This window comes from Gymnodraco acuticeps, unplaced genomic scaffold (assembly GCF_902827175.1).
Source record: "Gymnodraco acuticeps unplaced genomic scaffold, fGymAcu1.1, whole genome shotgun sequence".
Classification (NCBI taxonomy): domain Eukaryota; kingdom Metazoa; phylum Chordata; class Actinopteri; order Perciformes; family Bathydraconidae; genus Gymnodraco; species Gymnodraco acuticeps.
The window spans coordinates 770,131-840,668 of record NW_022992079.1 but is presented as its reverse complement, the minus strand read 5'-3'; the positions used below and the strand labels follow the sequence as shown (position 1 = coordinate 840,668).

At 42.1% G+C, this 70,538-nt stretch overlaps 1 protein-coding gene across 1 annotated transcript; it reads left to right on the top strand.

Moving 5' to 3' along the window:
* The first annotated feature begins 16,824 nt into the window (after positions 1-16,824).
* Positions 16,825-39,656, top strand: si:dkeyp-87e7.4 (uncharacterized protein LOC557283 homolog). The gene is made up of 2 exons (XM_034202359.1): positions 16,825-16,968; positions 36,507-39,656. The coding sequence occupies exon 2, from the start codon at positions 36,517-36,519 to the stop codon at positions 37,585-37,587; it is 1,071 nt and encodes a 356-aa protein (XP_034058250.1). The 5' UTR covers positions 16,825-16,968; positions 36,507-36,516; the 3' UTR covers positions 37,588-39,656.
* The last annotated feature ends 30,882 nt before the right edge of the window (positions 39,657-70,538 follow it).

Below are 70,538 nucleotides of genomic sequence, written 5' to 3'. Positions count from 1 at the left end.
TGAAGTGTACTCACCACTACTTGAAGGGTACTCGGCGAGCCTTGCGCTCCGCGAACTTGTCCACAATACGCTGTATGTCCAATTTCTTGGCTCGGTCACTTTCGATGGACAGCAAGAACAGTCCACTCAGTCTCTCCTGTCCCATCGTGCTCCTCAAATAGTTTTTGACGAGTTTTAATTTGGAGAAAGAGCGCTCGGCGGTTGCCACGGTGACAGGAAGAGTCAGAAATAAGATGAAGGCTGTGCAAACCTCACTGAATGTAGATGTTACTGCTGGGTTGTAAACAATGAGCATTTTTACCAGATCCGCGACAGATTTTAGTTTTTGTATTTGGTCCCTGAAACAGGTTCTAAAAGAAAGCAGCTGGCCAGGAAAGCTGGCGGCGATGTCCCGACTGTAGTGCTCTCTAAGCCGCTGAGCAGCTTGGTGTAAATCCTCATCCTTTGCTTGCAGTAGTGTGTTGGGGTGAATTGCCTCAAACATGTTCACAGTTTCATTTAAACTGGTGAATCTTTGGGACAGTTGCTGGATGATTATATCGAGACATGCATTGAAAACGGTCACCCGAAAGTTGCTCTCTGCGTCAGTGAGGCGGCTGTCTTCAGAAAGTTCATCAAAGTGTCTCTTAACTTTCCTGGCCCTGGTTGTTTCAAACTGTGTTTGACTTCCCCATTTAGTAGCCAGGGCAAGAGTGTCCGGTACTTCTTCACCTTGCGGCGCAGCCAGTAAGGAGCCGGAGGGGGAGGGGTGCGGCTGGTCAAGCGTCAGGCCTGGCTCTCCTCTAGACGAGCAGCTAGCACAGTGGTTCTCAAACTTTTTCTGTCAGGCCCCCCCTTTGGAGAAAAAAAAAAGTCGGGCCCCCCCCAACACAAATAGTCAGGCTCAGTGGCGGCGCTAGAGATTTATTTTGGGGGTGCTGTGGGGTAGCTTGACGTTTCATAGAGGGTGCTCAAACATTTAGGGTTTCCCATTAATGTACCGGGCGCTACAGTGGAATTTTCTACTGCAACAATCCCCACGCAAATACACAATGGTCCCGCGACTGTTACAATGAAGGCTCGATAATCAGCTCACGGCATATAGGTGTAAGCAGGGGTAAAGTGCTATTTTTATAGGTGGTGTGTGCATGGACCTCACATAGGGGGGTCCGGGGGCAAGCTCCCCCGGGAAGATTTATTTTTAAATTACATTTTTAAGTTAAAGCATCAATCTGGTGCACTTTGAGAGCAACATGGAGAGATCTATGGATACATCTCTCAACACCCATTTGAAACAGAACTGTAAACAGATTTACTTTTTCTTTATGGATATTTTACAAATCACCCTTTTAAACTTTATTCTTTTTTTACTGTCATATAGTATTTCATACCTGTTTTTCATTTATTCTCTTATTTTTGTATAACTATAATGATCATATAAACGTGTGCCTCGGAAATAATTGTTTACATTAATGGTGACCAAAACGTTTGAGACCCACTGAGATAACACTGACAGAGTCCTTTAGCTCACTGAGTCTCTCAATCTGACAGGAGAGGACTCTCCTCCACTTTGTTGTTGAAAAAGCTCCTTATATTCGTTAGCGTAGCTCGCTAGCACCAGAAGCTAACAACAACGATCTCCAGTACCGGTGCGCTCTCTCTCGTGCACACAAAATGGCTCGTTTCACACACACACACACACACACACACACACACACACACACACACACACACACACACACACACACACACACACACACACACACACACACACACACAGTCGAGCTTTAATGAAACACAGAGACCCAGACGTAATAGTACTGTACTGCATTATATTATTTTCGAATCAATAAAAAAAAATTTATGATTTTTTTTTTTTTTTTTTTATAACCATTTTTCCTCCTGGTCTCTCGCGCCCCCCCTGGCATGCCTCTGCGCCCCCCAGGGGGGGCGCGCCCCCCACTTTGAGAACCACTGAGCTAGCAGCTAGCCGCTGCTGAGTCGTCCCTATTATCATCATCACTACAGCCGAGAGACAGAAAAGGAAATAAGCTAGGCGGCCGAGCTACACGAAGTAACAACAACCATATGATATCAACATTTACCACAAACTCACATTTTCTTGTTGACAGTGTGTGGCCGTGATTGTAGCCTACCTGTAAATCTGGCTAACCCCCACTAACGTTGTTGGCGGGCTGGGGCTCGGGGATGAAACACGGCTGGCGAAAAAAATATCCATCGAGCTTGGACAATTTGGCTTTTCCTTGGTCCTCCTTTTTTATCTTTTTCTTTGCATTTTGTAGCTCCACTTTTGTGTTTATAACTGCTCATGCTTAGGCAGTGCTCTGTTGAATGACAAGTGATTGATGATGACGTTGACGTTCATTTACGTATGGTGTTGATGGACGGCTGTTGATGACGATTTTACCCAAAATACATTTGGAGACAATAGAAGGGATTCACTTGCCATTTTTCATGTTTTAATGTTAAATGTGAGTGTGAAAATAGCAGAACAAGTTCAACTCATATTATAGGCTACAATGCTTTATACCTAATATGACCACGAACGTCAGTGCACTCAGTGGCGCGAGGCAGCAGGGCCCGCCCGAATATCTCGGGGGCGGAGCCTGCTGCCTCGGCGACGGGCCCCCATTGGGTCCCGACCGTCCAGGGCCCGGGGAGCCCTGCCCCTACAGCCCCCCCCTGAAGCCCCGCCCCTGCCTGCGTCCTGCAAACTGTTCAAACAAACACTTCAACTTGTACCATTTACAATCTGTATGTTTGAATATGGATCTTACGTTGGCGTGACGTTGAAGCAGCGACCCTGCTGTAGTTCCTTTATAGCATAACGTTAGCATTTTGCTTCTTGTGACTAGATTTATGCTTCGAAAATTATAAAAGTAGGATAGACATGTGAATATTATCCGGCTGAACAAAACGTGATCCGTCTCTTAAATGTGTGTCAACCACAGACCTTATTTCGAGCTATTTTCCAAAATCCTATGGAGAAAATCTATTGCGTTTTTGACGAAGGAACCGGAAGGAGTTTACATCCGGGTTTTAGGATGCTTCACTGCGGTTAGCTATCTCTTGTATTAGCTATCTCTTGTATTTAGCGGAGGAAAACAATTGTGACATCAGTTATGACATCACTTACGCGACTCTGGGATTTGTAGTCTTTCTAGTTGCGTATTTTTCATAGTCTTATATTTCAACAGTTTTACGACAAACTGTGACTTTTTTGACATGGAAATTATTTTTTAAGGCAAGTTTATATATATAGCACCTTTCAGCACCAGGCAATTCAAGGTGCTTTACAAAAATGAAAGACATTCAGACAAAGGCATTTAAAAACAGTAAAAGATAATAAAAGAAACATTAAAAGAAAAACGAAAAATGAAAGACATTAAGAGAATGGCATTTAAAATCAGTCATTAAAAAGAAAAGCTAGTAAAATAAACATTGAAAGATAAAAGTTACAGTGCAGTCTAAGATATGAATGGTTCAATTCTTTCTGTTCTTGATTTTTAATTTATTCACAGAACCTCCCTTTGGAAATCCGAACATTTCCATCCCGATTGTTAATTTAGACTGATTGTTTTCACCATGTTATGCTCGCATGACATCCACAATCGGACCCTCAGGAGGGTGTACTAGCCCCCTACTCTGCTTTGCGTTCCATAACAAAGTCTTTAAGTGTTACCTGAACACCCCGTGTTACCAAAACACTATTTTTCACCCGTCGGTGATGTGATTCTTGTTCCTCAGTACAAATCACCCAAAAAGTGATCGTAAACCCTGGCTTCGACGGATATCCAAAATATCCTACTTTCGAGCAGTCCCTCTCATAAATGTCATGGAGTTTAATTACGTTTAACTTTAACAATTTAGACACTGTACATCTCACCGAGCATTGAAAGCCTTCTTTATTTTTACCCTTCATTCCATCTTCATGTTCTTGTAATTTATTCTTTAGGTTCTTGATTTTCAATTTACTCAAAGAACCTCCCTTTGGAAATCCGCACATTTCCATCCAGATTTTTAATTTAGACAGACTGTTTTGACCATGTTTTGCTCGCCTGACATCCACAATCGGACCCTCAGGAGGGTGTACTAGCCCCCTACTCTGCTTTGCGTTCCATAACAAAGTCTTTAACTGTTACCTGAACACCCCGTGTTACCAAAACACTATTTTTCACCCGTCGGTAATGTGATACTTGTTCCTCAGTACAAATCACCCAAAAACTGATCGTAAACCCTGGCTACGACGGATATCCCAAATATCCTACTTTCGAGCAGTCCCTCTCATAAATGTCATGGAGTTTAATTACGTTTAAATTTAAAACATTAAAAGAAAAAATTAGGGCTGTCAAGTTAACGCGTTAACGCAAAAAAAAATTAACGCCACTAATTATTTTAACGCGATTAACGTGTATTTTTTTTCCTCGACCACCCCGTAGTTTCAGAGCGCATCAAGTTTAAAATACCATCTACAAGCTGATGCTGACAGCCCCGCTCCTGCCGCCCGCTTGTGGCAGACCACACTTCCACGCTCACCGGCAGGCACCGACTGACCATCGGGAGGGTGTGTGTATGTGTGGCCCGAGCGAGCGAGAGAGAGACCTTACGTGCATTGTTGTTGTTAGCATCTGGTGCTAGCTAGCTGCGCTAACGGATATAAGGAGCTGTTTAAATGAAAACAGAGGAGCGACATTTCGCCACAACTGCGCCGAGCACTTGACTTTATGCAGGAAGCCAGACAGTGGGACATTGTACGAAAAGTCAGCACACTCAGCACGGATAGTGTGCAACATGATTGCAGCATCCAGGCAGCTCCCGTTCGAGCATATGCCTTGAGTTGCACATAGCTCCAACGATCCATCACACACACACACACACACACACACACACACACACACACACACACACACACACACACACACACACACACACACACACACACACACACACACACACACACACACACACCACATTTGTATTGTATTATTGTATGAGAGGTTCCAGGTTGAATTGAGGCGAATATTTGTAATGTTCAGAGGTTGTTGTGTTTAATATTCATGATAATATTTGTCATTGTTCAAATGATAATAAACATTAGCATAAAGCATATTTGTCCACTCATATGTTGATAAGAGTATTAAAAACTTGAAAAATATTCCTCTAAGGTACATTTAGAACAGATCAAAAATGTGCGATTAATTTGCGATTAATCGTGATTAACTATGGACAATCATGCGATTAATCGCGATTAAATATTTTAATCGACTGACAGTCCTAGAAAAAATACATGGATAAAAGTTACAGTGCAGTCTAAGATATGAATAGTTCAATTAAAAGCAGCGGCAAAAAGAAAAGTCTTCAGCCTGGATTTAAAAGTAGTCAGAGTTGCAGCGGACCTGCAGGTTTCTGGGAGTTTGTTCCAGATATTTGGAGCATAATAACTGAACGCTGCTTTACCATGTTTAGTTATGACTCTGGGGACAGAAAGCTGACCAGTCCCTGAAGACCTGAGAGATCTGGATGGTTCATAATTTAGCAGGAGGTCAGAAATGTAATTTGGGCCTAAACCATTCAATGCTTTATAAACCAGCAGCAGTATTTTGAAATCGATTCTTTGACAGACAGGAAGCCAGTGTAAAGACTTCAGAACAGGAGTGATGTGATCCACTTTCTTAGTGTTTGTGAGGACTCGAGCAGCGGCGTTCTGAATCAGCTGCAGCTTCCTAATAGATTTTTTAGTGAGACCTGTGAAGACACCATTGCAGTAGTCGAGTCTGTGAGGAAAACTTCTGTGTAGCAATATTGTGGTGAAATGATGGAGTCTGGATCGTCGTTAGCCACAGCACTGAGAGTTTATTAAAGAGTACAATGAATACAGCCGGAGAGATTACATGGTTTCACACATCCCGTGCAGCCACCAAGTCAACTCTGCCACAAAGGCGAGACACCGCGCACCAACATGAGAAGAGGCGGAACCGCAGAAACCCGCGCTTTACCTAATCAATGGCAGATGTCAGAACAAAGGTCTGTTTATCTCGCAAATGCATGGGGAACAGGAAACCCTCCCCCACAGGAAAAGCAGAGAAGCTTCTTGACCTGTGATCTCAACTTACAAAGAGGACCCTATGACTAACGAAAAGCATGTTTGCAATAAGACAGATTCTAAGAAAAGCTGAGAAACTCTATACAATCAAGATCGGATTAAAATATTCTCTTACAGAGTCTACTGAAGATAAAAGCATGGACAAGTTTTTCCAAATCCTGTGACATTAGTCTTTTAATCCTAGATATATTCTTTAGGTGATAGTAGGCTGATTTAGTAACTGTTTTAATGTGACTGTTGAAACTCAGGTCAGAGTCCATGACTACACCTAGATTTCTGGCTTTATCTGTTGTTTTGAACATTGCACACTGAAGCTCAGCGCTCACTTTTATACGTTCTGACTTTGCTCCAAAAACCATTACCTCAGTTTTATCTTTGTTTAATTGGAGAAAGTTCTGACACATCCAGTCATTGATTTGTTCAATGCACTTACTCAGTGTTTGAATTGGAGCATAGTCTCCTGGTGAAATTGTTACGTAGATGTGTGTTTCATCTGCATAGCTATTTTGTTGTTTTTCATTATCTGAGCCAGTGGTAGCATGTAGATGTTAAAGAGAAGAGGCCCCAAGATGTAGCCTTGAGGAACCCCACATGTCATATTTGTCAACTCAGATGTGTATTTACCTATAGAAACAAAGTTGTTTCTGTCCTTTAAGTAGGATTCAAACCAATTTAGAACTGTTTCCGAAAGTCCCACCCAGTTTTCCAGTCGGTCTAGTAATATGCTGTGGTCAACAGTGTCAAACGCAGCACTGAGATCTAATAATACTAGCACTGAAGTTCTGCCACTGTCTGTGTTTAAGTGGATGTCATTAAAGACCTTTACAAGAGCAGTCTCAGTGCTGTGGTTTGGACAAAAGCCTGACTGGAACATATCAAAACAATTATTTAAATGCAAGAAATTACTCAACTGTTGAAAAACAACTTTTTCAATGATTTTACCTAGAAATGGGAGGTTTGATATGGGCCTGTAATTGTTCATGACTGAAGCATCTAGATTATTCTTTTTTAAGAGCGGTTTAATGACTGCAGTTTTCAGGGCCTGTGGAAAAATACCTGAATGAAGAGATGTATTTACTATATGAAGTAGATCTGTGGCCATGCAAGGCAAAACATCTTTGAAAAATCCTGTTGGAATAATATCAAGGCAGCAGGAGGAGGATTTCAGAAGTTGTATAATGTCCTCTAGGTTTTTATCATTAATCTGATGGAATTGTGTCATGGTGTTTGAATTGATATTAGGTGGACACAGAGAAAACACATTTGCTATTCCTGATGCAGAGGCACTGACTGCTTGTCTGATTTTCTGAATTTTGTCAGTGAAGAAGGAAGCAAAATCATTGCACGCCCTGGTGGATAGAAATTCAGGGGCTACTGACACTGGGGGGTTAGTTAGTCTGTCGACGGTAGCAAACAAGGCACGTGCGTTGTTTTTGTTTTTGGTAATGATGTCAGAGAAGAACGATTGTCGTGCGTTTTTCAATTCCAAATTATAAAGGCCAAGTCTCTCTTTATAGATTTCAAAGTGAACCTGGAGATTTGTTTTTCGCCACCTGCGTTCAGCTTTTCGACATTCTCTTTTTTCTGTTTTCACGGTCATGGCCTTTCTCCATGGAGATATTTTCTTGCCAGACATTTCCTTTACCTTAGTTGGAGCAATGGCATCTATAACATTTTTAATTTTTGAATTAAAATGATCTACTAGCTCATTTACTGAGATGTTAGCAGGTGCAAGTGTGGAAGAAAAATTCTGAGTAAACATTTCCCTAGTATTTTCAGTTAAATATCGCTTTGTGGTTATCTCTTTTTGAACATTTTTGTGAACAAAAATAGAGCTCTCAAAGAAAACACAGGAATGGTCAGAGAGTGTAACATCAGTCACCACAACCTTAGAGATATTCAGACCCTTTAGGATAATTAAGTCCAGAGTTATTGTGCGTGGGTTCCGTCACATGCTGAGTCAGTCCATAGCTATCAAGAACACAAAACAGTTATTTTGCCCCTCTGTCCTGGGGGTTGTCAACATGGATGTTAAAATCACCAACAATGACTAGACGGTCAAAGTCAATACACACTATAGACAGCAGTTCAGTAAAGTCATCAAAAAAGCTTGCACAGTATTTGGGTAGTCTATAGATATTTAGGAACAGAGCTCGAGAGGAGCATTTCAGCTGAAGGGCCAGATATTCAAAAGAATCAAAGTTTCCATACGATGTCTTCCTGCATTGAAGAGAATCATTGAACAGAATAGCAACTCCACCCCCTTTCTTATGCATTCTTTCCTGACTCATAAAACTAAAGTTGGGAGGGGTTGATTCGATAAGAACAGCTGCACTGTTATTTTGTTCAATCCAAGTTTCTGTTAGAAACATAAAATCGAGATTGTGTTCAGTGATAAAATCATTGATTAAAAATGTTTTTCTGCCAAAGACCTGACATTTAATAAAGCTAGTTTAAGTTTGTTAAACACACTATCAGTCATGTTTTTTGTAACAAGCTGTGGCTGACATGGAATCAATGCTAAATTAGATAAACTCACACAAATGTTTGAGCGCTTCCTGTTTCTAAAATGATTCACCGCTCTTAATCTATTACCTATCAACACAGATATCGGCAAAGCTATAGGCAGGCAGGGCCCCGGCATGTCCTGGAAAGAGTTGAGAGTGCCATACGCCCTTGAGCCTGGACCCAGCACATATCAGTAAGGGTTTGTTGCGTTTTGTACACACATATCCTTATCAGGAGACGGGGGAGATGGTGCGGGGGTAAAGGACATGCTGCCAGGGGGGGAGGTGGTTGACGTAGGCGCGGTGATGAAGACGGGGGAGATGGTGCGCGTCTCTGCGGTGATTTTGGTGGGCGTCGTTGAGGAGCGGGGGTAAAGGACATGCTGCCAGCCCTGCGTATCGCCTTAGTTTGGTCTTTGAAATCAAGGAAGGAATCGGTGCCAACCCTCTGTATCTCCTTCATGTGTTCAACGATCTCCAGGAGGGTGGGCGAGGGTGAAAGGGTGAACGGAGTATCCTCTAAGGCAGGGGTGCCCAACCTTTTTTTAACCGAGAGCTACTTTTAAAGTTGCCAGTCTGCCGAGATCTACCAGGCCAAATAGAGAGACGTAGCCATTACTGACAGCCTACTACCAGGTAAATACACACTTCTACTTGTATAAAACTGACCTTTGTATGATTAATACCTCATAAAATACTGCAGATCCTTTATCTTACCTCTTTCTAATCTACACACATACAAGTATTTAACTGAAGTCACACAACAGTGTTGTTGATACAGAGTTGGAGTTTATTCACACGTCACACTACAGTGGGTAATGTTTTCAAGAAACATTGAACAGTGCTGCCACATATGACACAGGGAAAAATAAAAGACTCTGAACCCTTTATTTGCCATTATATAAAAATAGTGTTGCTACAAAAGTATAAATGAGGCTTACTAATAAGACAACTCAGATCTGAAGCTACACAGGAATCTGCTGCCAAAGTGCAATAAAAAAGACAAAATTAATAGAATCAAACCCTTTTTTTGTTGCATTTTAGTAGAGTATACAAAGAAATGCCTTTAATAGGATGTCAGCAACACTAGTTTCTTAACCTGAATTGATAATAGACTATAATCAATTTAAGTTTGCATTCTTATACCATTTTGTACAATAATTATAATGAATAAGTTCAAACAAACTAAAACTTACAGCTGATTAATAACGGTATCCAACTTGAGTTTTTATTATATCAAAAACCTGTTGAAATGCTACCGTTTTTTACTGTCCCCCAAAAGCGCATCGGCAGCCTCCAGGAATGCTTCTTTCACAACTTCGCAGTCTTTGAAAGACTTCATGTGTTTCGCAAGAACGTGACTGACACGATAAGATGCTATGGTAGCAGCCTTGCTCTTGTTGTTGGGCCTGGTGAAAATGGACTGCTGTGCATTTAACTGTCCTTTCAGGCCCCTCCCCTTTTGGAGCGTAGGGCAGAATTAGGAGGGAATTCCGTCTCGTAGCGTTTGTGCACTGTTTTGAAATGCCGCTCCTAAATTACTTTTCTTCGATAAAGCTACGCTCGCATTGCAGATGAGACAGATGGACTTTGAATTGGAATAAATACAAAAATAATCATCCTCCCACTCGGAGTGAAAATTATATATGTTTTGCTTCTGCCATAATTGCGGTCTTGTTTGTGTGCGGACTGTCACTCCTGTTGATACGGACAACGTTAGCGAATTAGTGCACTGCCCACTAGCCACGCCCCGACACATGGGGTCACGGCGGCCAATCACAAAGCTTTGATGCGTTCAAGTGCATTATTCTGGCACAGGAAGATTATGTTACAGGACATTAACGATAAAACAGAATATTGTTGTTCTATTTTTAGACACATCTCGCGATCGACTGGGAATCTCCCCGCGATCGACCGGTCGATCGCGATCGATAATTCTTCAGGGTTTTCTGCGCGATGTGTTGTGTCTTTCTCCTGTTTTGATTCCTCTTGCCGCTTGTCCTTGGCAGAGGGAACAGATTGATGACGCAGGCAGTTGAATATGTTAGAGATAAATAATTTCACTCCTGACTTGTTCAGGCAAACTCCATTTGCCTTGAAAAGATGTCTGCGATCCCAGAAAAAGTTAAAATTGTCAATAAAATGGACAGAATGGTCAGTACAGACAGTTGAAAGCCAGGTGTTCAGTGCAAACAATCTGCTGAATCTCTCCACTCCTCTTCTGACTGGCGGTAGAGGGCCACTGATGAACACCTCTGCATTTAGATAGCTGGCAGTTTCCAACAAACATTTAAAGTCTTCTTTCAGCACTTCTGACTCTTGTTTCACAACATCATTTGTTCCAATGTGCAGTACCACATTCTTCACAGTCGGATGTTCAGCCCCAATATGCAGGATCTTCTCAGCCAAGTCAGAGACCATATCCTTTGGAAAACCGAGTACTTTGGTGTTGTTCTTACTACACAGACTTTTTACATCTCTTACAGCAGAGTCACCCACAATCAGAGTTTCAGGCCCAGTCGTTAGCTTTCCCTCTAGCCTTTTACTTTTGGAGTAGCTATTGGTCCTTACCCTGCTGTGTGAAGAGGACAGGTTATCCAGGTCATCAGAAAGGGATCTCCGGTTCTCGGTCAGCGGAGCGTATCTGTTCTGGATTGGCACACTTGGTGGTTTAGGAGGATTGTTTGTAATTCTCCCTTTAGCAGCTGTCCACTGCTGTTTCCTAGTATGAATAGGGGTTGAAGAGGCGCTCTTCCTGGGTGCAGGTCAGCCGGTCGCATCACAGATTTCAGAGCACTGGGCTCTACCTGTTATCCGTCCTCCCAAATCCCATGGAAATGATTTACTCTTAGGCTTTACACCCAGAGAGTTCCAGGGAGGACTACCACTTGTAGATTTATTACCCAGTACACAGCCCTCCTGTTCCTTGGAATCCTTGTAGCTGCTAACTAGCTGTGAGTTAGCATACCCTTCTCCATTATTTTGCAACACTGGTAAAGTGGTGTCATTCCCACGACATAGTCCATTCACTTCCACGTTAACTTCCAACCGTTGCATTTTCATTTCCAACACAGCTATCTTCTGTATAAGTTTGTGGAAGTCATCTGTAGAGAACGGAGGCATTTTGCTACCAACTAGCTAAATAGCATGCAGTAGCCTACCAGGCTTTAGCTGTTGCTAGGCCACGCTACTGTAAGACTGAGGTCGTCGTAAAAATGTTGAAATATGGCTGAAACCCTCCATCTATTTACGAAGATGAACTGTCCCAGTGATAAGTTAATGTCCAGGAGCCGCTGCTCGAAGTTTTCAGAGAATAAGAATAGGAAAATCAGCAAAAAAAGTAAGCAGAGGCAGGAGCAAGCAGAAAAGCGTCTGCACTGTAAGAAAGATAAGATAAGAAGATTGACAAACATCATATGTGTAAGTCGTGGCACAATTCGAGACGGGATCGAAAGATACGTTTTCTTTCCATTGACTTCAATACATAATTTTTCCGAAATAAGGTCCCATGGACCGGAAGTAGATGGGTGTGACTTCGCCACTCTAGAGGCCTGGATGAGGACTTCCTCCTCTTTGTCCTCAAACACCCACACCAGGATTGAGTGTTTGGTAGCTGTTTGCCATGTGTCTTTTGATTTACTAATGTAAGTAGAATCCTCTTTGTAATTTGGATGTTTGCACTTGAGTAACCTCAATGGTATTGAACACATTTGTTGTTCAATGTAGTAATGAATATAATTTAGTTCCAATTTAATATAATTGCGGCAGACATATTTGTTAACTTTAATGTGCAAGTAATATAAGTATTGTTTTAATGTGCAAATGCTGTAATCAATTTGTTTCACCTTTTCTACTAGAAGCATTGGCAACAGCTACCATCCCACCAACTGAATACCCTGATAAATAAAACAAAAACATTTAAACTCCTGTCTCCTGGTGGTTTGTGGCTCCAATCTGAACATTCATCTCAGGCCCGGTTCCAGAACAAAATGACAAAATGACAAAATGACTCATCTGAGATTAGAGATTGTGCAGTGGTGAAGTGCTATTTGTATAAATTGGGAGTGGACCTAACACCCTCTAGGGAGGTCCTCACCTCCTCTAGGGGGGTCCGGGGGCATGCTCCCCCGGGCAGATTTTGTTTTAAATATTGAAGTTAAAAGCATCAATCTGGTGCACTTTGAGAGCAAAATGAAGAGATCTATGGATACATCTCAACACCCATATGAAACAGAACTGTAAACAGATTTACTTTTTCTTTATGGATATTTTACATATCACTCCTCTTTTAAGACCGAAATGTCTACATGCAGAAGATGGCATCTTTTTTACATGAATATTCCAGCCAATCTCTGTTTTTAAACCATGAGCTGCAAAATGAGCGCCTTACCCCACTGTACAGGCGAGTTGGGTACTTTTTTAAATATACCTGGGCAGGTTCTCTTTTGCTAAGTTTGTTATGAACTTGGTTACACAAGGATAAGGACTCAAATGCACGACCCGGGAGCCAAAGGTAAAGTACAATTAAGATACTTTATTTGCACAAAAAAGGTAACAAAAGAGGATCACTCTTAAGAGATGACAAAAAAAGTTTGAGCAAGGCAAAACAGAAAATCACTCACAACGTGAGGAACTAAACTTATAATAAGTTTCAGGAGCCAACATATAGGCTTTGAATCAAAACGAGCTGAAGAGCATAGCTCTGTCATGAGGACAGGACAAGACGAACTGACACTGAACGCTGGGAGACTGGGGAATTTAAACACTCAACAACAAGACACAGGTGAACACAATCAGGGGCGGGGCTGATACTGATGAGGGCGGGAGAACACATGAGGAAAGGGAGTCAAGGGACCTGAAATGAGACGTGACAAAAACAAAACAGGAAGTGAAAAACAATACAAAATAAACATGAAACATGATTGACTAGCACTTTTGACGGTGTACAACAGAGTTCCTCTGGCACTTGCGGGCCGCCGAGGGGTGGCGGTGTTTGGGGCAACGAAGACGGCTGCGGCTGCTCCGCCTCCGTGGGCGAGGCGGGCAAAGCCGGTGAGTCGGGCGGGAGGACTGTCCACGACAGTGGCCGCGGGTAACGTAATGTCCCCATGATCTGAACTGTTATTACCTGCAGTAGATGCAGTGTTACTGCTGGCGATAAGGGCTGGTTGTTTTAACCAATTTCTGATGTCCATCATTGACTGCTATGTAAGCACTTTGCAAATGACGAACGTGCAGCGGCACAGGTCACGCGCACCTGACATAATAACGTTACTTACCGTTGAAATTGACCAAATAAATGCAGCAGACAATGTTATTTAACCACAATTACAATTTATTTTATTTCAACTATATTCTTCTTCTTCTTCTTCTTCTTCTTCTTCTTCTTCTTCTTCGTCTTCTTCTTCTTCTTCTTCTTCTTCTGCTTCTTCTTCTTCTTCTTCGTCTTCTTCTTCTTCTTCTTCTTCTTCTTCTTCTTCTTCTTCTTCTTCTTCTTCTTCTTCTTCTTCTTCTTCTTCTTCTTCTTCTTCTTCTTCTTCTTCTTCTTCTTCTTCTTCTTCTTCTTCTTCTTACTATTATTATCATTGTTATCATATATGTCATATTTTTCACTTTTCATTTATTTTATTTTTTTTCACTTTTCATTTTTCAAATGAGGGTGCATAACGACTCAACTGAGGGTGCAATGCACCCCGTAGAACCGGGCCTGATTAATCTCCAACAGGAGTGATTTGTAAAATATCCATAAAGAAATAGAAAATCGGTTTACAGTTCTGTTTAATATGGGTGTTGGGAGGTATAGATCTCTTAATTGTGCACTCAAAGTGCACCAGATTGATGCTTTTAACTTCAATATTTAAACAAAAATATCTTCCCGGGGGAGCATACCCCCGGACCCCCCTAGAGGAGGCGAGGACCCCCCTGGAGGAGCTTAGGTCCACCCCCCACTTAAAAAAAGTAGCACTTTACCCCTGCTAACATCTATATGCCGCGAGCTGATTATCGAGCCTTCATTGTAACAGTCGCGGATACACTGTATATGTGGAGAGTGTTGCAGTAGAAAATTCCACTGTAGCGCCGAGACATTAATGGGAAACCCTACATGACTGAGCTACCTCTATGAAACGTCAGGCTACCCCACAGCACCCCCAAAAGAAAATCTCTGGCACCGCCACTGGCACATGACGGTTTTGTGTGCCCTCCCATGAAAATCATATGCCCTCTCTGTAGATTTGTTCTGGCGCCGGGTCTGCTCCATGACAATGAATTTGTATTAATTGCAAATAAATACAAATGATGTATAGAATTTTTGTAATTTTTCTTTCACATCCTCAGTTCTTCTACTGTCCACCAATATAAATGGGGCCAATTTTAAACCGAATTAAAGGAGCGGTTGATGTTTCTTTTATTGTCTCTGTCAAACTTAAGAGATGTAAACGTTTGGTATAACAACATGAAACCACATAAAACACATCAGTAAGTACCCTTTTAGGAACTTCTGAAAAAAAGGTGGCCGCTAACAAATGGCTAAATGTGACTACCAAATGGATTGAAGCCAAACATTAGTCAGCCTATTATAACTATTTTGTGAATGCTATCGCTTACACGTTTTAGTAAAGTTAATTATTCCTTAACTGTGTGAATATCAGTTAGCAGAATTAAAGGAGATGTAAAATTACATTAGACCACGTCCAATTTTGAAACAGGAAGTGTCTGCACACCATTGACACCACTTGAAATGCCTCAACTTTAACTAAAGAGCATCTTTGGTTAAGCTTACAAATACAAAGGCATTAAAATGTTTTTTCTTACAGGGTGACGGTGACACCCCCACATCAGCACACTCAATTTGATTGGGAATCATCCCAGGAGGGATCCCAACACCGACACATTTTGTAGTGTAAACAAGTTATATGCTGCATTTGCCAGTTAAACACAAAGTGCACTTTAATTTGTCAGAAAAGAGAGTAAAAACCAAGAAATGAAACTCCCTACTTCCTCAAATGTTTTCTAAATATTAATATCAAAGACTGCCATGATGTGCATACTGTATCTCTGAAGCCCAAATCATAAAATTGGTATCAACAGTTATCAACTGTATCCAGTAACAAAAGAAGCATGTTCTGCTTCCAAAAACACTTACATGAGGAGAAAAACACTGCTGTTTAAAAAACGATGGAAATAAAAAACACAAATGTGACAAAACACATGCAAATGAAGAATTATCTTCACAAACTTGACAACACATGCTCAGCATTTAGAAAACATTCATCAACTTGATGAAACATGCACACCATTTATTAATAACGCTGCGTAAACTAAGCACTGCGAATACTAAACTTTGGAGGGAAAAAAACGGGGACACTAAAGAGTGATGCACACAGCTGGGACCGGAGCCTTGTTGACATTCGTGATTATAAAATTGGCCAACTGTCACTTTAACTGAAAACGTATCTAAAATGTTTTATTGGCTTGTAGGCTATTAACAATGTGATCGTATGATCCCTTCTGATATAATTGGACATCTGCTGTAAGCTAGCTACCACTAAAACACTTAGTGTCCCCGTTCCGTTGTGTTTTGAGCTTTTTGCAGCGTTTAGTAGGCTACTGAACGCTTTTTGTTTATGGAGCGCTTTTAGTAGCCTATATTAACTACATCAACTACTGTTGTTGAGTAGACTTTGAACTGCATCATTTCATACACGCTGAAATTCCTTTTAGTTGATCTATATATTGCGTATTAATAATTTGAATCTACAAAGTAACCTAAGTAGGCCTAGTAATGAATGTTATAAAATAAGTAAATAGTGCAACATTTACCTTTCAAATGTTGTGGAGTAAAGGTATAAGAAGCATAAAATAATCTACATACAAATGCAAAACAATTACAAATGTATGTATTTACTTTCTATTACTGGTAATAATACAGGAAACTGGGTTGCTTGGTTTGTTGTAGATGCGAAATAGTTTTTTGTCACAAACAACAAAATGGACATAAGCCCCGCCCTGTCATGACGTCACGTATTACGTTCGGTTTCTAGGACCCAATGTGTACTTTCAAAATAACTGTGATATGGAAAAAACGAATTACCATTATTGTTTTGGATTTTTTGTGGATTTTATTTCAGATATAATTGTGTCTTAGTTAAACAATGCAAAAAGATTCAGTCACTTGTGTCCGTTCCCCACCCCCACCTCTCGACGGGGTTAACAGAGCCCGCCCCCCTCGCTTCTCTCCCCGGCTGCCTCCGCCTCTCTTTCCTGGTCTATCATCCACACCGCTGTTGTTGCAGCCATTTTACCGTGGAGAGTCGGCACAGCAGAGACCGGAGGATGCCGAAACAGCGCAGTTAAAAGGTAATTCCGCTTTTTTATTGATCACTTTCATTAACATAGGTATCCTTCATGTTTCCGATCCCGTATATAAGACGGATAATGTCCCGCGAGTTGAGGGGCAGCGGCCAGAGGGGTGAGGGAGCCTCTACAACTAGCTGCCCAGACACAGGAAAGATTGCAGGGAGAGTGTTTGGTGAGCAAGGGTTGTCGCTGCCAGTTCACAAGTCCTTGTGAAAAATGGCGACGTCTTTTATCAAAACACTGAAGAGCTTCTTCCATTTCAAGTGTTCTGGTGTGTATTCAACTTGAGTGTTATTGGCGCGTGTAGGGGGCGCTCTAGAGTAAACTACGTAGGTTCGCGCTATTATTTCAGCTAGCCCTATTATTGGCTAGTCTGTTAACTATTTAGTGTTTTTATATATATTTTTCAAAATGCAGTGACACTAAAATATAAAATGTTGTGTGTGTTAGTTTTGTTGACCTGTAATCTCAAATGTCTTTTTGAGTAAACAAAGAGCCAGGGTAAAATAAGGCGGAGGAGCTCATTACGACCAGTTGGCTAGCTAGCTAGCCTGAGTAGGGTGACCAGGTGCCAGAAAGCCAAAAGTGGGACAATGTGGGACACGTAAACTGTGGGGTGGGGGGGGGAGGGGAGAGACACTATGGACGCTTGTGAACTGTCAACGGGGGGGGGGGGGGGCGATGAGATGACCTCTGTCAGCGTAACTTACATGATGCCGTTTAAAACATATATAACATAAATCAGATTTTTAGAAAAGCGTTTTAGCCAATCAAAATGAAATATGCGGGACATCGTCTCAATTTGCGGGACGCACTAAAAGTCGTGAAAACGCTTTGCGGGACATCTGGTCACTCTAAGCCTGAGGTGTAAAATGGTAGTTCAGTGAAGTTAAATGCGAAACAAGTTTTGTGTGTTCCAGGACAGCCTGCATGTAATGCAAAGTGAATTTGGGTCTTTATTACCCGGGCAAGTTTGACCATGGGATCGTTTGCGTTTATTTGCATTGCTTCACGCAGCTGAATTCATCTGATGTTGGCTACTAGATAGGGCTGAACGATATACCGTGTCATGGCGATAACCGCGGTATGCGCATGCGCGGTATTCACACCATAGGGACGTGCGGTTTTATTCATTTAAAAAAAAAAATACTAACGCACTTTAGCACAGAATTCAAAATAAAGATACCCTTATTACTTATCGAAACTGCACATACAATATATCCGATTAAAGCTGAGACTCCACAGATTATTTAAGTATAGTATCTAAGCGATCCGATCTCGCAACAGGGGAAGCAAACACAGACATCACAACACGTACCTTTTACGGGAGATCGTCTCACCGTAGCTGTCAATCTGATCAAAAGACGTGTTCAATGGCATTAAAACGAGAAAGAAAAAACGCGGCTGAATCGATTGATCCATAGGTTGATAATGTATCTGTGGCTTTGAAGCAATTGTTTATAATCCATAATTCTATTTTTATGTAAAAATCGGATCACAAAAGTTAGCTGCTAATGGTAGCCACCTTGGTGGTATGCAGCTTCCGGTTTTGGCTACGCGTCATCACTCTCACTCCTTATTTGTTCATGTGTTGGTGTGTGTAGAACTTCCCCTGATATTTGATCTTTTTAGACAGATTTAGCACAAAAAACCCTCTTTTGGGGCCATTTGGGTGGATTTTCCATATCTCTGGCCCACCTTGCTGGATTTTGACATGTGACATCTCTTTCTGACCGTCAGAGCCAATGGAATCGAGGGGAAATCACACAGTCCTTATTTGGTAATGTGTGTGTGAGAGACTTCCGCATAGCCAAGACCGGAAGCAGCAGCCACTATGGTGGCTACCATTAGTAGCTAACTTTTGCTCTGCGATATTTACATAAAAATGGAATTATGGATTATAAATTAAATAATTTTTTTATACAGAGACGTTAAAAATCTATGGATTAACCGATTCAGCCGCGTTTTTTCTTTCTCGTTTTAATGCCATTGAACACGTCTTTTGATCAGATTGACAGCTACGGTGAGATATATCCCCTCGAAGCTACGTAAAGGTACGTGTTGTGATGTCTGTGTTTGCTCCCCCTGTCCGAGTTCAGATCACTCAGTGATGATACTATATACCTAAATAATCTGTGGAACCTCAGCTTTAATCGGATATCTTGTAAGTGCAGCTACGATAAGTAATAATAAGGGTACTTTTATCTTGAGTTCTGTGCCAAAGTGCGTTAGCATTTTTCGCTCAGGGGTCATTTAGATGCTTCTTATGAGACTTGTGTTTTGTTTTGGTATAAAATGGTTTGTATCGTCAGTTAGCTGAGATTATTTCCGTTAATCTGGTATAACACATTAATAGGTTCTTAAATATTACGATCCCCTGAGACACTGTCGTGAAAAAAAAGTAAAGTACCCGCCGGGACTTTGGGGTTTAACAGGTTAAAAAAAAACGCAATATATACCGCAGGGGGGGGGAAAAAACGCGATGTCAGTTTTTTTCAATACCGTGCAGCCCTACTACTAGACTGTTTTAGATCATATTGCAGCAAACAGGTCAACAGGACACATCACATGATGCTGATTTGTAAAAAATGCTTTTTGTTAGGGTTTGTCCGTAAGACCTCTTTAACCTGTTATCCCCGAGAGGACCCTAATCTGGGTCTGGCGGGTAGTTTTTTCACAAAACTGTGTCTCAGGGCTTCTTAATATTTATAAACCTATTAATGTGTCATACTCACTTATCGGTTAGAAACTCAGCTAACTGAAGATATGAACAATTTTTACCGAAACAAAGCGCAAGTCTCACAAGAAGCGTCTAAATGAGGCCTGAGCGAAAAACTGCTAACACAGTTAGCACAGAACTCACGGTATAAATACCCTTATTACTTATCGTAACTGCACATCCAATCCAGCGATTAGCAAGCTGAGATTCCACAGATTCCACAGATTCCACAAATATCAGTATCATCTCAACCTGCCCTGAACCTGTTTTTCAGGTCTCAGGCTAAAAAATGACATTCCCAGAACAAATGACCATATCTTCACTTCTAAAAGGGGTAAATTAATAATCTTTTTTCTCAAAGCAAGGTTATCCGGGAAGGTGCGATCCGATGGCGTGGATGTGGAGGCGGCTTTTTTGCCTGCAGAGTTTGCATGTCACCTTACGGGGCTCGTCCTGTACTCGCTCAGAAAGATCCCACACTTTGGACTTCCTACCCGACAAAATTAACTTAAAGACTAGGCACAGCTCTGAATTAAAGTTTGAAGGGTTTGTTTTTTTCCTTCGAGTAATAGACAAATGAAAAATGTGTCGACAATTTTTTCGCCAACTAACATTTAGACCAGAGGTGCCCAGTACGTCGACCGCGGGGGCAATGCTGGTAGATCGCGAGTCATTCATAAAAAAAAAAATCCTGTTCCGTTAAAATAGACAAAACAGGTTTTGATCCCTCCTCCCTTGGCCTCCCTGCCACTTAATTCAGGAGTTTACTTGATTGACAGAAAAAGCGACCTATCGATTTCCAGTCTGTTAACCCAGAATGCAAAGCGATACAAAATCAGTCAAGTGCCGGGAAAACTCAAATTAAGTTAAAGAGACAAACAAGAGACAAACAACAAAATGAGTGCGGGACCGAGCAAGAAGCTAAAGACATACCACTTCCACCCAGAATGGGAGGAAGAATATTTGTTTGTGATGTCACATTCAAGTTATTTGCCTTATTTGTAAAGCAAGCGTCGCTCTGCCAAAGAAAGGTAACGTGGAGAGGCATTATCGGAGTGTTCACAAGGCATATGACAGCGACTTCCCTCCGAGTAGCGAGTTGAGAAAGAGAAAGGTCATGTATTATTGCTACACAAATATTATCTCGCAATCTTAGTGTCGCCAACTCGTTTCTAACATGCAAAAAGACAAACAAATGTCGGTGTATTTTCGATCTTTCCAATAGAGACGAGATCTCTCTCCCCCGGCTGTGCGCGAGGGGGCGGGGCAGTTTACACACACGCGGCTGCTACAAGCAGCAACACACGGAGGAGATGGCGGAGAGAAGCGCTCCAAGGTGTGGTTAAATGTTACCCGTCTTGAGGTGGACAATGCTCCTTGCCAAGAGAGTTCAGCATGTGAGGGCGGTAACACGAGCAATGTGTCAAACATTTAGCAAAAGTGCACCACATCCAGACGGAGGAATGTACCGGGTTCGACCGTCTTTCTAGCAGCTCTGTAGCCCCATCCACGAGTAACGTTTCCACGTCAGGTGTTATGTATGCTAGCAGCAACACACGCAGTTAACTCAATGATTCAAACATGGGTTAATGATTAGAGGTAACTGAGTTACTCTTTATTTTGTTAAAGTTTCAGCTATTCTGTTTACAGTTCTGTCATCAGATTATTTAATACGATTTGTTAAAACATTGTTGTTTCTTTTGATGTGAAATATTATTTATTTAATTTAAATAAAAAGCAATGTTAGTTTTGTTCACAATTTGTTAATTTAATAATATATGTATTTTTGAATCAAGTATTCATCTTTATTGTCTTCATTGTTAGTTTCCACGTGCCTAAAACAACCTCAAGCTAAATCTAAAAGTTGATGGCTAAATAAGAGCGTTTGAGAAATTGTGCAAGGCATACAGTAATAGTCTGAATAGTCGATTAGTCGTTTCATTAATCGATAGATTAATCGATTATCAAATTAGTCGTTTGTTGCAGCCCTATTATCCCATGTATAAATAAAACGTGTTATTCAGCAACCCTTGCAATTTGGGATTTTATTTTTGGTTGGTAGACCTCGGTGAGCTGGTCATTTCAAAAGTAGCTCACCAGCCCAAAAAGTGTGGGCACCCCTGATTTAGACTAATTGGGGGCAGTCCTATTATTTACATCATGCCACTTCAAAAATTAGTTGGCAATGAGTCAAATGCTGTTTTAAAGAAAATGTGTTTCACTTCATGCAAGCCTCACATTCTGGTAAGAACGGAATGCAGCATGCGGCAAACATGGTACTAACTAAAACTACACATAGATAACCCCACAATAACGAGATGGCCAGATTATTACTGTTAATAGCAAATTGATTTGGTTGGCCTTGTTGTATCCTATAAGTTTGCCATGCAGCTACAAACAAGGCCGTGTTGATTGTTTTTACTGACCAATAAATAGATAAAAACAAGGCATATCGGTTTTGGTGCAATTTTACTTGATTGACTTGACTTGATTTTGTTCCCCCCCCCCCCCCCACGGTAGCGTTTGAGGTTAATCGGCTTGTAAAAAGAAGGCAAACTCAAAGACAGACTGGGAGCCTTTATTAATCAATATAGACAGTGCATGACATTAAGGATTTTGGGAGATGGCCCTGTGGGCCATCTAAGCTAATTTACAGATGGCCCTGAGCCCAATAGAGATTGCCCTGAAAAATACGCGTGGACGAAATGGCACAAAGGGTTTGGGGGGCCTCCCCCTAGAACATTTAGATTTGTGCAGGTCTTAGATGCTGTCTGGTGCATTCTCTAGACTGAATTATAAGATGAACCACCACAATATTATATTGTACAATTTCAATTGTATTCTTCATTTCACTTGTTTGTTTGTTCTTGTTTGTGTTTGCTGGCTTGCATGCCCTGCATAGCTATAAGAAATACTTAAGTTGTTGGTCAAGACACTTTCCATCTGATGAAGGCAAATGCCCCAGATGTAAAAAAGTAGAAAATATGACATTCAGTTATTAATGCCAAAACAAACATTATTTACACTAGTATGGCCCCTGTTAAAAATGTTTGTAATGTTATCTACTGTGAGTTGGTCGAACGAATGCCTCCTCATCCGGAAGCTGACCGAGCAGCAGTCGAGAGGAGCCGAGCGCATCCGCGAAGCACACAAAATGGCGACGTCATTAGTGAGAGTCGTTAGCCGGCAAATCTAAATCTCTTCGGTCAAAATGTCCGTTCAAAATAATTTCCCTTTAGCGCAATACCGCTTTAGTTGCGCCACTTATGTGACAGAAAAGAAGAGTATGTGACAGACAAGAATAGTCAATTCTAATTGAAGTGAAGTCTAATCTGACGGGAGAGAGAGATCAGCTGCTGCTGACGAGTGGACACGCAGCTCTGCATGATCACATGCAGTGGTGAGCGGACAAAACACACACTTCAGGTTAGAATATCACACGTAGCTATTTTAATTACCTCTCAAACTACCTAAACTAGTTATAGATATGTTTAGTTTTACTGTCGGGTCACTCATTACTAGATCCGCGAGCTGCATGATACTGGCATAATAGATTGTCAGTTGTGGCGAAATGTCGCTCCTCTGTTTTCATTTAAACAGCTCCTTATATCCGTTAGCGCAGCTAGCTAGCACCAGATGCTAACAACAACAATGCACGTAAGGTCTCTCTCTCGGGCCACACATACACACACCCTCCCGGTCCTCCCAATAGCCAGTCGGTGCCTGCCGGTGAGCGTGGAAGTGTGTCAGCATCAGCTTGTAGATGGTATTTTAAACTCGATGCGCTCTGAAACTACGGGGCGGCCGAGGAAAAAAATACACATGCGTTAATCGCGTTAAAATAATTAGTGGCGTTCATTTTTTTTATTAACGCGTTAACTTGACAGCCCTAATTATCAGTAATCATTTCAAACCTTCAGCAGCGTTTTTCTCGTTTTAATGCCATTGAACACAACTTTTGATCAGAAAAAGCAAAAGGTAAGACATATTTGCCGTTTTTCCTCCGTAAAGCTACGTCGTGTGTTGTCTGGGTTTGCTTCCCCTGCTGCGAGTTTTGATCGCACAGTGATGATACTTATATTTCTAGAATCTGTGGAATCTCAGCTTGTTGATATATTGTTTATGCAGATCCGATAAGTAATAAAGTATTTGTACTAGGTATTGCTGGGGGGAAACGATTATTTTGAAAACGATTAATCGGGCGATTATTTGATCGATTAGTCGACTAATCTAACGATTATTTTTCTGTTGTTCAATTCATAAAAAACGTAATGTAAAAAAAATTTCTTTCACGATACTGTGTCTCAGGGGATCTTAATATTTAAGAACCTATTAATGTGTTATACCAGATTAACGGAAATAATCTCAGCTAATTGACGATACAAACCATGTTTACCAAAACAAAACACAAGTCTCATAAGAAGCATCTAAATGACCCCTGAGCGAAAAATGCTAACGGACATTGGCACAGAACTCAAGATAAAAGTACCCTTATTACTTATCGTAGCTGCACATACAATATATCCGATTAAAGCTGAGACTCCACAGATTATGTAGGTATATAGTATCATCACTGAGTGATCCGGACTCGCGACAGGGGAAGCAAATACAGTCATCACAACACGTACCTTCACAGAGCGTCTAGGGAGATCGTTTTACCACCGTAGCTGTCAATCTGATCAAAAGACGTGTTCAATGGCATTAAAATGAGAAAAAACGCGGCTGAATCGGTTAATCCATAGGTTTTTAACGTCTATGTATAAAAAAATGATTGAATTTATAATCCATAATTCCATTTTATGTAAAAAATCGGAGAGCAAATGCTAGCTGCTAATGGTAGCCACCACAGCTAGCTGCTGCTTCTGCTAGGCTATGCAGCAGTCTCAGTGAGATATAAATATATAAATATCTTTGCGTTTTGGACTAACTTAAAAATATTCTTTTGAAGACCTAGGGCGAGATGTTTTCGTTTGGGGGCTTCGTGCGCAATCCTGTGAGGAGGAGGTGGTAGCCGTTTCAGTCTCCATTGTGTTTGAAGTGCGATTGCGAACTGCTTGTTGCTTTGGGTGACCCACGTGTGTGTAGCGACGCGTCGACGCGGAAATATGTCGTCGACGATATTTTGAAGTCGACGCGTCGCTACAGCACTAGTACAAGGGTTGCTCAATTAATCGTATTTTAATCGCAATTACGATTTTGGCTTGCAACGATTATGAAAAGAACATAATGGAAATAAAACTTTTTTTTTTTTTGGTTTTTCAGTTGAATTATACTGAAAGTTCAGGGTAATCAACTGTTAAAAACATAATGTTCACTTTTTGTTTTTCAATAAATGAATGCTTTCAAAGAAAATGGATAATCGTTTTTAATAATCGTGGTATCAATTATTGACCCAAATAATCGAGATTATGATTTTTGCCACAATCGAGCAGCCCTAATTTATACCGTGAGTTCTGTGCTAAGTGCATCAGCATTTTTTCGCTCAGGGCTCATTTAGACGCTTCTTGTGAGACTTGTGTTTCTTTTGGTAAAAATGGTTCGTATCATCAGTTACGCAGCTCCCGCCTTCACTCGTCTGAATCGAATGAGGAAGAGCACAGTGATCCCTCCCACCGGAACCCCGAGGCATTACTAACGGATCAACGCACAATCAACCCATACAGGAGGATTCATCTCTTTCTCCACATTCAATGTTAGACATTAGAACTGACTATTCTTGTCTGTCACATAAGTGGCGCAAATTATGCGGTATTGCGCTAAGGGCAAATTATTTTGACCGATTAGATTTGCCGGTAGGGATGGGTACCGAGAACCGGTATTACACGGGCCCCGGGGCTGAATTATTAACCTCTTAAGCCCCACGGACCCGTATCCGGGCCCGAAATCGCGTAATTTGCAGGAAACAACGTCTAAGGAACCTTCATATTTAATAAACCCTGAATGTTTTATATCCATATAACGGAAAAAAACTAATTTAACTGATCTTTTTGATTTAAAAAATAAATAAAAATACTCAAAAAGCTAACAGTGACCCTCTGAATTAGCCCCGAGCGAAAAATGCTAACCTATTTCTGCACCGAAAATCACTCCTAGCACCCTTATTACTTAGCTGCACATCCAACACATCGTTTATGATCGTATGGAGACACCGAATCTATTGGTACCCACCTCAACACTCAAAGATTACAAATTCGTGGAGAAAATAACAAAAACCTACATCAAAACATGTGGCGCTAGTAGGGGTGTAACGGTTCACAAACATTTCGGTTCGGTACGTACCTCGGTTTTTTGGTCTCGGTTCGGTACGTTTTCGGTACAGCAGAATTTTTTTTTCACAAAACAAAACATATATATATATATTTTTATTATTATTATTAAACTGTGAATAATGTATTCACTCAAATAAATACAAAATATAATAAAATAAACATTAAGGTGCAGCATTTCGATGAACTGAAATAATCTGTATTTGAACTTTACTGTACTAGTACTCACAAAACATAAACTATTAGTTTTGGGTTTTTAATTATTATTAAACTGTGAATATTCACTCAAATAAATACAAAATATAATAAAATGAACATTAAGGTGGAGCATTTCGATGAACTGAAATAATCTGTATTTGAACTGTACTAGTCCCTAAGCAGCCAGCTTGACATTATGACTTGCTTGTCATTGTATTTTCATGTTTTTTTAAAGAAAGATGAACTTGTCCACATTGCTTGCCGAAAGGGCAGATCTGCTGGCACTAACAATGTCTCCTGATGTGGAGAAAACCCTCTCGCTAGGGACAGAGGTAGCAGATACAGCCAGGTAGCGCTTTGCTAACATGGCAACATAAGGATATTTGGTGTTTGTAATAGCTTTGGCTTGGTCTGAACTCTCTGCGAGTGGTGGAGGCTTAAATGCTAGTGGGAGTTGGGTTTGCACTTCAGTCTTTTTTCTTTTGGTACCGGTGATATTCACGTTCGGGTGATGCCTTTTCAAGAGTGTGCAAATTTGATGTATTGCCAGCCGCGTAACCAATTTTAGTTGAACAATGCCGACAAACAGCTTTGGTTCGGTCCACCTGTCTTTGTCCGTCATCCTTGTACGTAACTGTGAAACCAAAATGTTCCCAAACCGGAGACTTCAATGATGCTGGAGGATTTTCGAGCTCAACTTTATCTGCGTTCGCCATTAATTTTTGATAGTTCCTCAAATTACTGACTACATTTGAACGCATCCCTCTGACCAGCTCTCATATTATGCCTCTCATCCAATGAAATGACTTGCTCGCTCTATGACGCGTTGAATCCAATGTGAGCAAATTACTCTGAATGCTGCGACGCAGCACCTGAGATTACTTCCAAAAAGTTATTCACGTTCTCAATTTTTTACGTTTAACGTTATATTCGTTCGGTACACTTCGGTACACTTCGGTACACACCTGTACCGAATAATTTCGGTACGTGTACCGTTACACCCCTAGGCGCTAGGTAGCCCAAAATGCTAACATGTCTTACCTTGGTCTTTGTTTGGTCAAAACTGGTCTTCAATGGCACGACTGCCCGATGGCCCGGGGCCATCTAGTATTTAGCTCGGGCAATGAAGCCTCACCTGCTGGTATGTCAGTATCATGCAGCTCGCGGATCCAGTAATGAGTGACCCGACAGTAAAACTAAACATATCTATAACTAGTTAATGTAGTTTGAGAGGTAATTAAAATAGCTACGTGTGATATTCTAACCTGAAGTGTGTGTTTTGTCCGCACACGCTGCATGTGATCATGCAGAGCTGCGTGTCCACTCGTCAGCAGCAACTGATCTCTCTCTCCCGTCAGATTATACTTCACTCGCGTTTATGTCCATATCGATCAGATCCAGCTAGTTCTAGCTAATGATATGACTACCTGCTTATTAAAAGACACCTACAATAAGTAACAATAACAATAAGTATCGCTATGCAAGTGGGTGAGGCCACAAAGTATAGCGCAGCATTATGCATTACATGCCCACCGGAACCCCGAGGCATTACCAACAGATCAACGCACAATCAACCCATACAGGACATCTCTTTCTCCACATTGAGTGTTAGACATTATAATTGACTATTCTTGTCAGTCACATACTCTTTTGTCTGTCACATAAGTGGCGCAACTGAAGCGGTATTGCGCTAAAGGGAAATTATTTTGACCAAAGAGATTTAGATTTGCCGGCTAACGGGAACTCTGACGTCGCCATTTTGTGTGCTTCGCGGATGCGCTCTGCTCCTCTCGACTGCTGCTCGGTCAGCTTCCGGATGAGGAGGCATTCGTTCGACCAACTTACATTAATAACATTACAAACATTTTTAACAGGGGCCATAATAGTGTAAATAATATTTGTTTTGGCAGTTATAACTGAATGTAGTGTGTGCTACTTTTTACATCTGGGAAGGCATTTGCCTTCATCAGATGGAAAGTGTCTTGACCAACAACTTAAGTATTTATATAATATTGTGGTGGTTCATCTTATAATTCAGTCTAGAGAATGCACCAGACAGCATCTAAGACCTGCAAAAATCTAAATGTTCTAGGGGGAGGTCCCCCAAACCCTTTGTCCGTCATTTCGTCCGTGCATTTTTCAGGACAATCTCTATTGGGCTCAGGGCCATCTGTAAATTAGCTTAGATGGCCCACCGGGTCATCTCCCAAAATCCATAATGTCATGCACTGTACGCTCTGCAACAAGATTGCATGCGCAGAGACGCCAGCTTTTTTTTTTAACATGAGAGTCTATGGGACGAATTCCCTTCGATTCTATTGGTTCTAACGGTCAGGAAGAGATGTCACATGTCAAAATCGAGCAAGGGGGCCAGAGATATGGAAAATCCACCCAAATGGCCCCAGAAGAGGTTTTTTTTGCTAAATCTGTCTAAAAAGGTCAAATATCACTTGTTTTGCATCAATCTTAATACAGGGTACTTATTATATGTTGTACTTTGGATCCCTAAAGCTTTTAGTCTACTAACCCATCATCCAAGGTTAGTTTTCACTACAAGTACAAAATATTTTTTTGGACGGACACTATAATTTACAGTTTTTTTTTTACCATGTTCAATCTGAATTTTCTTTAAAATAAAAAACATCTATATTGATTCTGACTTTTCTACATCCAACTCACAGGTTTATCATTACTTTGAGAAAAAAGATTATTAATTTAACCCTTTTAGAAGGGAAGATATGGTCATTTGTTCTGGGAATGTCATTTTCGAGCCTGAGACCTGAAAAACAGGCTTAGGGCCTAACAGCTTAAAGATCAAATGCAAAGCTTTTGGTATAATTGCCAGTACAATCGAAATCATATAGCTACAACACTATCTAAGATATTGCAGTATTAAAATCGGAGATAATATGAGTCTGGCAATGCGCAATATTAATTTTGTTCAACCCCCAACACCAAGTCCGACATTTTATTTTCTCCTCCGCAAGATGGCGGCGCGTGACGTCAGATGTGCCAAACATATTTCCACCTGGCTTATCAATCACAGCGGCTTCCGCCGATAGTACAACTAGTTTTGTCTATCATGTCTGATTCTGAGTAGACTATAGACTAAAAGCTTTAGGAATCCAAACTATAACATATAATAAGTACCCTGTATCAAGATTGATGCAAAACAAGTGAAATTTGACCTTTTTAGAGAGGTTTAGAAAAATAAAGTCCAGGCGCTCTGAGTGAGCCTCTGAATTAGCCCCGAGCGAAAAATGCTCACAGCGGCTTCCGCCGATAGTACAACTTAGTTTCGTCTATCATGTCTGATTCTGAGTCGGAGGCCACCCAATATCTGGAGTATGTTGTCGACATCCAACCATATCTATACGAGCCTCTGATGTCGAAGAGGAAATACAAGGAAACGTCACCTGATATCACCGATGAAAGTGCTGATGGCGATGATTCAAGTTCGCCATCTGAGGAAGAGGCCGAGGGTGCTGAGAATTGGTGTAGATGTGGAAACTGCCAGACCATGCCTACAAGACGAGAAAACAAGTGCTGCCACAACTATGGGAAAGTGAAGGAAGAGATGGGAGAATAAGTCTGCATCACCGACTGTAGGACGTTCGACATTTTCCGTTATGAGTGGAGGAGCGATGAATGAGCTGCAGATAAACTACAATGCTAACAGTGAATTAGCCCCGAGCGAAAAATGCTAACCTATCACTCTTAGCGCCCTTATTACTTATCCTAGCTCCACATCCAACACATTGTTTATGATCGTAAAGACACAGAATCTAACGGTGCCCACCTCTATAAGCAATAAAACTGCAATTCCGTTATCTGCGTTATCTGCTGTGCTCCGTGCGCTTTGAAATCGAATCAAAAGTTGTTTACCTCAATTCTTTGGCGTTTCTGCATCGCCCGGCTCTTTCGGTCTTTCAGTGGTTTCTTGTGCTGAAATATGGAAGGGACGGCTCCGGGTTTCAGCCTCCGACGTGCTATTAATGCTTCTCCACCAACAGACTTCATGATAGCAGGATCAACGTCGTATGCATCACACGCGAAGTGGTCAGAACACAACTTGCTCCATTTTGTCGGTTGCCATCCAACACGATTCACTAAAAAAATCCATTTTTTGCGGATGATTTGGTCTTTGGGAAATGCATGTAAAACTCTCCCAGATCCCGCACCGTTCGTACAACAAAAAGCTCAACAATAACCCATGTTAATTCAGTTTTCTTTTCGAAAAACATGTGACCGAGACTGCCGAGTCGGGATATTTGGTCCAGAGACTGTTTGGCCACTATTACGTCACGCGCGCGGAGGCTGCTGGGAATTACATGTCAGAAATTCAGACGGCTTTGGGTCGAGTTTTGGATCAATAAAAAGCTTTTTTTTGGGTGTATTATCTCGATTTAAATAAAATAAAAAATACAGGCAGTCTTAAAAACAAAATTTCTATAAAAATGTAGCATATTTGGAAGCTTTGCATTTGATCTTTAAAGACCGTGGTACCGTTAAGCTCCGACGTTATCGGTCTTTTTATCGGTACTGGAGACATTTAAAAAAGATATGTCATATGTATTATTGCTACACAATCATTATATTGCAGTTTTAGTGTCGCCAACTCCGTTTCTAATATGCAAAAATGCTGCAAAATGCGTCTATGATTATTTTTTTGTATTTTCGATCTTTCCAAGAGATCTCTCTCCCCCGCCTGCTTGCGAGGGGGCGGGGCAGTTTACACACACGCAGGTGCTACATGCAGCAACACACACACACGGAGGAGATGGCGGAGAGAACACGCTCCGAGGTGTGGTTAAACTTTACCTGTCTCGATGTTGACAATGCTCCTTACCAAAAGTGCAAAAAGAGTTTAGCATGTAAGGTCGGCAACACGAGCAATTTGTCGAAACATTTAGTAAAAGTGCTCCACATTCAGATGGAGAAATGCACCGTTTTCGACTGTATTTCTAGCAGCTCTGTAGCCCCATCCACGAATAACGTTTCCACGTCAGGTGTTATGTATGCTAGCAGCAACACACCGAGTTAACCACATTATACAAACATGGGTTAATGATTAGAGGAAACTGAGTTATTTACTTTGTTAAAGTTTCAGCTATTCTGTTTACAATTCTGTCATCAGATTATTTAATACGATTTGTTAAAACATTGTTGTTTCTTTTGATGTGAAATATTATGTATTTAATTGAAATAAAAAGCAATGTTAGTTTTGTTCACGTTTTGTTAGTTTACCTTGTTTTTTTCTCCAAAAGAACCGATAAGAGTACCGTTAAAAGACCGGATCGATAAGCTATATCGATAAAAGTAGTAGTACCGTTAAAACCTTAACGATACCCATCCCTATTTGCCGGTCTTCAGCATATTTTACCGGTCATAGTCCGGTAATTACCGGCTAACGGAAACTCTGGCACGAGTAGGGTTTGGAACCGAAACTCGCTTCCAAATAAGAACCGAATTCAAACCACCCGGTAGTGGGTAGTCATGTGGTTCTGCTTATCGGTTCCTGAAAGCGGCATAAACCATTCTTTATTGTTTATCTGCAAGGACGTAAGTTGTATCTATCTGCTAGGACCTGTTCACGTAATAATTACAGCTCTCCCATGAGTAATTCCACAAATAAGGATTCATGAATTTGTTTAAAGTATTGAGTATTTTTGAGCTTTCTTGGGTGCTACATATTTTCATTCAGCATGTCTGATGATGTTTAAAATATATATATATAATATATATCTAAAAAAAAAAAATTGTAATCAAAAATATTTAACTCTTGCTATTTTGGAATAGATAGGAAGCAGAAGCAGAAGTTTTAACCGGAACTCACATTTCGACTGTCAATTTATAAAGATGTGTTCACACATGACGCAAAGCATATTTATCACGCGTCACATTACATGTATAGTCAATCTAAAGACATAGATAGATGGCGCTAGAATAACTTGCTGTCTTCCCAGACCAAGCTGCTAAAGCATTAATAAAGGGATTTCAGTGTTGTAGTCAAGTCGCCAATTCACGAGTCCAAGTCACCACTCTTCGAGTCCGAGTCACAAGTCTTCATGTATTAATCTTCGTGGATATATGTATTGAAATGTAGCTGCTCCTCTACATTGCTTTTATCCTGTCATGTTATTCTAATGTGTCTATTGAACTGCTGTGAAGCGAGTTTGGCTACAATTCTTGTAATAGGTGCTATACAAATATAAAGCTTATTACTAATATTAATATTATTTTTATTATTGTAAATGTTCTTTAATATGTCTAACTATATTTAAAATGAGTTACCTTTTAGAGAAGTGATTATATTTCTATGCCAATATTTTCTTATGGTAACGTTTTCCTTTTGCACTTTTATTTTGATAGTAATAAGATCGGGACTCTTATTTTGAAGGAACTTTTACCGGAAGTCAATGGACAACGGAGCAGTGTCAACACATGTATAATGACGATAGATGACGAATAAATTAACATACTAAATAGTTGCATTCGGTTTTTAGCACCTGGCTGATAAGGGCACAAGCTCTTACGTTGGTAATGATTGTATACAAGCAAGGGTGTGCAATAAACAGATACCATCAGTTAGAGAGTCTGACCATCATTCAGCCGGGGATGCCCCAGAAAGCACATGTCTACTTAGCATGCAAAATGACATCATTCTGCATGTTAAGTAGCCATGTGCTTTCGTGTTATCGGCTGAATCTTTATTTATTGATTAGATCACGTTACTCTGATGATAGTGTTCAAGACAGCCTATATGTCTGAACTCGATCCTGAGAGTAATGTGTTACGGAGCCTTCTCTTCAATATTGTTTCCACATAACGAGCATTTTGCGCTGCTCTTTCCCAATGTGGAAGCAGAATGTGTGAAAGCATACAGCACGATGCGGGGTGTGTCTCTAGACATCTTTAGACTGGAATAGCGGGGCCCAGTACGTGAACTCGCCTCGCAGGTGCACATGCCAGGATAGAGGACATCAGACTCCAGAGAAAACTTGCTTGAGTCCGAGTCGGAGCGTCAATGTACAAGTCGATTCCGAGTCATCGTGGGGGGGAAAATTCACGAGGTCGAGTCCAAGTCATCGTGGGGGGAAGAATTCACGAGTCCGAGTCCAAGTCATCGTGCGCGAGAATTCACGAGTCCGAGTCACGTCAATCAGTGCGCGAGTCCGAGTCGAGTCACGAAAATCGGCACTCGAGTACTTCATCTCTGATCAGTACCTTGTGACTTCCTAGAGAAAATAATTACAGCTCTCACTGAATGGTGTGTGTGTCTCCAGATAATGTTATGAGCACAATGAGTTTACATTTATACAGTCAATTATTTTATTTTTTTCCTTTCTCCCCCTCCCGATCCTAGCTAGTAAATTAAATAACTAAATAAATAGATACATGTATAGGTTAAAGTAGTGTAGAAGATAATATTAAAAGACAATTAATAGATAAGGAAATAAAGAATAATAACAGTAATACATGTACCCATATACTCACATATGTATATACACATACATGTGTGTACATACCCTCACACATGTACACATGTACATACATACATGTATGTACATACATGTATACAACAACAAAAAACAGATATAAATAAAATACACATACAAAGGTGTTCATTTCAGCCATGGCCCAACAATTTCGCATCTTGGTTGATTTCCTCAATGGAAAACACAAATGATGCCACGCACCATAAAGTGGTTAAGTCTTTGTACAGCACTGAGCTGGGCTAAACCTATATATTCGATTATCTATTTGAATTCTTTGGCCATAGTTTTAAAAATAATTAGCTAGAAATTTCCTTGAAAAGTATCATTACAAAACAGTATTATCCCTCGTCTGTCGGCAGATAAACAGTCCATCTGTATCTGTTGCAGAAGCAAAGATATTTTGTGAGTTGCTGCCTCTGATTAATGGGCCTGTTATTGTGCATGTTCAACTGCAGAGTCGCCATAGATCTTCTTGGCCTTAGTCTTTATGCAGGCCACGCTGCCTTATGCGCTATTTGATCTGTAAAAGTATTAAATTAATAACTTTTATGTTTTTGGGGGGTTCCACTGAGCCGTTTGTTACCTGATTAGATACGATCTAATTCCTTCTCTGCAGTTTTAATTAAAGGTAAACAGAACATGTTATATCATGTGTGTGTTTATTTATTTATTGATATAAAATTATAAAAACGGCCATTACATACAGCCGCCGACCGATGCTGTGGCCATGTAGCTGCAGACTTGTATGTGTCACTGTATATAGTATGTATTTACTTGTGTTACTAGTTCCTATATATTTGACATTGTGTGTCTCAAATCGGACAATGCTGTTGGGCACTCGCCAAAAAGATGCCATTGTGTTTCTATGGAAAGAGCTTTAATCAGCATCAAACACCGCTCAAACTGTCGCTGAGCACTGCGCTAAAAAATCCAAATGATTTAAACTTTGACCTTGTTTAATGCTGAGCAGTCGATGCGCAAACAAACAGATAATAGCTGTATGAAGGGGTGCAAGCTTGCAATAGAGGTAACCATAGACCAGGGGTCAGCAACCTTTTTGATATGAAGTGCCATTACAAAAAAAATAAGTTATCTATCAGCGTGCCGGTGATCGTGAATTATCAACGGGGGGGGGGTGAGGAGCTTGACGCTCGTGAACTGTCAACAGGAGGGTGGGAGGAGCCTCGCTGCGGGGAAGCAGTGTGTGGACCTGTAAGTAGAGATCGACCGATATGGCTTTTTCAAGGCCGATACCGATTATTAATAATCAAGGAGACCGATAACCGATATTTGGAACCGATATACATTTGCAGTAAAATCAGAAAATGTTGGTGTCAAAATGTAGAATAACACAACTTCTTTGAAATGCCTTTTTATGTTTAATGAACTTTTCAACATCTTGAAACTGGTTTCCTCTCTATGACCTTGAGTAAAGTAAATGAAGTTAAAATAACAACTACTAAAACTTGTTCTGAACTTCTGATATTTGAGTCTCACTCATTTAGTAGACCCAATTCAGCAGCACCAGATTGTGGTGCAGAAAGCAGAGTTGCTGCGAGGCTCCACTAGCAGCCGTCACAGTTTCTCCGCTGCGAGGCGCTACCCCCCCCCGGTCCCTTTGTAACTGGGAAACTGATAGAATTGGATCATAAGATCGTGGTGTTTTTGCAACTTCAGCATAGCGGATTGGGATGTTTATTGAACTTCGGCTTTCAACTGATTTACCTTCGAAACACATGTATGGCTCTGCCGCTCAGCGCTGCTGCTAGTGCTTCAGTCTGTGTCTGCGTTCTTCGCACCTGCCTGTAATCTGAGAAGGTCCCGCCTCTCTGGCTGGCTGCAGCCTGGAAAATCTTCAGTGTTGATTGACACGTCAGTAATAGCCTATCAGATAGCGCTGGGGGCGGGACATTGCTCGTGAACAGTGGTGACTGCAGCCAGAGAAACGGCCGCATCAGAGCCAAAGTTGTATCGACAATTTGATTTAAAAAAGACCGATAATCTGTAAAATGCGGAATATCGGCCTCGATAATCGGTCGACCCCTACCTGTAAGCGCAACAAATTTAAATAATTGGTTTAAACGGCATAATTATAAGGACGAGCGTCCGTTCTGTGATTCTCCAGAACTAGGGATGCTCCGATCGATCGGTCACCGATCGAGATCGGCCGATACTCACTCTCTACCGATCGATCGGTGCTCTCTAAACATGCCGATCGCGAGAGCCTGAGCATGACGTAAAATACATGACACTTTTTTCTGTGTGCGGCAAAACAAGCTCACCAAAATGGCTTCACCGGTCTGGCATTATTTTAAGGTGTCCGAAAAAGACAGTAAAATAGCGGTGTGTGAAGCAGAAATCCTGCAGCTCCGCCCGCCGGACCGGTAAGCGGAGCGAAACACACAAGAGTTAGACCTAACACACTTAGCTATTTGATCTACCTCTGGAACTAGCTAAACTAATTATTAGAAATATATTTATTCTTCACTGTCGGGTCACTCATTACTAGATCAGTGAGCTGCATGAGATACTGACAGGCTGTCGTGAGAGTGAAAGTGAGAGAGAGAGTGAGAGAGAGAGTGAGAGAGAGAGTGAGTGAGAGAGTGAGAGAGAGAGTGAGTGAGAGAGTGAGAGAGAGAGTGAGAGAGAGAGTGAGAGAGAGAGTGAGAGAGAGAGTGAGAGAGAGAGTGAGAGAGAGTGTGAGAGAGAGAGAGAGAGTGAGAGAGTGAGAGAGTGAGAGAGAGAGTGAGAGAGTGAGAGAGAGACAGACAGACAGACAGACAGACAGACACTTACTTTTCTTGATGTTCCTTTTTGTGATTCCGTTTAACTAAAGTCTTCTTGTATTTCCTCCAGGAATAGACACATGGCTGACGCGGCGCGAGGTCCCGCCGTTGGCAGGCCATTGGCATTTGCCAATGAAGAACGGAGGGCGGTTCATTCCTGGACCCGGATCTCCTCAGCGGGGCACGATGTCCTGTTGGATGCTCTGAAGATCCTCAGTCCGATGTCCTGTGACCTCTCAAGCAGTGAGGAGCTGGTAACCTTCCTGCAGGAGCTGGCTGAGGAGGGCCATAAGCCCACTGTTCTTCGTAGCAAGGATGTATACAGCTACCGCTCCAGCACAAACCAACCGCTGACTCAAGACATGCTGAAACCATCCAACCGAAATATGAGACCCACCGCCAAGAGACGAGGAAGAAAGGCCGTGGCCAAGAAGAGCGAGGTGCATCCATCATGGAACATCTCAGACATCCCCAAGATTCAAGGAGTTCGTCCTCCAGATCTTCGAGTAGACCATCGGGCCATCATCGGTAGCAGGACACCTAGTCGGACTGTAGAAATATCACAAGAGCTGCAGTTGCGACCCTGTCTCAGACTGACCAACATTGAGGGCCTGACTCGCTTTCATACAGCCAGACTCCAGATACACACTTCCTGGGACTCATCATCTGAGGCTCCCTCTGTTGGTTTTTTACAGCAACAGTCCCTTCCAGCGCTTTCAGGAATACCTTTGCAGCCTTCTCAGAATGGTGGTGGGGCGCCCACCAAAGCTGTGGCCTTGTTCAGCCAGAAGAGCCTGTCCTGCCCAATCCGATTGGATGGCGCCCTTATTGGAGATTCTGCACCGGTCTTCTACACAAACGGACGGGCATTCCCAGAGACTCACACAGCGATGACCAGCAATGGCTGGAGGAGCGATGGCCTTCATCGAAATGGTCGTGGCCCCAAGGAATTAAACCATCCGACCCGTCAGAGAAACGGTTGGAAGAACAAAAACAGTTTGAGATGGAAAGTGATAAAGGTGGATGAATCTCGCTCTGTGGCTGATGCCCGCCGAAAAGCACAGAAGCTCTTACAGGTCAACCTATCTCCTGTGATTCAAATCCAACCACTCAACCATTTGCTAAGAGACTTCAGATACCAGATTAAATGACAATTTACCCCAAATCAACACACATTGTTTCCTTTAACAGATGTTGGTGTTTTACATCATTAGCCTGTACCTGGCTGAGCCTCAGTGTTCATAGCAGACGTCTTACATGCGCTTTCATTATCTCTGCTGAGTTTTTGGAGGTAGAGAAGTCGGTCTGTCTGAAGTCCTGGTTCCTGACGGGGACACTTTACAAAGCATTTGAAGTTGGGTAAAGATTTGGGATTTGATAACTGGGAAGTTACTGTTAGTCGAATGCTGGTACATATTTACGGTCTACTTTAGTTTACACTAACCTCCTTCAACCAACCATCATTCTGCTTTGAGTTGACCACCTGCTCCAATGTTGTCCATTATTTTTGGGATGCAGCATCCACTGTGACTCTTAAGTCAAAAGTTAATTTTCTGCCGTTTTTAAAAAGGTATTGGGTGCTAAAAGTTGTTTTGAAGAGTATTTATAACTAATTTCATGTAAAGTGCCGTTTGTTGGAAAGCCTTTTTTACTTGTAGCGCTCCAAACAGTGCTGTCAATATTCTATTGACTGCCATGTTGAACTGGTGTTTGAGCAGAGCGAGACATTTCTTCAGATGAGCAGACGTGGTGGTTGGTTGGTTGTTCACAGCAAAGCAAATAAATTAAAGGAGGGGAAAATAAAGAGAAGTGTTTAGTTTGTCTTCCTTTTTTGTATTGTTGGTGTTTCCACTGGAAATCAGGAGGCTCTGACAACGAGTACAGCAGGGAATCAAACCTGTGGCCCATACAGAGATACCTGAATGATTTGTTTGAACTTCACTCCTTCACAAAGTGTTCCTTTTTGGTTAAGTATTTTAAACTGTTGGGTGATTTGATTTCTTACAGTAACAACACATGACTATGGAATATGGAAAATAACTTTGGCCTCGTTAAACATTTGAATGACCAAATGTATCTTCAAATCTTAATCAAAATATTGAATGTTTAAGAATTCTTTAATTGCATAATTGTTCTCCTTATTCGGCTGGATCTCTGAATTATTTTTTTAAAAACGAGTACAAATTATTTATTTACAAATATTTTTCTCTCAAAATGCCATGGTATGACCAAGCCCCCTTCCATATTTGTTATTGCATTATCTGAATACATTTCTGTACTTTTTAAGGCAACTCAATTTGGAGCCTAGATGTAAATCATTTGTTTGGCCAAATAAAACACTTGTGTGGTGATATTCGTTAACTTGAGCTACACTTTTGTTTCCTGAGCATTTCAATTTGAAACGGCAGCATCAGAGAAGTTTAATCTCCCATCATAACTCATCCCTGTGTGAGTCGGTGGTGAGAACACCCACACTGGTTTTCTCTACAGGTGCTAACTTCACAACATTGGTGCTGAGTTAAATGACTGGCACAAGAATGTCATCATGTTTCTGTTTTTGTATTTAAAATTGGAGCACTGACTTTCTGTGAGGTGTTCATTAAGGGGCTGATGGCGCTACTGCCTTCTGCAGGTTGGGACAAGCATGCCAAACCATTAACTTTTATGTCAACATTTGTGAAAAACTCCTGTGAAGTCCCCTAAAAATATGTCTTAGCAATGTTGTAATTCTTAGTCCACTTACTAGCTTTGTCTCTGACATTTTGCTGATATCAAGACCATTTAATGTGAATGAAAGCCCTGGAAAAAGCCAGTAAGGACACATGGATTTAGGATTTGTAATGTCAGTTTTTGTTTCTTTCCAAAAAGAGAAGATAAATTATAAAAAATATATTTATTTGCTTAAACCACCAAATCTTCAATTACATGTAGTCAAAAAAATAAATAATCAGATTTGAATAGGAAATCTTAGCTTGCTGGTGTGAAGTTCATGCATTATTCAGAAATTGGCAATCTGCTCTTCTGTTTAGCTGTTCTGGTAAATATTACATTCTGGAAGAGTCACTCGTTTCCCCCCACCGATCTGTCTGTACGAGTCATGTCCATCTCCACTGACAATTCCCTTCTTTCTGTTAGTCTTGTTTGTGCAACACTTAATATTGTATTTCATACATGCTCTTTGAAAACTGTTTTTATTCAATAAAATCGATCTGAAAAGAAACATGGTTGTCTTTCCCCCCCATCTACAACATTGTTCATAACGGGCCTATCCTTCAGTTTCAAATGTATTTAGTTTAATAAATGTAATTCAGTCAGACAACTCACGTGTTTCTTTGACATGTTTATTAGAAGCATCATATAGTTTGAGTTTGGCGTCTAGGCTCGGGCCTCATCACTCCACAGATGTACACAGAACATTGAGTGATGATTAGATAACTATCCCCCGAGCCTACAGGTGGAAGCTGGGTTGGTGGTGGGGCAGGCGAGCAGCAGCAACATGAAACAGCAGCAGGAGGAACATGAACATAGCAATAGCAAGTGAACACAGCAGCATAGCGAGACAGGCAGGAAGACCTGGCAGCTTAAATAGAGCGGCATGTTTAGGAGAATGTGTTTGGTTGGTTGTAAGAGGGACGAGGTGCGTCACGTGTTAATGTATCATTGGTGCTCGAGTTGACTGCCTGAACTAGCTCGCAGGCTTCGCCCAATTTATTTTTTCTTAAAAGTTTAGCCAAGTTATCTGCAATACTTCCTTGCTAACCCTAATCTTGATGAATTATAATAAGTGTGTCTTTTGTAGCACAACTTGTTTTATTATGTGGGGAATAGATTTAGTAAAACAATGTAATAGACATCATTTGAGTTCTTTAAATAGCTTACCAACCTTTGACAAATTGACTCAATGCATATCCGATATAAATACAACATTGGACAAACCTACTTTGATTGGATTTTAGGGCTTTATTAAGATTATCTTTGTTAAAATTCAATACATTTTTCATTGAAAAAGCTCAATTCATTTATATAGCTTCCATGTAATGTGAATCAATAGCTTCAATCGTATGGCTTTCATATCATCGTTGTTGAAAAGTCATCTCTCCAATAGCATATTTTTTTGACTCAAGGATTTCAAATCAATGCATTATTGCAATACTACAAGGCGGACAAGTCTCTTTTATTGGGTTTTAGTGTTTTTTTTTCCCTATTTCATATTATTCCTTGAAATGAGGCAGATTGTTCTGTAAACAGGACGATATAGGACACATTATTAAATCTTAGTTCACCTTCTACTTTATATGAAGATTTGAAACTTTTTCTTAAAGTCTAGATTTCCTTTAATATCTTCCATTTAATGTGACCCATTGACTCCAAGTCAGTGCAGCATTGTATTACTACATTGGAGTAAGACATACCAACTTTTTTATATGAATATAGTCACTAAAACGTAGCAGTTTTTTTAATTAAAAAGCTATTTATAGCTTCCATGTCATGTGACCAAGTCTTAATGCGGAGTCACGACTCCTCATTCATTTAGTGATGTATTACAACACCGGACAGGACGTACACACTTCTCTTTGTTGGATTGTTTGACCCTGTAAACAATATTCATTTTAAATAGTAAGTGGACTGAAATAAAAGCTGCTGTGGTGTCAGAGCCGTGCTCCGGGCTCAGCCTGCTGGCATCATCTGTCTGCTGTGGGAGGTGGAGCAGGTGGAGAACCATATATCAAAGCCAAAGAGGAAATAAGTGTATTCAATGTGGGTGGGGAGCAGCACGTTGAGCCAATCAGGATGCTCAGCTGGCTGATTTCAACCTTTGATTTAGGGTTGTTAGTTCATTTGAATGAGACACATTAAGAAGAAATGTCAAAAAGTCCATGATGTCATGTACATTTTCCACAACAAAGAAAAAGAAACAGCTGTAAAAAATCTTTCAAAAGTGTGTACAAGCTTCAAAATATCCATGTTCACCTCTCTCTCCCTCGCCCATTGACCACTTGAATTTTCAAAATGGCAACCGTTTTTCAAGAGGGCTGCCATTTCAAGCTGAATAAACTTTATTTGACCACATCATGGTAATTTTGGCAAAACCACACACACACATTGGCATCACAATGGACTCCAGTGAACACTATTACGGGCACTATAGAGCACGCACAAAAGCGCAAGCACACACACACACACACACACACACACACACACACACACACACACACACACACACACACACACACACACACACACACTACAAAGATGTAAAATATTATTTTACCAAGAATCTGGAATTTATTGGCTACATATTACACAGATTATGCACGGCTGCAGCAGCAATAACCATAAAATAATAATTCAAATACCACAAACATGATATTGACCAGTACACAGATTATGCACAGGATTTAGCAGATTTATCGTTTTTAGCGAGAACAAATTCCGAGATACGTTTTTACGCCATGTCAGTTACTTGTGTTGTTGTGCGTCACGTTAAAAGTAGCCGACTAAAAACTAACAAATTAACAAACATCTTTTTTATTTGTCTTCCCTGAAGCTAAATAAGGTATTATAGTTTTAAATTATCATTTGAATAATAATATATAGTATAACATAATCTCAGGCCCAATTCAATTAAATAAATATATCAAATAAAAATAAAATAAATGTGTAGACAGGCTCCCCTGCCTGCCGCTAGGGGGGTGCTGAGGGGAGTAACCTCAAAGGAGTTTCTGTGTCGTAATGCAGAACAAAGATATTACTAAATTAGAACGATAAAAGGTGCTTTTAAACCTTTTATTGCTCTAATTTGTGTAATTCTTCAGATTACTTAAAAAACACATTATTATATTTATAAGGTAAATTATTGAAAAATAGACTGCACATCTTTCTCCAAATAAACAATCAATTTTTCATTGCTGCTTTAGAACATAACCCCACCTCCGGGCTCACTTCCGTATAAATAGGAAGTAGGCCCCACAATCTACTCCCACACAAACAGCTTTTCTTCAGCTATTCGCGGAGCCAGTGGGGCCCGAACCTTAGAGGGCTGCGCCTATACTCATAGAAACTGGGTTACAGTACGTAACCCCAGTTCTATATCGTATAAGGCTTCGCTCTCTAAGGCTATCGCTATTGGGTTAAGGGCGAAGCAGGATGTAGTCTATGCCCCACTGGTCCGTCCGTTACCAGAAGCACAAAAACACACCTAATCAATTAATAACCCATGTCCATTTCGCCATGCGTAAATGGAGCATCACGTTCCCAGGGAATATAGCATTACAAAATGAATATTCTCCATCAGGGAACGAAGGTCCGCTAAATAGGCTACCTGTCATTATAAAAAGTAGAGACCAAAGTCCCACTTGTTAAAACGATCAAAGAGGGGGAAAAGGGCAGCTCTTTAAGTGCCGACAGGCAGGAGAGAGGGCACGCAGTTGAGTCCCCGACATTACTCACTCTGACAGGACACTCAGTACTGAGTGTGTCAGAGAGGACTGGGAGACATCCCTCAAATACAAACGAATAAAAGAACAGGGGGAAGACCAAGATGCAGCAGTGCAAATGTCTTCCACTGTCATTCCTCCGTGCAATGCCGTAGAGGAGGAAAATCCTCTGGTGCTGTGCAAGGCAAGGCAAGGCAAGGCAAGTTTATTTATATAGCACTTTTCAACACAAGGCAATTCAAAGTGCTTTACAAAAAATGAAAGACATTCAGAAAATGGCATTTAAAATCAGTCATTAAAAAGAAAAGCTAATAAAATAAACATTAAAAGAAAAAATACATGGATAAAAGTTACAGTGCAGGCTAAGATATGAATTGTTCAACTAAACAATAAAAGAAAAAGAAAAAGTACATGGATAAAAGTTACAATGCAGTCTAAGATATGAATAGTTCAATTAAAAGCAGCGACAAAAAGAAAAGTCTTCAGCCTGGATTTAAAAGTAGTCAGAGTTGCAGCGGACCTGCAGGTTTCTGGGAGTTTGTTCCAGATATTTGGAGCATAATAACTGAACGCTGCTTCTCCATGTTTAGTTCTGACTCTGGGGACAGAAAGCTGACCAGTCCCTGAAGACCTGAGAGATCTGGATGGTTCATAATTTAGCAGGAGGTCAGAATTGTATTTTGGGCCTAAACCATTCAGTGCTTTATAAACCAGCAGCAGTATTTTGAAATCTATTCTTTGACACACAGGAAGCCAGTGTAAAGACTTCTTAGTGTTAGTGAGGACTCGAGCAGCGGCGTTCTGAATCAGCTGCAGCTTCCTAATAGATTTTTTAGTGAGACCTGTGAAGACACCATTACAGTAGTCGAGTCTACTGAAGATAAAAGCATGGACAAGTTTTTCCAAATCCTGCTGTGACATTAGTCTTTTAATCCTAGATATATTCTTTAGGTGATAGTAGGCTGATTTAGTAACTGTTTTAATGTGACTGTTGAAACTCAGGTCAGAGTCCATGACTACACCTAGATTTCTGGCTTTATCTGTTGTTTTGAACATTGCACACTGCAGCTCAGCGCTAACTTTTATACGTTCTGACTTGGCTCCAAAAACCATTGCCTCAGTTTTATCTTTGTTTAATTGGAGAAAGTTCTGACACATCCAGTCATTGATTTGTTCAATGCACTTACTCAGTGTTTGAATTGGAGCATAGTCTCCTGGTGAAATTGTTACGTACATTTGTGTGTCATCTGCATAGCTATGGTAACTTATTTTGTTGTTTTTCATTATCTGAGCCAGTGGTAGCATGTAGATGTTAAAGAGAAGAGGCCCCAAGATGGAACCTTGAGGTACCCCACATGTCATAATTGTCAACTCAGATGTGTATTTACCTATAGAAACAAAGTTGTTTCTGTCCTTTAAGTAGGATTCAAACCAATTTAGAACTGTTTCTGAAAGTCCCACCCAGTTTTCCAGTTGGTCTAGTAATATGTTGTGGTCAACAGTGTCAAACGCAGCACTGAGATCTAATAATACTAACACTGAAGTTCTGCCACTGTCTGTGTTTAAGTGGATGTCATTAAAGACCTTTACAAGAGCAGTCTCAGTGCTGTGGTTTGGACGAAAGCCTGACTGGAACACATCGAAACAGTTATTTAAATGCAAGAAATTACTCAACTGTTGAAAAACTACTTTTTCAATGATTTTACCTAGAAATGGGAGGTTTGATATGGGCCTGTAATTGTTAATTACTGAAGCATCTAGATTATTCTTTTTTAAGAGCGGTTTAATGACTGCAGTTTTCAGGGCCTGTGGAAAAATACCTGAGTGAAGAGATTTGTTTACTATATGAAGTAGATCTGAGGCTATGCAAGGCAAAACATCTTTGAAAAATCCTGTTGGAATAATATCAAGGCAGCAGGAGGAGGATTTCAGAAGTTGTATAATGTCCTCTAGGTTTTTATCATTAATCTGATGGAATTGTGTCATGATGTCTGAATTGATGTTAAGTAGACACAGAGACAACACTTTGATGTTCTCCGGAGGATCCACCCCAGAGGAGACATACGCCTGTGACACAGCCTCACACAGCCAGTGTGACAGGCGTTGTGCAGACAGAGGCTGCCCTATTGAGCGCTCTCTGTAATGCACAAACAGACGCGCTGCGTAAAGCAGCCGTGCGTGCAATATAGCATGACAGCGTGCGCACGGGACAGAGGAGATGAGATGTGGCTTCTTCCTCTGATGTGTGAGGAGGAGGAAAGAAGCCATCCAAAGTTATCACTCTCGGTCTAAAAGAGCTTGTGATAACCTTGGGCATAAAAGACAGCTGAGCTGCCATCTCCTTGGATCTGGAGACATGACGGAGCCACAGAGAGAGCAGACAAATCACTCACCCTTTTAGCTGATGTCAGAGCCAAGAGCAGAGCTACTTTGGCTGACAAAAACTTTAGGGGGACCTGATCTAAAGTTTCAAATGGAGCTTTACTCAGTGCGCGTAACACTAAAGCCAAAACCCATTGAGGCGCCAAAGCGCGTGACACAGGTCTGAGTCTCTGTGCTCCCCGTAGAAAACGTTTTGTCAGCGGGTGACTAAACACCGTGCTGACACCAATCTACGTGGCAAGATGAAATGGCAGCAGCATATGTTTTGACCGTGCTATAAGCCAATTCCTATCCAGCAACAGCTGGAGGAACGACAGCACGAGGCCCCTAACGGGGTCCAGGCTTTTCCCTACACACCAAACGGAACATTGTCCATTTGGCTGTGTAGGATGTGTGTTCAGCAGCTGCGCTGATCGAACACCTCCCTGACGATTTATGTAGGCCGCCGCTGCTTTGTTGTCTGTTCGAATCAACACATGTTGATTGTAGCAACAGGGCGAAGTGCTGGATTACTTTCCATATAGTAATTCCAGCACGTTTATATGGAGAGACATGTGACCCGGCCACTGTCCCCCTACTGCCTGCGACATGCACGTTCCTCAGCCTGCGAGAGATGCGTCTGTGAACACTGCGGTGTGTGACGTCACTCTGCTCAGGGGCACCCCCACTGACGTGGAGATTTTTCCAGTGGGTTCAATCCAAACCCACGGAAGGAGGAATGTACACCATGCGTCTCCTCTGACGCACGGGGTCGATGCACAGGTGAATAAACCACCTCTGGAGTCTCCTCACTTAGAAAGAGACCCAGGGGGATCACCACGTGACCAGCTGATATCATGCCTAACAGCTGCATCACGGAGAGGGCTGTCACCGCCCCGCGGGGTGTGATGCCCCGGAGGAGAGCTGTCCGAGCTGCTTAAAAACCAATCGGTTTTAAAGACAGCCGGTTTATGCAGCGAGCCATATTGCCTATAACCGACAGGTCAGGGGCAGCCGGCTTAATCGGTGAGCTTCGCTGCTTATTATTATCCATCTGTCCATCGAACACGTACGTCGCCACTCTGAGTAATACTCAGCGCGCGACATACTCTGGATGTGCTGTGGTTGTCATGGTGACGAGCCACATCAGAGCCCTCGCCGCCGTTGCCCGTGAAGCAACCCAAGAGGGGCCCGGTCCGAAAAGGGGGCCTCCACACGCTGCATCTCACACCGGCTCTCATCCTATCTCTGTTTAGGAGAAGGCTCGTAAACTGGACATTGAGGCGCGTTCACGCTCAAACCTGCTGAGGAATGAGCGGAGGTGTGTGCAGTGCTATTCACACAGTGCGTAATAACAGCCCTGGGCTCATTACGACCGTGTGTAGTAGGCACATCTGGGACAGAGGGAAAAACCGTGCTGCCTGCTAACCGACAGGTTAACAGCTGCACCGGAGGAGAGCTGTCACTTTCTCCATTCTCTGCTGTGAGTCGCGCTCTCATGCAGGCTGAGTTCAATTCCACTCCCAAATGTCTGGGAGAGAAGAGGACAGCTCTTCTTCCAGTTGATAATGAAACCCAGGCTTGACAGATTAGATACAAGCTGTATCGCATCAGGTTTAACCGTCAAGCCCTGCTGTCTAATAACCGACTGGTTAATAACAGCTGGCTTGTGCTGCGAGCCCTACTGCCGCTAACCGACAGGTTACAGCCGGCTCAAACGGCGAGCCCCGCTGTCTGTTAACCGACAGGTAACAAACAGCTGGCTTATTCACCTCCACATGCTGTATTGCACAGCGGCTCTCATCATGTCGCCGTTTAGGAGAAAACTCGTAAACCGGACATTGAGGTTCACGCTCAAACCTGCTTGAGGAATGAGCGGAGGTGTGTGTAGGAGGCACATCTGTGACATAGGAAACAAACCCGGGCTGTCTAATTAACCGACAGGTTTTAAAGACAGCTGGTTTGATCCATGAGCTCTGCTGCCTAACAACCAACAGGCTGTGAGGCAGCCGCTTATGCAGCTTTTTTTATGTAATCCGGAGGAGAGCTCTCCTGAACCGGGGGAACGGGGAGATCTCATTAGGCGGCTGCCTTTCCGATGATCTCCGGGAATTCCTGGAGAATACCGCCTATCGACGGCAGAGCCGTGATGGCGGATAGAGGGACCCGTTGACCCAGCGATAGCCCGGCACCCGAACCTAGGCTCGGCTACCGGGCTGACACCGGGCCCCCGCCCCGTCTCCCCCCCCCCGGAGGAGAGGGAGACAGGGCGGGAGAACCACATGGTGATCCGTGAATGGAGGGGAAGGAGTCGCCTGACTGCTGCCCGCCACTCGGATCCAATAAATAAAGGGCTTGGTCCACAGAGTAGGACTCCTGGACTAGCCAATCATCCTCGGCCGCAGCAACGAGAGCGTCCGCTCTCCACTGTCTGTGGGCCAGAGGGAGACGTACACAATGAGTCCACAACACCTGGGGAGTGAGAGCCGCGTTTGCGTGCTCCACTCCCCGGCAGGACTCACACCGTGAGCTCCGGTCGTAACTCATATGTCGGGTTGACACCGGGCCCCCGCCCTGTTGCCCCCGTCCGGAGGAGAGGGAGGATGGGGCCAGAGGAACCAGGAATGTTTTCTTTCTAAACAGCTCTGAAAAGAGCTTGTGCCTGTACAATGCTTCTGCAACGGAGTGCTGAAGAAAAGTGGGAGTAGATTGTGGGGCCTACTTCCTATTTATACGGAAGTGAGCCCGGAGGTGGGGCCCACGTCATAGGTGGGCGTGGATTAAGTCTGTCAGTGCTGCACACGTGCAGTGGGGATTACCCAATAGCGATAGCCTTAGAGGGCGAAGCCTTATACCAGGGGTGCCCAACCAGTCGCGACCGGTCGATCGCGAGATGTGTCTAAAAATAGAACAACAATATTCTGTTTTATCGTTAATGTCCTGTAACATAAATGTCCTGTGCCAGAATAATGCACTTGAACCAAGCGGCAAACTGTGGGGTAGAGCCGGGAAGCCAATACGGAAGTGCCACACACTGCAGTTCATATATTGGCCGATAGGCGATGGCTGCAGAAAGGAGCAATTTCCATAGACCCCCATGTTAAAATGCCCAACTTTACAGCAGAAAAAAAACATGTTTCTACCCATGGCTCCATACATTTTATTATCGATATAGTTAGATTCCACCTTCATGATTATGGATCTGTGAGTGAATTGTTTTCTAACGCGACCCTTTTATTTATATTAGGTCTTAAAGTTTGTGCATAAATTAGGGCGTGGTCACATTGAGTGACGGCTCTGTCAAGTGCCTGCCGCTGTTAGCTTCTTGTCTCTCTGCTAGCTGCTCCGTGAAGCTAGCTACAGGGACTCTGCCTGCTCAGCTCATCCAGGAAACACAACTTGTAGCCGGCCGTGGTTGTTTGTTCTTCATGCTTATATATCGGACTATTGTGACTCGCTCTGCGGTTAAAACAGACGGTGCATGAATGCGGTTTTACGGTAAGTGAAATTCTAGTGCTTTATTTATGTGTTAATGATTTTAATCAGCTACGTAATGAATGGTAAGGCTTGGGTTAGCATGTAAGCTAGTGGTAGCTACATCGGTGCTAACGATTGTAATCGTAGCCTCCAAGTTAAAATCATAGACTGTATATATAAAGGTTACAACGAAATAGACAAGTGTTAAGTGGGATAATACTGTTGAACAAACGGCTTCTGTTTGAGGTTGATAAAATAAGGTTACATCCTTGTAACTTAGAGATATTTTATTATGTAGGTAGAACTGTATGCATCTAAGGTTAATTTAAATTGGCTATGCTCAAGTATGTAGACAAGCTAATGTCGAAGTAGTGTATGTGAAATCAACCTCACAATAAGATGTGTGTATATTACAATTATTAATGTCATATTTCAAGATGATTACTTAGATATTACAATATGGTTGGTTGAGCTGGAGTTCATTATCGAGCTTACACGTTAACGTCACAGTCATCTGAAGAACGAACCCAAACCTTGTTGTTTTTATTAATTGCATTACCAAATGGGTATCAAATAAACAGTAAGCATTGGTAACACAACTTCCAAAGTTACAGTAAAATAAAAAGGCCCCTGACTCGGACAATACACAATCCAACATGTTCAACAGAAGAGAATCAGTTATATTGTTTACTTTACATATATATATATATATCTGTTTGTTTAAGGTGTCCAGGTGATGCAGACAGGCTGGACCAGAGAGTGAGAGACAGAACTGGACTCCTCACAGCAGTGAACTTCAGCACAGGTACAAAGACTCTTTTTTCATACTGTACAAAGAATCAAGAAAGATATTGGTTTAAATGAATGAAGTATTGACTTTAATACACTGATATACATTCCATTAAACAATACTAAATACTAGATCACCTACACATCAGTTAAATTGAGGGTTTTTTCCATGCAAAAAGTTACATTTAGATGATAACAAGCAATATGACTTTGTCAGCTTTCTAATTTAATGTATTGAAGGCAAAGATATTTAACGCATAGTGAGAACTGCTACTATTTTTTACATTTTTACATTACATGTTACTTGTTAGACGCTTTTATCCAAAGCGACTTACATACTCAATACTGTGCAATCCCCACAGGAGCAATTTGGGGTGAAGTGTCTCAGGGACACAACGACATGCTGACTGCAGTGGGGTTTGAACCTGTGCTCCCCTGATCCGAACACCAACGCTCAACCCACTGCACCACACGCCTATTTATCTCTCAATATTGTCTGTAAAAAACGTGGTAAAAGTGATTCTTTCAGTGAGACAGAGCAAGCTTCTACAGTTGCACTACGTTTTGATAACAGTTAAATATTATTTTGATAATAACATATATTTCAATGTTGATGAACTTCATACTGTTCATTCATAATCTGATTGTCTTTGTAGCTTATTGTTGAAATAAAAAAAAAACATTACAATTACAAAATAATGATATCTACAGCCCCTAAACACACAAACACACCGCTTTCATAAATAACACACTTGTTCTGCAATAATATGTTTTATGTTTCCTGTCATTTTTGTTAGGAAAGGACATGCCTGAAAGACACGACATTGTCTCCTTCTCTGAGGGTCAAGAAGAACATCCAAGAGGAACATTAAAAGCTGATGTTATGAGATTTTAAGACCAGTACAGGACATTCACTAAGAAACTACTTTTATTGTAAAAACAGTCAGCTGATCGAATGCAGCTATTTCCACATCTACACTCCATCAGCTGATTATTTCTATTTGCCTCACTTTATGAGCTTCACAACATGTACCTTGTTTTGCAATGTCACAAATAAATGGGGCCAATCTTCAGTCAGATGTAAATGGTAAATGGACTGTACTTATATAGCGCTTTATCCAGTCTTTACGACCCCTCAAAGCGCTTTACATACTACATGTCATTCACACATTCACACCCATTCATACAGAGCAGTACCACTTGCTCTAGGACCTAACATTCACACACATTCACACACCGTTGGCCATGCCATCGGGAGCAACTCAGGGTTAAGTATCTTGCCCAAGGATACATCGACATGTTGACTGCACGGGCTGGGATCGAACCCACAACCTTCTGGTTGAAAGACGACCGCAATCCCTCGCAGCCACAGTCGCAGATGTGAATGTGTAATCTAACATTTTCAGTAAGAATAATGGACAAAAGGAGTGCAAATACAAATACAATTTATTGAAATGTGAACCAAAAGTTAATCAAATGTTTTAAATAAAAAGCACATATGGACAGAAGGTGTAAACCTATTAAATGTATTAAACACATTTAGTCAAATAAAGTGACCGACTAGGCCTGTGCAGTTGGTATCAGCTTTGCCCAGCATGGGCTCCTTCATCAGCCCTGGTCCTCCTCGCAGAGGAAAGACCCTCAGTCCTCCTCGCTGAGGAAAGACCCTCAGTCCTTTCCAAACCAACAGGACGTCCATCACACGGAGGTTTCTCCCTGAAGTCTCTGCAGCTCTCTGGACACCATGCTGTCTCAAACCGTCCACACTGAATATGAGATTGGGAAAATGAAAATAATAAATGCTTTAGACAATAAGAAACATAAAGTTGACTGTTGAGTTGCTCCGTTTTTTTAGATTGTCAATACTATTACTGTATAACTAATATCTCAGGTTAAGAGGCACATTCAAATAAAGATTGGTCTTTAAATACATTTTGTCTTTTGAATTGTTTGTCTAAAGTCAAGGATCTATAACTGGTACTTAGTTTTAACGATACAGTCTGGTTATTATGCTGTTTGGAGGAGGCCTCACAGGTAAGAGCGCTAACTAGCTACCATCACATGTACCTTAGCTTGACTTAAATGTATTAAACGTATAGTTAAGTGATATCAAAATATAAATAACTAATGTCATGCAAACATATTAATATTTGCTTGATTCCAGTGTTGAATTTAGCACAATTGCATACAAACGTTAAGGGGTTTTAAGATTCTGAAGTATTATGCTAAAAACTCAATAACTTAGATTATTATTTATAGTTTTGCCGAATAGTTTCATGTCCGCTTACCTTAGAAACGTCAAATGCGACGGCAGTGTGCAGATGGAGAGCATGTTAGCTTAGCTTGGTAGCTTCAGCTAGCTCTGGAGCTTCCAGCTCGGTGGCAGCAGGTCCCGCCTCGGCTCCGCCTCTTTGCCCTTATTTGGAGAAGGCGGGAGTTGAACTCTGGCGTCACTGTCGAGCCGTTAGTGGCCGACTCCGCCTACTAAGGGCTTCACGGCAACGCTGCAGAATCCTATGGGTGACGTCACGGACCCTACGTCCATTTATATATAGGCCCAATCCCAAACCACTCCCTCGACCCTACCCCTCCGTGATGGAGTGAACTCCGTCTGTAGCCACACTCGCAGCTCAACGAGGCTCCCTCCTGTCAGATGGAGGGAGTAAATACAGCAGCAAGCTTTGGGACGGCCTCCCCTCTCTCCGGCAGAAACAGGAAATGCCGTAACTGTATGTAACAACGGTTTCAAATCAGCATCTCTTAGACAAAAAGTTTAAATGAATAACTCAAATAAAACTCCAAACATCTTTCATTGTGTTTCAAAGCTCTTTTAGTTTTAAACCTGATGTTTATAAGCTTCTTAGTTTTTGCAACGGTCTGTAAATATACACAACTTTATAATAAAATGCACACATTTACCTTTTTCTAGACTAAACACAGGTATGATCCTAAGTTAGAAACATATGAGGTCATCATGAGGTTGTTAACACCGCAGTTTATCAGTGGATGTTTGCTGGAACTAGGCTACTTGTAAACAGCGTGTTTCCTGACGGACACACACAGCGTGACTCCGGTCAGGTAGAGACCGGTCTCAAGTCAGCACCGCTGCAGACTCGCTGTTTGAGGGCTTGATAGCCCACTCCCCCTCCACACTCGTTGCTTTGGAACAGCCCTCAATATGGCGGACCCTCCGCGTGAACGCGCAAACGGAGGGGTAGGGTGTAGGGGGCGGTTTGGGAATGGGCCATACAGTCTATGACTTGAACGCATCAAAGCTTTGTGATTGGCCGGCGTGACCCCATGTGTCGGGGCATGGCTGGTGGGCAGTGCACTAGTTAGCTGACGTTGTCCGTGTCAACTCAACAGTTCGCACACACACAAGACCGCAATTACGGCAGAAGCAAAAAAGCCCAAAATATATCATTTTCATTCCGAGTGGGAGGATGATTATTATTGTATCTATTCCAATTCAAAGTCCATCTGTCTCATCTGCAATGCGAGCGTGGCTTTATCGAAGAAGGGTAATTTAGGAGCGGCATTTCAAAACAGTGCACAAACGCTACGAGACGAAATTCCCTCCTAATAGGCTCTGTGCACAAGATGGCGTCTATCAACTTCCGGGGGCTGGGTGTGTGGCTGAGTACTTCCAGTTTGAGTACAGAGTTTTGACAGCTTGACAGTTTGTTATGTCACACCGAGAGCAAGAATGAGCGGATTTCGGGGTAAAGAAAAGCGATTGGCCTTCCAGCGTGTAAGAAAGTCGGCACTACATTGCTGTGTGCCCCTTTGTACAAATTCGTCCCGTTATCAGAATCAGAATACCTTTATTAGTCCCACAGAGGGGAAATGTGCAGCGTTGAAGCAGGAAAGAGCCACAGACAGCTTAGTGTTGAATATCTTACATGCGTTAAAAAGTACTAAGTTATAATATAATAAACAATATGCTAAAAAAAAGATAAAAAGTTACATAATTTTCAAAAATACAGATAAAAAACAAATCAAATCTACAAATCAAATCCTGTAGCAGTTCTTAGGATTTAGCAGCCTGGTATATTACAGTTATTAAAGATGGCATATGTATATAAAGTATATATTGCACATAAAGCACATATTGCACATAGTTTGACGGTATTTAACAGCAGCAAGTTACACAATGTTATAATCGGGAGATAAGTTTCCATTCATTTCAGCAAGCCTGGGCAACAACGATTAAAAGATTTCTTGCTCCCAAACCAATTGTGTATTTCATTACAAAAAGCAGTTATACCATACTATGTTTAGGTACTAATGAATTATATCCTCAAATCAAACGCACACACAAATAACAAAGGAAAATACATAATTTAATAAATCCACAATATGATAACATTTTACAGATTAATTTAATAAACTTTTACAAAACTTAGGTTGATGTTATATCGGGGGGAAAAATACATATTTAAACATTTCAATTAGTCTCTGCATATTTAAGTAATGCTAGTTTATATAACAGATGTACAATATCCAGAAAGTAGATGCAAAAAATATATATAATGTGTGCATTTCCAACATATCCTCTGAAAGAGTGTTAGTCGTTGAGTTGAGTAGTGAGCCATTCGTTTTTTTTTCGTGGTGCAATGTCTGCTGAGAAGTCCTTGTATGCCTTGCTGACTTTAAGGACATCTGGGTCTGGCAGCTCCCCCCGCACGGCCTTGTAACGTGTACTCCTTTGAACATGTTTATATGATAATTAGGACTTTAAGAACAATTTTACACTCAGACAACAATCACAAAGTTGTAGCAGGCTACATACAATTACTTAGGACAATATATATTACCTTACACCGTCAGCAACTGTAAACTGCTTTGGCTTAGTGGAAATGAACACCATGTCACTCACTCTGCCTGGTTTCACACCCTATTAATTACACAAAATAATTGTCAAATTAATTGAAAAGGTCGTTGATGCAACATACTAAATCAGCTCTTGGCACAAAGGAAATACTCATTAAACCGTGGATTGGTTGTGAACACATACTGTACTTACCATGGTTCTTGGCTTGTGCCATCGCTGCTCTGTTTCAGTGCAGCTGAGGACAGGGGGTACAGCAGCCAGGTTGAGTGTGGAGTAGTGTGCGGTCTGGAACAGCAGTGCAACATTGTGGTTGCAGAGTGCTGTTCCAGCTACACAGGAACACTTTGCCACTGCAATCTCCACAGGTGAACAGTTCTTAAAACAAAATGTCAGTCATTTTACATTTAGGACACTGCTTCAATACAACACAGACAAATGAGAAAGCTGAGAGCAGGCTGATCAGGCAAGTAATAGGTGTAGGAAAAGGCTAAACCATGTCAGGTTGTCAGTCACATCACATACAAAGAAGTTCTGCTGTTCGGAATACTGTAAGGATATTCAAACAGATACGCTTGTATAGCCTGTCTCAGCTCTCTCAATGTATTATCTTATATTATAACTACATAACATAGTGTTAGTAGAAAGTTGAACAGCTTAACATAGATGTAGGGTACAAAACCAGCACTTATCTAGCACTGGCCAATACAAATAATTGGACCATACATGGATTATACTAACCATTCAGTAAAGAACAGCAGCCGTCACAACCAGTTTCTGGGGTTTCCATGAAAGCAGAGACGGTTTTCAACCTCTCATTAAGAATCTTTGATGAAAGCTAAGTTTGGGTTTAGCTAATGTATTTATCATTTTACACGAGAGGGTTACAAAACGAAAATAAATCTGTAGCCCCTTCATGCTACACACACATAGCTAGCTACCAGTTGATGTGAGCAAATGTATTGTCACTATGTAATCTGTTGCAACACGTCAGCTAGCTGGGCTTATTTGAATCCTAAATCACAGGTTACCTACTCTTGCCACATCAAAACCCCAGAACATGAACCTGATTGAGGCTTTGAACCGATTAACACTTTTTATTTTCCTCCCTACTCTGAGATCGTGAGGCTTTTCATGCTTTCTCATGGACCTGTAACAGCTAGCCCTGATGCTCACTCTCCCTGAAGGTAGATCTTTGTTTGAAACTGTGTGGAATTGGATATCATTCATGTTATCCAAAAAAACGTAATAGTACATCATTAAAACGCTTTACACTGTATCAAGACTGTCAATTTGTCAAAGTTAACCAGTAACTACAGCTTTGTTTGTCACTTATGGCACGTTTCCACTGCAGCAGGTAGCTCGCTTTAAGCGTGCCGAGCCGTGCGGGGCCCGTTTTTGGTTGCGTTTCCACTTGGCCTAGTTTTGGCCCGGGGCTACTTTTTCACCTTTTTTCTGGCCCGACTAAATCGTGGTTCTAGGGCCAGGAACAACCAGGCTGAGTTGGGCTGAGTATGCTAAACTAGAGAGAGAATCGCTGGCAAGGGGGCTACAACTACAACAAGATGAACATATTTGACCGTGATTTAATTGTAATACACGTTTCAAAATGATGCCGAAGTAACAACATACTGATACCGGTTAGTAAAAACCATGAATTAATGCTTTGACATGTCTGCAGACAGACGGCAGGTGAAAAACCCTTTTAAAATGCGTGTTTTCTAAATGGAGCTTGGCTAAGCTAACGTTATATGCTCCGACCGTCCACACTCACAACAACGGCCTATACAGACATAAATAAACCAGCGACTGTATTCGCCATGACACAGGCAGTCTGTGGTTTGTACTTGTTTAACTTTTGTCTAGTTTCTGAACAGATATGAAGAGCTGTGAGCTCTGAGTGCTAAGAGCTAACGGCTGTGTTGTTTTTCTGGGGCTCTCATTGAAGATGACGTCACAGCTCCGCCTACACTGCGTTACTATAGTAACTACCCCAGTTCCTAAACTGTAATGGAAGCGCAGCATTAAAGTGAGCCGGGCCTAATAAGGCCTAACCAAACCGAGCGAGGCCTGCAGTGGAAACGCGCCATTACCTTCATAATTGTCGATAATTGTAGCCCTTTGAACCCCTTTTCTCTTTTGCTCCTCGGGGCTGAGCCTGCCGCTTGTACCAGCCGATGTATATCACTGATGTTAACCTTCGTTAGGTCTTGGAGACATCGAGTGTAAAATAGTGCCTAATATCTATATACGCTATCTCTCTCGCTATCTATCGCTCTTCCCTCTACCGCACACCCAGCCGCCGGAAGTTGATAGACGCCATCTTGTGCAACTCGCCCATTCTGCCCTACGCTCCCAAAAGGGGAGGGGCCTGAAAGGACAGCTAAATGCACAGCAGTCCATTTTCACCCGGCCCAACAACAAGAGCAAGGCTGCTACCATAGCATATTATCGTGTCAGTCACGTTCTTGCGAAACACATGAAGTCTTTCAAAGACGGCGAGGTTGTGAAAGAAGCATTCCTGGAGGCTGCCGACGCGCTTTTGGGGGACAGTAAAAATAACAGTAGCATTTCAACAGGTTTTTGATATAATAAAAACTCAAGTTAGATACCGTTATTAATCAGCTGTAAGTTTTAATTTGTTTGAACTTATTCATTATAATTATTGTACAAAATGGTATAAGAATCCAAACATTCAGATCTGTTCTGTTTAAATTGATTATAGTCTATTATCAATTCAGGTTAAGAAACTAGTGTTGCTTGCATCCTATTTTAAAGGCATTTCTTTTTATACTCTACTAAAATGCAACAAAAAAAGGGTTTGATTCTATTAATTGTGTCTTTTTTATTGCACTTTGGCAGCAGATTCCTGTGTAGCTTCAGTTCTGAGTTGTCTTATTAGTAAGCCTAATTTATACTTTTGTAGCAACACTTTTTTATATAATGGCAAAGAAAGGGTTCAGAGTCTTTCTTTTTTTCCTGTGTCATGTGGCAGCACTGTTCAATGGTTCTTGAAAACATTACCCACTGTAGTATGTGACGTGTGAATAAACTCCAACTCTGTATCAACAACACTGTTGTGTAACTTCAGTTAAATACTTGTATGTGTGTAGATTAGAAAGAGGTAAGATACTGCAGATCCTTTATCTGCAGTATTTTATGAAGTATTAATCGTACAAAGGTCAGCTTTATACAAGTAGAAGTGTGTATTTACCTGGTATTAGGCTGTCAGTAATGGCTACGCCTCTCTATTTGGACTGGTAGATCTCGGCAGACTGGCCACTTTAAAAGTAGCTCTCGGTTCAAAAAAGGTTGGGCACCCCTGCCTTATACGATATAGAACTTGTTTAAGTTAAAGTTGACCAACAGAGTTGTGCAGGAATGAGTCATAAAAACCGGAAATACATTTGAGCACAAGTTAATTTAGTTTTTTTCACGTTTTGTTCACCATTTGTTAGTAAATACCACTGGAGAATGTCTGAAACCATGTGTCATAAAAACAGTGGTTGCTAACCAGTGATGGGGTCGTTACTAAAAAAAAAGTAATATAGTACATATTACTTTAAAGCAGTGGTTCTCAAACTTTTTCTGTCAGGCCCCCCCTTTGGAGAAAAAAAAAAGTCGGGCCCACCCAACACAAGTCAGGCTCAGTGGCGGCGCCAGAGATTTGTTTTGGGGGTGCTGTGGGGTAGCTTGACGTTTCATAGAGGGTGCTCAAACATTTAGGGTTTCCCATTAATGTACCGGTCGCTACAGTATTTTCAGGAATTTTCTACTGCAACACTCCACACGCATATACACAGTGTGACAGTTACAATGAAGGCTCGATAATCAGCTCACAGCATATAGGTGTAAGCAGGGGTAAAGTTCTATTTTTATAGGTGGTGTGTGGACCTAATATAGGGGGGTCCGGGGGCAAGGTCCCCCGGGAAGATTTATTTTTAAATATTGAAGTTAAAAGCATAAATTCTGTGCACTTTGAGAGCAAAATGAAGAGATCTATGGATACCTCTCTCAACACCTATGAAACAGAACTGTAAACAGATTTACTTTTTCTTTATGGATATTTTACAAATCACCCTTTTAAACTTTATTCTTGTTTTACTGTCATATAGTATTTCATACCTGTTTTTCATTTATTCTCTTATTTTTTTATAACTATAATGATCATATAAACGTGTGCCTCGGAAATAATTGTTTACATTAATCGTGACCAAAACGTTTGAGACCCACTGAGATAACTTAGACTAAAGTTAACTATCTAAACACTGAGAGAGTCCTTTAGCTCACTGAGTCTCTCAGTCTGACAGGAGAGCTCTCCTCCACTTTGTTGTTGAAAAAACTCCTTATATCCGTTAGCGTAGCTCGCTAGCACCAGAAGCTAACAACAACGATCTCCGGTACCGGTGCGCTCTCTCTCGCGCACACAAAATGGCTCGTTTCACACACACACAGAGCCAAGCTTTAATGAAACACAGAGACCCAGACGTAATAGTACTGCATCATATTATTTTCGAATCTTTTATTTTTTTTTATAACCATTTTTCCTTCTGGTCTCTCGCGCCCCCCCTGGCATGCCTCTGCACCCCCCAGGGGGGGGCGCGCCCCCCACTTTGAGAACCACTGCTTTAAAGTAATATATTACACTACTTTGTTACTCTCTACATAAAGTAACTCGTTACTTTACTCGTTACTTTACTCGTTACTTTACTCGTTACTTTACTCGCAGGGCCGGCCCGCCCCTCCCTACAGGCAGATCACGTAGACTGCGGCGCACCTACAGTGTAACCCCTCGATTCCACCAGGTCCGTCTGCGTCGCGTTACGGCTGCGCCGCGGTTTTGGTCCGGTGTAGGTACCATATCTGCACGGCCTACCCAAGCCCCCAGGAAGTGCGCTGGAGTCTGATGAGAATATTCGTGCTGGTCAAACGGCGGTACTACACTTCCTTTAGGTTGCTGGGCCCGGAAACACTTTTTCCCATTGACTTACATTGGGAGAGAGTGGTCTTTAACTCGTTGGATAATTTTTTTTAAACTAAATAAACTACCCAGTATGAACGTTTGTATAGCCCTTATTAAAAACATTCGGTCCTCAAGTTGTAAAAATGTGCTAATAACGTTATTCTGAGAGTTATTTCCCTCGGCATTATGAACGCGCATCTAACCCACGGGACCGCGCCGCCCGGCACGTTCATGTTTCTCTTTACCCATGGATGCACAATAACTGAGGTTACCTACTGTCACCCAGCTTCTATGAGTATTGGCGCAGCCCTCTAAGGCTATCGCTATTGGGTTTACCCTTCTGCGCCCCCGCGCAGTACTGAAAACACTTGTAGTCCACGCCCACCCGCTAGGTGGGCCCCACCCTCGGGCCTCCTTCCGGTATAAATAGGGAGGTTGCCCGGCGATCTGCTCCCATACAATATAACTTTTCTTCAGCTATTCGTAGAGCCAGTGGGGCCCAGCGCTTAGAGGGCTGCGCCAATACTCATAGAAGCTGGGTTACAGTAGGTAACCTCAGTTCTATTTCGTATATGGCTTCGCCCTCTAAGGCTATCGCTATTGGGTTAAGGGCGAAGCATGATGTAGTCTGCACCCCACTGGGTCCGCCCGGCACTAGAAGCACAGACATACCTGCTTAATAACACCCCCCTGCCTGTTGTGCCATGCGTAATGGCACATCCCCGTCCCTGGAGCAAACATACCTGTTTTCCTGACGGGGTGAAGGCTGGGAACAATACATACCGACCGCTGTGAGAAAGTAGAGACGAAGGTCCCACCTTGTCCTGCGATCATAGAGGGGGAACAGCCGCTCTCTCCGTGTCAGCCAGGTAGGAGAGCTCTCAGCTGGATCCCTGACGTCACTCACTCTGACCAGGCACTCCCTACGAAGTGTGTCAGAGGAAGGGGAACGTCCCTCTCCTACGAGGGGAAAAAGGGCCGCTCTCTGTGTGCCGCGAGGCAGGAGAGAGGCGCACAGCTGGATCCCTGACGTCACTCACTCTGACAGGACACCCAGTACAGGGTGTATCAGAGAGGAAAGGGAGACATCCCTCAAATAAAATTGAATAAATGAACAGGGGGAAGACCAAGATGCAGCCGTGCAAATATCTTCCACTGACATTCCTCCCGCGCAACACCGAGGAGGAGGAAATTCCTCTGGTTGAGTGCGCTTTGATATTCTCCGGGGGCTCCACCCCAGAGGAGACATATGCCTGTGACCACAGCCTCACACAGCCAGTGTGACAGCCGTTGTGTAGACAGAGGTTGCCCCGATCGAGCGCTCTCTGTAATGCACAAACAAGCGCTGAGAACGGCGCAATGCCGCCGTGCGCGCCACATAGCAGACCGCGCGCGCACCGGGCAGAGGAGATGAGATGTTTCTTCTTCCTCCGACCTGTAAGGAGGGGGGAATAAGCCAGCCAGGGTGATCACTCTTGACCTAAAAGACTTGTGATGACCTTATAGGCATGAAGCCGGGTTAGGGCGTAAACCCGCTGAACTGCATCTCCATGGATCCGGAGACATGACGGAGCCACCGGGAGAGCAGACAGATCACCCTTTCCTCTGATAGAGCCAAAAGCAGTACTACTTTGGCTGAATACAGTTAAGGGGAACCTGATCAGGTTCAAATGGGGGTTTTCTTTAGTGCGCGTAACACCAAAGCCAAATCCCACTGAGGCGCCAGTGTGCGTGACACCGGTCTGAGTCTCCATACTCCTCGCATAGCACGGCTGCTGCGTTCTGCGAGCCCCTCGGTTAAATTCGCCGGAAATAACACTGTTCCTGGGATAACGGGAGTGTTTCTTGCATCCCATGGAACTGCTGGGGGGAGAGGCTTCTCTGTGATGTGCCGTAATGCAGAGATGTTCACAAGTCTTTTTTTGCAAGTCCAAGTCAAGTCTCAAGTCTTTGGTCACGAGTCCAAGTCAAGTCTCAAGTCTTTGTGGGGTGAGACTTGATCAAGTCTCAAGTCTTTGGTCACGAGTCCAAGTCAAGTCTCAAGTCTCTAAAAAATAAAAGTCTCATGTCTCTTCTGGTTGTAATAAGCCTTCTATTGTCTGCTGCTATCCAGTCTGTTAAGAATAATGCACAGCTATATCTAAAAATTCAAAGCATTTACTGTATTATTATCACTCCTATATCTATTAGCATACAGTATCAGTACTGATTAGTTGTTTGTTATATGATCACTTTAAACAGGCTATTGCAATGCAATATGAGGAAAAACATCACACTTTAGCTAAATGCAAACAACTTATAAGCAAAACACTTCAGAATCAGAAATCAGTATCACAAATACTTTATTAATCCCCCGCAGGGAAACTGTGTTAAAAGTACTTAAAAGTAAACATTTGTTCTGTGCCATTTGCAACTAAAAAACTATTGCTGCAATATTATCTGAAATATACTGAACTGGTGATATTAAAACATGACCTGTTCCAAAAGAGATATCTACCATTAACACCATTTACCAGCCAAATGCTGGTAAATCATGCAAGTGGCTGGTACTGTATGTTGCATGCACCAGCCAAAAATAACAATGGCAATCTATTGAGTGGCTGGTAACATTTCAACATTCACTAGGCTAGCCATTTGGCTAGTGGACAAAAATGTTAAAATTTGACCTCTGCAACCGTATTGTTTAATTACACTGTGTCTCTAATTACATCTTTTAAGTCTACTATAAATAAACATATTCCTCTATCCTCTCACTCAAACCCAGTGTAATGGTAACCTGATAAACCTGTAACATTAACGTTACGTGGTCAACAATAAACCTGGCTGTAACCTGCCTATAAACCGACAGATGTATTTATGTATGTAACTAGGCTATGTATTTTTCTACGTTTAACGTTAGCCAGTAGATGGTGGCAGCGGAACGTAATGATTAACGTTACCGACCTTTTTTATGTCATGTCAAGAGTTGGATGTCAACGCCACTCAACGCAAACAAGTGTGACAAGCAAACATTCACTCATCTTTTCAAATATTCAGTTACAAAGCTAGTAGCAAGCTAAGTTAACATTACATAGCTGATGCTGAGCTAAACCAACACATCCTCACTCCCAGGTCTATGTTGACGTTATGTCAAGTCCCCTGTCGGCTTTTTCCAACGCAAGGGGGGGGCCTTAGCGTCCATTTTCAACGCAAGGGGGGGGCCCTTAGCGTCCATTTTCAGCTTTCCGGGATGTCCATATGCTTCTATAGACGCTCATGGAAGCACGGCATTCGTTTGTGTCGGCTGCCCTTAAAGGCAATGTGAGCGTCCATTCTCATTGGATAACGGAGAATTGTACACCCGGAAGTAAGTATTCCCCTTACTGTCGATTGATTTTACAGTGATATCTGCACTACTCATCGACTAAAAAACACCAGATTATCCTTGTTAATTACACAACATTGATTGGTTTAAATTGTGTGCAATGCTTTTGTATTTTTCCCCTTCGATTCGGAGAAACAAATATGTTTTCGGAGTAAAGGATGGCAGAAGACACTACACTACCCAGAATCCCCAGCTATCGTTTGGACTACACCATGTGCTCTGTTTGACGTCACGTGATCTTCAAATTTCTCCGAAGAAAAAAAAAACATGGCCGAACTTCGTTTTATTCTCGATGGAAAATGCCTATTTTAAAGTTAGTTTGGCCATTAAAATGCGTTCTGATGTCATTTGATGCGAGAAATATGAGTTGTTATTTCAGATGATGTGTGCAGTGGATGTACATGATCTTTAGTTTGCTAGTTATTACGAAGATTACTTCAGGAAATTGCGTCCATAACGTTTTCATTGTTACCAAGGTGGTTGCTAGGGACGCTGCTATCGATATTATTTCTGTTATGTTGTGTAACTGTTTAAGGGTGTTATCTTTATTGCTACCCCCTTCCCCGTCAATGTATAGTGTTGGTCCACAGCGCAAACATATTAGTTTAACAAAATCCGCATCTAAAGATAGCCTACGTTATTTTCCCCTGTGCAATTCCAGTCTCACATCTCACAGCACATCGTCATGAACAAATAACGGAAACAGACCGAAAACATTGAAAAAAAATACAATAATACTGTTAGTGTTGTTGGAGTTTTGAGGTTTTTACAACCCCACTCGGCTCCGCGTGTCGTTTTGACGAGTCCTGCTTAAAATCATAACAGGAAGGAAATCAGACAGAGAATACCCAGATACCAGTTTAAACAATCTGTTTTAATTATCAAAGGTAATAATGCAATGCAATATAATACATTACAATACAATATAATACAATATACTACAATTATATTGTAATGTTTAAGAAGTAGCCGGCCCACTTCTGCCCTGTTCGCGTGCTGCGGAGATCCTTCTGTCCTGACAGCATGTGAAGAGAGAGCGAACGCCAGGAATCGACAGGAGATATACAATAATAAGAAGGAGGGGTTAGGTCAGCTGGTCATCTTTTCAGGTCATCTCATTGGGAGACGCAAAATATGCTTTGACACAGTGACCCAGCGCTGGCCAGCAGAAAACCAAACAGGCCCATTTTACAACAAAACACATCTTATCACCCAAGTCATGTGTTTCTTTATGAAAGCCATACTTGTTGGGAATATAACAGTCATTATCCCATGACATCCTCAGAACTAGCTCACCAACAACGCCTAACTGTCTTCATACCCCCCCAATCATCTCTGAACTTGTATTCACCCGAAGTAAGCTCACCCATAATCTAGAAGGACCATTGTCTCTCTTAACTGTGTGACTAAATTCTCAAGGCCTGCAGGATGCGCATAATTAACTTAGGACGAATTTAGCCACTATATCTAATGGTTAACCAAAAAAAACACTCAAAAGGGTAATCTTTTCACTCAAAACAGAACTCACAAGTAATTCTGCATTTTACCCCTCAAAAATAGCCTAAAGCACCCTTTTGATGAAAAGGGTAAAAGTGAAAGAAAAAGACTATTGCGCTAATCTACTTTAAAGAAAAAGGGAACATTGTTTCAGGAATCTATAAAAAACCTCTCTATATTTAAGAGGAAAAATGTATTTTGTTCCTTCAACTATTAATACACAGGAATGTATATACCCACACATATATTAGGGATAACAGGATGCAATACACCTCTTATATATTGGTGAGATTAAAATGAATATACCAAAAATATGCTGCATCACATCTTCTGCATAATACTCTTCATAAACTTCCGCAGTGTGCTTGCTTTTCTCTTTGGAAGTCATCACATAACGGCATTGTAATACACGGTTCGGCTGCATTAAATATTACATATCTGCCGTAGTTCTGTATTTATAGAGCCCTGATGAGAAGACTTCTAGACAAACATGAGGAACTGAAAACGTGACGTGGATCATAAATATATCAGCCATTAAACAACATCTTACATTTCTTTTCACACAATACGTCTCCTTGCAGTATCAACACTAATTCGGCTGACTTTTATATTTGATCCAATTGGTAGATAGGCTGCATTTACACCATAAAGGTGCACACCTGATATAAAGGGACACCTAGTGGTTAAGGCATGTTATTGAATTTCATTATTTTTATCATTAGATATTAATAGGATCTCTATAAAGTATATTAATTACTCGTTATTCTCTACTAATAGTTCATTAAAGACTGTATATAATGACTATTTTGCACATCCCTTTCAAGATTTTCTAAGGTTTATTGACATATCATATAGGCCTACACAACTATGGTGTAGTTATGCATTGAATGAAAAACTTGGGTCGCAGGTTCCTCAATAGTATACAAGACATCTATCAATATGTGTGCATACCTCCAGCAATGTTAACTATGTTGAAGCACTTATTTTAACTGATATTATACATAATGTATTATACTCTTATAAGATGTATGTAGATATTTAATCTCCGACCTTGTCAGGTATTGAACAATCAATAAATAAAGAACACAGAATTGTTGAATATAAAACACAGAATTTGTGTGATTATACTAAATGATTTACAAATAAACACCACTGCATATTTAACTGTTACACATGCTGATGTAACGCAAATGTTCCAACTTGAGATCAATAAAGTATATCTTATCTTAAGCTGATCGATGGCTACTGCCATATTTGCAAAATGTGCCTCTGAACCTTAACAAGTGCATGTTTCAGGCTTATCAATTAATGTAATGTAATGTAATGTTATCAATTAACAACAGGGGTCACAAACATAAGACCAGCTGTTAAATAAAGCTCTTCTGACCTTAGCTGGCATGTGTGTATATATATATTAATGCTGCCCATTATGGGCACAAGCAATTTTCACCCATTTATTAATTATATGTTTTAAATGTGAGTGTTTCCTATCCCCTAAACCTCCAGGGATGTACACAGTTTAATACTGGCAACTTCTTATTATCAGTGGCGTTTTCTCCCGGAGGCCAAGGGAAGCCAGGCTTCCTCTGTTTTTTCGGATTGTAGTTATAATTTAAATAAATAAATAAAAACACTTTGTTTTGTTTCGATAATTCTCCTTTACTGTGTGTTGCTGCCGGCCCGTCTCTCCCCCATTCTCATTGAGTATTTTACAAAGAGTGAAACAAATAGCGCCCCTCTAGATGTTATGGTGAAACAGTAGATTGCACTCACTGTTGCGAGAGGAGGCCAGCCGAATCTGGCTTCCTTTGGTGAAAAAAAATGGAGGGATTGACCAATCAGATGAGGCCCACGTGATGCCCCTGCCAACCTGTGATTGGTCAGGGCCATGCCAAGGGAAGCCAGCCGCCTCTAGCTTCCCTTCAGGGGCGGCTGGCGGCTGGCGATTTGATTGGACACTGCCATCCAATCAAATCACATCAACATCAGTTTTAATACTGTAACTGTCATCACCGCCGTTAGAAATTATCAAGCAAATGAAGCATTATGGAGGGTGGAGATTTGGCGTACTTAATCAAACATAACTTTACTAAACTTCCGCTACAGCAGCAACTAAAAATTAAATCAGATGACAGGCCAATGCCCGCACTCGAGCTGTGTGTACACAGAGGAAAAAGGGAGATAATCGGACGTTCAATGAGGACAATTATGTCCGCACAGAGTGGCTAACTGGAAGCGCTAAACTTCAGCGTCTATTTGGCTGGCCATGTCTTCTTTTTGACAAGGATTCGTGCTCCCTGAACAATACTTGGGCAACTTCAGGATTCATCGACCTTGCCAACCTGTCACGGGCAATTGAGAGGCACGGTAAATCCAAAAATCACATAGATTGTGTGATTGTCTGCATACATTAATAAGTAAAATGCTTAAATTAATAAGAAGAGAGTTTCAGCTGGAGAGTGCGTGCGGACCTGTCGGTTAGATAACAGGCGTGTGCAAGTCCTGCATCTGTGTGATACAAATGTGTGTAAAATGATACCGGGCGCTGTAATCACTCATCTGGTTACGTTATTGACCGCCCCCCGACCCAAAAAATGGGCTTCCCCTACATTTTTCCCCACGCCACGCTACTGCTTATTATGGGAAATACGAAAACGTCTTTTAAAACTACAACTCCCAGTAGAGACGTGCCATAGATACAGAACATGTTGCGAAACAGAATAGCCAGCATTTGTAGTTCTGGGGACAGGGTGGGGGAGGGGGGACGCGGTGGACCCGTTCAAATCCAGTTTTGGACAGTCTGCGTGGTTCCATCCCATTTCAAGTGCTGTTCGAGGCTCGGCGTAACCCTCGGAGCACACTCTCCAATCACAGAGCTTGAGGACTATCACGGGGTTTGTCAAACAGAGCACATGGTGTAGTCCAAACGATAGCTGGGGATTCTGGGTAGTGTAGTGTCTTCTGCCATCCTTTACTCCGAAAAAACATTTGTTTCTCCGAATCGAAGGGGAAAAATACAAAAGCATTGCACACAATTTAAACCAATCAATGTTGTGTAATTAACAAGGATAATCTGGTGTTTTTTAGTCGATGAGTAGTGCAGATATCACTGTAAAATCAATCGACAGTAAGGGGAATACTTACTTCCGGGTGTACAATTCTCCGTTATCCAATGAGAATGGACGCTCACATTGCCTTTAAGGGCAGTCGACACAAACGAACGCCGTGCTTCCATGAGCGTCCATAGAAGCATATGGACATCCCGGAAAGCTGAAAATGGACGCTAAGGCCCCCCCCCCCCCCTTGCGTTGGAAAAAGCCGACAGGGGACTTGACATAATGTCAACATAGGCCGACCTGGGAGTGAGGATGTGTTGGCTAAACATGTTTGCTAACCGTCCATATGCGTTAATGTGACTGACCTCTCCGGGTGAGTTTTCAAGTGCCTGATGAGATGTGACGTTGTTGCACCAGCATCCTTGATTTGAATATTGCAGACTTTGCAGTGTGCGCTCCTTTTGTTGGTGCCGCCGGCGTTTTGTTCGAAGTGTTTATAGTTGAACCTAATTACAAGCGGTACAGCTGCAGGTGTGCCGCCGGTCGCCATGGTGTTACCATGATGTTAATGTTAATGTTAAAGGTGGGGTAGGTAAGTTTGAGAAACCGGCTCGAGATACACTTTTTGTTATATTCCATGGAATGCTCTTAACATCCCGATAGCCGGCCCGGCTAAAGTAACTGGATGGCCTACCTGCCTGTCAGCCTCCCATCGGGGCACAAATTTATCTCGTGCCCTCATTGGTCATGTGCGCATTCGTGTGTGTTGGAGGAGGGGCTCTGTGAGGAAGTGGCAGATTTTCTCCGGTTGTGTAATTCTAGCGATCTCGAGCCGGTTTCTCAAACGTACCTACCCCACCTTTAATACGCCAAAAATAGAAAACACAATGATTGTTCACGAGTCCCAAAACACGAGTCCAAGTCGAGCCCGAAGTCTTTTGAGCAGGAGTCCAAGTCAAGTCTGAAGTCTCTGTGTGTGCGATTTAAGTGCGACTCGAGTCCGAGTCACAAACTCGAGTCCCCATCTCTGCCGTAATGGTCGTCATGGTGACGTGCCACGCCCTCGCCGCTGCTGCCCGTGAAGCAAAAAAGCTGCGAGGGAGTTTCCACACGCTGCATTCCACTCTGTCTCTCATCATGAGGCGCGTACACGCCCAGAGGATGAGAGGTGTGTGTATGCTGTCTTCACGAGGCGTTATAACAGTGCTCGTGGATTTATTATGACCGTGTGTAAGGCATATCTGGGACAGAGGAATGCCTCGAGCTCTGCAGTTTATAAACCAATAGGTTAAAACAGCAGGCTTCTGCAGTGAATGAAGCACCTCTGGAGACTCCCCCTGTGGGGGAGACCCAGGGGAATCCCCCCCGTGACCAGCTGACGCTAATGCCGAGCAGCTGCGTTACGGAGAGGGCTGTGTGGTTTGTGACACGCCGGAGGAGAGCTGTCAGTTTCTCACTCGCTGCCAGAGAGCGCTCTGCTGCTGGCTGAGTTTTTAATTCCACTCCAGATAACGTTTGTCTGAGAGGGAAGGGAACAGCTCTTCTTCCAACTTGTTATGAAACCCAGGCTTTGACAGATGCGATACGAGATCTACCGTCTGTAAAGCGACTTCCTCCCTGGAGCGAGCCAGCAACTAGCAGGTCGTCCAAAGGAAACCACCCTCTCATCCCTCCTCTGTGTAGCGGCTCCAGCCTTCTCTACACAAAAATGGGAGGAGCCAGGAAATATCCAAACGGCAGACGATTGTCTGGTCTGATATTCCCTGAAATGAGAAACCGCAGGAATTTCCTGTGTTTCGGGATGATACGTGGAAGTATGCATCCTTCAGGTGGAAGTGAACCAGTCGTCCTGGTGAACACATTCCAACCCCTGTTTGATCGTCAGCATGTGGAATACTGACAGATCGAGGATGTCTCATTGCCCCAGTCTTTTTCGGGATTAGAAAAATAACGGGAGTGAAATCCCCTGATTTTCCTCCCTTTGAGGAACCCTGGAAATATCCTCTTTCAACAGGAGTTCCAGCAGCTCGGATTTGGAGCGCAAGACATAGCTTCTGGGAGGACAGGAGTGTTTCCTGTATCCCATTGAACTGTGGGGGGCTTTTTCGTCACCACGCTGCGGGGTGTGACACGTCGAAGGAGAGCTGTCAGCATGTCCACTCCACTCTCTGCCGTGAGAGTCGTGCTCTCATGCGGGCTGAGTTCAATTCCACCCAGGTAAACAATACTCTGGGCTGGAATAGGACAGCTCTTTTCCCAATTTATCATTAAACCCAGCTTTGACAGATACGATATGAGTTGTACCGTCTGTAAAGCCGCTTCCTCCCTGGAGCGAGCCATGCAGCAGCAGGTCGTCCAGGTAAAAATAGTACTCTCATCCCTCTTCTGTATAGCGGCTGCAACGCCGTCTCTGTGGCGTATCTCGGACAGAAGAATGCCGCGAGGTCTGTGGTTTAATAACCGAAGAGTCATAACCATCAGATCCCTGCAGCGAACCCTGCAGCGAACCCTGCTGCCTACTAATCACCAGATTGAAGGCAGCTGGTGTAATTACTGTGCTCCGCAGCTTATTAATCGATAGATTAAATAGCGCAGGCTTTTGTACCGAACCCGGCTGGCTATTAACCGATAGGTCATGGCAGCTGGCTCACCGGCCAGAGTGGGGGATATGTGAAACACATTTGAAACTGATGACTCAGCCAACATGTTGGGAAATAATCTTCTTTTATTTTCCTCACACTGCCTCCCCAACCGTCAAGGCCGCTCTGCTTCCTCGGCGGCTCTCATGGAGCAGATGCCGAACGGGAGTACCTCACTCCCTTTTTACCCCCCCTCTCCTGGTGGGGGGGCGGAGGCCCCGTGAGGCAACCCAAGGTGGGCCTAGCGAAAAGGCTGTGAGGAGGCCTCCACACGTTGCATTCACTCCGCCTCTCATCATGATGCGCGTACACGTTCAGAGGATGGGTGGAGGTGTGTGCAGTGATAACCACATGAGGCGTTACCACGGCGCTCATGGGCTTATTGTCACCGTGTGTAGGTGGCGTATCTCGGATAGAGGAATGCCGCGAGGTCTGTGGTTTAATAACCGAAAGTTATAACCACCAGAACCCTGAGGGAACCATGCTGCCTACTAATCACCAGATTGAAGGCAGCTGGTGTAGTTACTGTGCTCCGCAGCTTATTAATCGATAGATTAAAATGCGCAGGCTTTTGTAACGAATCCTGCTGGCTATTAACCGATAGGTCATGGCAGCTGGTTTACCCAGAGTGGGGGATATGTGAAACATATTTGAAACTGATGACTCAGCCAACATGTTGGAAAATAAG

Coding starts and splice junctions, on each gene's coding strand:
- si:dkeyp-87e7.4 (XM_034202359.1), top strand. CDS start 36,517: ATGGCTGACGCGGCGCGAGGTCCCGCCGTTGGCAGGCCATTGGCATTT.